General features: G+C 39.5%; 1 protein-coding gene across 2 annotated transcripts; it reads left to right on the top strand.

Annotated features, from left to right (window-relative positions):
- The first annotated feature begins 33,008 nt into the window (after window positions 1–33,008).
- LOC136853194 (major facilitator superfamily domain-containing protein 6-like) lies at window positions 33,009–48,542 on the top strand. Of its 2 annotated transcripts, XM_067128554.1 has the most exons (9): window positions 33,009–33,184; window positions 35,969–36,166; window positions 41,214–41,368; window positions 42,289–42,515; window positions 42,838–42,999; window positions 43,124–43,287; window positions 44,705–44,908; window positions 46,524–46,691; window positions 47,604–48,542. In XM_067128554.1, the coding sequence occupies exons 1-9, from the start codon at window positions 33,178–33,180 to the stop codon at window positions 47,831–47,833; spliced, it is 1,515 nt and encodes a 504-aa protein (XP_066984655.1). In that variant the 5' UTR covers window positions 33,009–33,177; the 3' UTR covers window positions 47,834–48,542. The 2 variants fall into 2 exon arrangements, with proteins under 2 accessions (XP_066984655.1, XP_066984656.1); XM_067128555.1 differs by lacking the exon at window positions 42,838–42,999 and having other exon boundaries at window positions 33,046–33,184; window positions 47,604–47,972.
- The last annotated feature ends 23,547 nt before the right edge of the window (window positions 48,543–72,089 follow it).

Raw genomic sequence — 72,089 nt, 5'->3', positions numbered from 1 at the left:
TGAGTGCAGCCAAAAAGTCTGTGCTTTCTTCATAACTGTTGATTGACAAAGAAGCTTATCATAGTGAGATTTAAATTATCAATGGTCAGTATTTTTACTGTTTCATTGACCTTGGATAGGTCATTGGCTTCTTTGGTCTCTGGGTTTCTGTTATAACGTTTCTAATCTTTCGACTCACTGAAGTTATTTATCCCTTAGGTTGCTAATGTGCATGGGATTTTTGAAGTTTGGTTGTTATTTCTGGTAAATAATCAACTGCAAATTCCAAAGTATGTCAAAAATTTTTGTCAAATGTAGCTGCTTCAGCAGTATTTCATGTTGTTTGGTATCCCTTTATTCCAATTCAAATTTCATATTGTCAGCCAAATAGCATTAGTCAGTAATTCAAGTAGTCGTTGGTTTGTTAACCTGGCCTAGCATGGGTCCTTTTTGCAAGGCAGTGTTGGTAGGTGTGAAGGGGAGTGGAAATTATTTTCTGAGCAGCTTTGTGATGACAAAATTTCCAGGCTTGTAACGTAAGGTCCATTCTTATAGGGTTGGGTTTTTTTTTCTTGCTTCTAACAAACTTTCCAACATTGTACTGTTAGTGATAACTTGGAAAACCTGTTGATTCAATTTCTGTTGGCTTGTAAAACCTTTACAAAAGTATATTATGTTTCATAGTATTAGACAGAATATTTTTATCCTAAGTGATAGTTTTTAACTTTGTAGTTGTACTAACATATAGTTAGTTGCAATACTAAGGTAGGAGTAACAATGAAGTTCTAAGACTTGATTATCTTAACACTGGTATAACTTTGAAAACCTCATGCCTAGGCTTAGGCTCATGATATTTTACTTTCCTACTGTATCATTTGCCATTTCAACTTTACTGGTAGGAATTTGAAGTCTAAAGGCCACATTCAGAAGATAGTATCTTTTGGTATTTGCTGCTTTAGTGTGTTCCTGTATGGTCAGGATCTTCTAGTAGGTCAACCAAAGCCCAGTGGAACAGATGGTAAAAACTTACAGCAGTTGCAATGAGATTTCAGGTATGTTGCACATTGCCAAATGTTTTATGCTATGGTAGATTTAGTTGTTGCACAATATATTGAGTGCATGTTGTAATTTTAAGGTTTGTAAAGGAAGATACTGAATTTAGGGGCTCGTCATCAGAAAATTCCCTGTAGGTCTCATGCAGTCATTCTTCAGTTTCTCATTTGCTTGAAAATCTTAGCAAAGCTTAGCTTGGATTAACTACAGATGTATACTGCACTAAATTGTAATTAACATGTCTTTTATTTGTGCCTCCATACTCTCTAGTTCTGTGACACCCTTATGTTGTGAAGGAGTGTTTGGTTTTGTGATACCCCTAAGCTTTAGGTGAATGTTTAGTGTCATGGTACCCTTATGCTGTATAAGTGTAGTGTTGCAACACTCCTAGTCTGTAAATGAATGTTTAGTTTTCAATAATAATAGCCTGTAAGTGTTTAATTTTCAATAATGATATCCTATAAGTGTTTAGATTTGCAATACCCTTACTCTGCAAATGAATGTTTGTGCTGCAGTTCCCTTACATTGTAAATAAATGTAGAGTGTTAGTGCCCTGTGCTGTAAATGTATGTTCAGTTTTGCAATAATCCTGTGCTGTATATGAATCGTTAGCTTTGCAATGCCCCTGCACTAAATGGATGTCTGATATAGCTTGCAGTGCCCATATGCTGTAAAAGAATGTATATTTTGCAATGCTCCTATTCTGTAAGTGATTGTTTTGTTGTGATAGCCCCATACCATAAATGAATGTTTAGCATGTAATACTCATATGCTGTAAATGATTGTTTAATAATTTTGAGATACTCCTGTGCTGTAAATGCATAGTTTTGCAATACCCTCATGCTGTAAATGTCTAGTTTTGTGATACCCTTATGTTTTAAGTGGATGTTGAACTTCAGTACCCATACACTGTCAGTGAATCAGAAGGAATATTTAGGAGTACAGTGCTAAGTTTTCTTTCCTTCTAATGTTTAAGGGGTAAAATTTTCACAACCGTTAGTGTGAACACTAGCTCGGTTGCTTTTGCTTATAAGTTACGCTCACTGAGTATGATTTTTTGAGGTTTTTCATGTTTCATTTGTGGGGTCTTGCATAGTAGGCCTATTTTGTTAGGTAAGTTTCCTCTCTTTCTTTTGTGTACTTTCCTACTCTTTGCATTCTTGCTTTTTATCTCTTTTGCATGCTCACCTCTTCTCTCCTCCCTCCCCCCCATTCTCTCTCCACTATTTCTCTCATATTTTTTTTTAATGTAGTAGCTCTCTCTCTCTCTCTCTCACACATCGTGGTTCCTCCTTATGACCTATTTGTTTATTCCTGGTATAGTAGTAATCAATGTTTATTTATGGATCTGATTTGTGTATGCTTTCTGTCTCTAGCATATTTTGATATTCAGGTAATTTTACATTTTCTTTTGCTCCTTTCATCACCTCTCGTGGTTGCTTGCAATTTGATACTAACTCAGGTCCTTACTGGCTCATTTTATCTGCTTTGGGATTTATTAAATTTTACCGTTTTATCTTTATTTCATTTTATTTTTTGGGTTGCCCATTTTCTGATGTTTTGGTTGTCCAGGGTTTGCTTACTCTGCTGTTCCCTTCTTGGTTGCTTTCTCCAGTCATTGTCCTCTTGGTTATCAAGACTTTACCAAGTTATTGGTTGTCCATTCTTTGCTTGGTCATGGATTTCATGGGTTTACTTTTTCTCTTATTTTGCTCAGTGGACTTTTCTTTTGCTCTCTAGATTGTCCACATTTTTAAGGTCATGTTTGGGTAGTTTTACTTAGTTTGTGAATTATTCTACTTTGCCTCATGTTTTTGCATTAGTTTGATACACATTTGCTCTTATTATCAGTATTTGTTTTTGTCCACATTTTTGGATCTTATTATTTAATATTTGAGTTTGCTTTTTCCACACTTTTGGCTCTCATTATCAGTATCTGAATTTTTGTCCACGCATTTGCCATTTGCATTTTAATCTCTTTGTCCCTGAAAATTTAGGATTTGTTCTGGCTTATGTGCTTTTAGTGGAATGTGTAATTTTTCTCTGGGACTTTTTCCTAATTTGCTCTAGTAAACACCCACATTCTTTTCTCGAGGTCCTAAGAGCAGGAGCTTGTGCTGGCATAAGGCAACTGAATGGGCAAATTTTTGGTTTGCAATCATTATTTGGGGTGTTCTATTATTTTTCTCTGTAGATTATAAGCCTTTATGGTACTTTAGTGCTTGTGCTCACTGGTTTAGCCTATAACGAGGTGGTGAGTAAGAGGCAGATTCAGGGTGTATTCTGATTTATTGACACAGAATCTTTGACAGGTCAAGAACTCTTGCGAGCATAAAAGTAGCATTTGACATGAGGGAAAAACAGGGACATCTGTGTACAGTCAGGTGTGTTTTCTCACACTTGAAGAATGGGTAATAATTCTATGTACAGTTTAGGAAGAGATTTCAAATACATATGATTGGAAAGCTTGCAATGCCTTACATACATTAGTAATTACAGTTCTAACAAAGACATAAAGTATCTTCTGAAAAATGCATAAAAGATCGTTTGAATCAAGAGTGCTGAGTCTGTGTTTTGACAGTACTCAGTGCGTCATGTAGATTTTGTTTTGAAGTGAGGATACCTCGAGGGTCCCAGCGACAGATCAGGTCCTCACAAGCCTGTCTTTATGTGGCAGGTCTTTTAGACTTTGGGTCATCAGTTTTTCTTACTCTGGGCATTGAACGTGTTTGCTCTCCTGACTGTTAGACTTATTACATTGTTCCAACATTTTTGTTTTACATATGCATTTGCTTTTTCTACTTAGCACAGTTGTTTGCCGGTCATCTTGGAGGTAGTATACCTTCTTATTCGTGGATCACAAAATTGCTCCTGTGTTTTCTTGAATTTTTTATCTCTGATTTGTACACGTAACAAGTTCTCAGGATTGCAAAAAGTTTCTCTTTTGGGTTTGGAAGGATGCATTCTTCATTTGCTTTTGGAAGGATGCATTCCTTATTTGGAAAGATGCATTTCTTATTTGGAAAGATGCATTTCTAGTTTGGCGAGGAAGGTTCATTTTCTGTTTGGGTTGGATGGATGCATTCCTTGTTTGGTTAGGAAGGATACATTACTAGTTTGGTTTAGAAGATGCATTCCTAGTTTGGTATGGAGGGATGCAGTCCTTGTATGGTTTGGAAAAAACAATCCTTGTTTTGATTTAGATTGTTGCACTTGTTGTGTGGTTTTTATGATGCAATCTTTTGATTACAAGGAAGCATTCCTTTTTTTATTTAGAAGATTGCATTCCTTATTTGGTTTGGAAGGTGCATTCCTGGTTTGGTTAGGAAGGATACATAGTTTGGTTTGGAAGGATGCATGCTCATTTAGGTTGCATCCCTTGCTTTTTGCAGTACAGCAATGCATTAATCACTTTACTTAGAAGGACTGCTGTATGGTTTTCTATGATGCAATCCTTTTTTTGGATTTAGAAGATTGCATTCCTCATTTGGTTTGGAAGTATGTTCCTCTTTGGGTTAGATGCATTGCTTGTTTTTTAGAAAATACATTTCTTGTTTAGTTATAAGAATCATTTCTGTAGCTTTGGAAGAATAGCTTTCCTTGTAAGGATGTACATCCATTTTTAATATAGATGAATGCATATATTTTGTTTTTAAGTATACATTGGTCTGTATATGTGTTCCTTTCTTCATTTATAAGGATGCATTCCTTGATTTGATTTAAATAATCCTTCCTTCCAATTTTTTTTTTAGACTGTCCTCACTTTTAGACAAGGTAGTCTTGTTTTGGTAGGCTGTGCTCGTTTGGTTGACAGGGTTACGTTCCTAGACAGGTTGTTAGGGCTGTATTCTTTTTCTGGTGGTCATGGCTGCACTCCTTGTCTACTTGGCAGGGCTGTCTCTGCTCTGTGTCTGGCTATAAGAATTGTGCCTTCCTTACTTTTTCTGTGTCTGGTTGTAAGAATTGTGTTCTCCTTACTTTGTGTCTGGTTATAGGAATTGCGCCTTCCTTAATTTTTGTGTCTGGTTAAAAGAACTGTGCCTTCTTTATTTTCTTTGAAAGAATGGCTTTCCTTCTTCAGTTTGATCAAACTAAAGGATGCATTGCTCTTTTAATATGGATGATTGCAAATGTTTTGTTTTTTAGTATGCATCCTTTGGAAAAAGGTTCTCCTTACCTTGAAGGAATCCTTATCGTTAGACTTAACACGAGGCAGCGAATAAGAGGCAGATTTAAAGGTGTAATCTGATTTATTGACAAAATCTGGTGGGTCTTCTTCAAACATAAAAGTAGCATTTAACACATTAGGGAAAAACAGAGGGACGTCTCTATATACAGTCAGATGTGTTTTCTCACCTGAAGAATTCTATTTACAATATAGGAAGAGATTTCAATACATATGGTTGGAAAGCTTGTAGTGCCTTAACATACATTAAGGTGCGTTCACACGATCGAACAATGTTCGACGGATATAATTGTTACCAACTAGCAGTGGAAAGCGAAAAGGCTCGCTGATGACGTCAGAAGCGAGCACCAAGTGGTGTACCGGACTCTGTCCGTGTTCCCAGCATCGAAACGTCACACACTGAATTAAATGCCCGAGTTACCAACAGACATCACCTTCGAACATTGTCCACCGGTCTATGCCCTGTGAGCAGATTCGAAACGGTGGTAAACACCCTCATCTGGTACCACTGGTTGTTGCCAGATCCGCTTCCATCGTTTCACCGTTTATGACGTCATCCTGCTTCTCCTGTGATATGGTAACGATTTTGTCCGTCGAACATAGTTCGATCGTGTAAACGCACCTTTAGTAATTACAGTTCCAACAAGGACGAAGTCTCTTCTGAAAAATGTCTAAAAGATCATTTCAATCAGGAGCACTGGATCTGTCTCTCCTGAGAGTACTTGGTGCGTCACGGAGATTTTGTTTTAAGCGAGGATGCCCCGAGGGTTCCAGCGACAGACACGATCTCACAGACTTCACTTTGGACAATGTTTCCTTGTCTGGCTGTGCTACTTATGTGGTTGGCAGGGCTGCTGCTCCTTGTCTGGTCATAATCATTCTTCTCTTGCTTGGGAAGAATTCCTTGTTTACTTTGAAAGGATACTTTACTCTTTTTTTACCTGGATGAATGCATATCCTGTTTGGTCTCTTAGTGTGTATCCATTCCTTGTTTTAAAGGAGTCCTTCATTGCATATGAGGCGTTTAAAAATTTTGCATTCCTCTCTTCCTTGGGATGGATGCATTCTGCAGGTATGAAAGGTTTTGAGACTCCTTCCTTGCACTTACTTTGGAAAACCCTCACTCTGGACAAGTTTTCCAACACTGGACAATGTGATATCTTGTTTGGTTTGGAAAACTACACTGTCTGGTTGGCAGGGCTGCCTCCTCCATGTCATACCTTACTTGCTTTGGAAGAAGAAAGGCTTTTCTTCTCTAGAGTGAAAGGATACATGGCTCATTTGGTCCGGATTAGTGCATATTGTATTTGGTTTGTAAGCATGCTCCCTTTCTTCATTGGGAAGATGCACTCCTTGCCTTGATATGAAAGAGTCCTTCCCCACTCTGGACAAGGTATTCCTTGTTTGGACTGGTAAGCTGTGTTCCTTGTCTAGTTGGCAGGTCTGCTGCCACTATGCCTGGGTAAATTTGGAAGGTTCCATTGCTCTTTTGATGTGAATGAATGCTTACCCTGTGTGGTTTGTAAGCAAGCAGGTAAATTTGGAAGATTGCATTGCTCTTTTTTGATGTGGATGAATGCTTATGCCGTGTGGTTTGTAAGTATGCATTCTTACTTGTTTTGAAAGAGTGTTTTGAAAGTCTTTCCTTCCACTTTATTGGAAAACCTTGTTCACTCTGGCCAAGGTATTCTTTGGTTGATTAGGACTCATTTTCCCTCACTTACCGCAAGACCCGTTCTGACCCCTTGTCGTGGGTAGGGCTTAGGACCAACAGAAGGGTCTTGACACCTGATTGGGATTCCTCTCCACTAGTCTTGAGACTCTGCTGCCGACCAGCTAAATTCGTCAGAACTATCTCTTCTTTCTAGAAATTTTCATTCTTACCACATCCTTCTCCTCATGTCACATTTTATTAACATTTTGGATTAATTGTGGAATTTTTCCCACTTTGCAAAAATTTCGCTGCTTAAATTGAGTCTGAGAAGGGACCGTGTTTTTAGGAGAATTTGGCATCTGGAAGCTAATTGTGGGAGTTGGCGTTTAGTTAAGTCACCACCTGACATGGTTTGGACCCAGAGGTAGTGATGGGACCCTCCCATTTGCTATCTTGAGGCAGGAGACCATCTCGAGCATCAGCCCATCGGAATCCAGGGGCTGGTGTTTGGATGGAACTCTGGCTTTTGTCCGGAAGCCACCAACATGCTTCTGCGTTGGGAGTCCCGGTCCCCCCATTGGTGGGGGCAGAGCTCTCAGCAGGCGGATGGGGCTTATACCTGGGCCACTGAGCGTGTTGGTGCTATCCCGTCAGGGTAGGGTATGGGGTGGACCATTGAGTCAACTCTCACTTATGCATTGGCGGAAGATCCCAATACAGTCCGCGATTGCCTTCTTGATATAGCAAGCAGTATATAAAATGCTCTCTCAAAATGGATTTGGCACTCATGTATTCCCTCCTGGATCTGGCGACTTACTGGCATGGGAAACGACTTCTGGCGTAGATGGACCTGACTCGACCATTGGACTAGCAGACTCGAGACGCAGGGAGTATCAAACTGGTGGAATTGACTTAGATAGAGTGCTCTATTGCACTAACATTTAGCCCTATCATTGGACTATGAATGCTTCAGTGTAGCCAAGCAATTTGGAAAAGTAGAAAGAATAAAATTGGCTCTAGAAAAGATCAAAGCGGACTTTTTCTGCTTATAAATTCTCTCTTCTTCCCAGGAAACATATGAAGTGCTCAGAAGAAATTACATGGACCATGTCCTCAACGATGCAGTGCCAGCACGAAAGGTGTTTTCAGAAGTGTGAGAAATGTGAATGACTTGATCTATTTGATTTGTACCAAAGGATGAAGAACGTGAATCGTCTCCATGCAGCAGAACCTCCCCAATTTGTGTTGCTGGCTTTAGGAGGGAAGGTAATCTCATAAAAGGTGCCGAATGCATTGTGAGAACAAAGTGGGTACTATCACCATCGGAAATTTGAAAAGGTATAGGAGAACTTATTAATAAAAGCAGGAAACGAGACATAAGCAGTATTGTTAACCAAATTCAAACCACCTGAAGATGGGAATATTGAACATATTGCGTCCCATAAATTCTTTAGCACTTTAAGAGGGTGGTATACTCTAGAGATCTTCATGCCTTTAATGAGAGAGATTCTCAAACGATGCCTTGCATATACCAAGTTAAAAAACTGGGGAGGCGATACATGCATCCTACTAACCTTCTCCTCTAGTTATTTACCTGACTTTACCCTCATCGTCAGCCACGAAAGGATGCAGGTAAAAAATACAAACCCAAAGCCAAAATGATACGTAAATGTGCGAATACGTATATTAAATCATGTATTAATAAAAAGATGTTCTGCACTCTGTAGGCACGACAGCCCTAGTGTGACGGCCGGTACTGTTTTTCAGTGCAGAAGGCGACCACACTCCAAATTCTAGGACCTGCCCCAGGCACCCAGGTTCGAAGAAGAGTGCTGGCAGTGGCAGACAGCAGAACACATCAGCCTTAGTGCAGCAAGCGGGTGAAGTAATGGCAGCGAGAATAGAGTGCCAACTCACTTATGCTTCTGTCATAAGGTTGATGAAAGAATCCTAATAAGCAAAGCCTCCAATAACACATCTACTAGTGGGCTCTGAAACATTCTACATCGGCTAAAAAACAATAATCAGAACCCTGAATCACAGAAGTGCTTTGGAAGCTAATTGCCAAACACTTCAAAAGCATGGACAATCTACACCTGAAAATTGGAAACAAAAGTAAAGGCAGGAGATTCAGCACCCAAACAAAGCTTTGCTAAACATATGCGAACATTCCCACCAGAAAAGAATCGAAGGAACAGCCCCAAATAGAGGCAAACTCTAACCAGCCGGTCGTTACTACCACACACTAACAACAGGGATAGGTAGCAGCTTTATTCCTTTGCAAAGAAGCGCACAAGGAACACATCCCCAGATGAGGTTTTATAATAAAACATCAAATGGGTTCAGTGCTTAAGAAAGTCTCCCCACCCAGAAAGGTGAGTCAAATGTATATAAAGCCCAAAGCCAGGTGAGTCAACACCAGTCATGCCGTCCTAAGACTCAAAGCAACAGCAACAACAATATTCAGAAGACCAGTAGACACCTGACCATCAAGGCACTTAACACAAAGAATCTGATGGTATTACAAAACCGACCTTTAACAAGGGACTGAATCAAAAACCACCTCTGATAAAGAAAACTTTCTCTCAACCTAGAATAACATTATCAGATGGTAGGAAATGTGCTTCTTTTTGTTGATTGTTTCTGACATAGGTGGTTTGGATATGACATTGTGGAAAAATCTGAATTTGATAATTGATAGGGATGATATTGTGTGAATGAACGAATAAAATATCATGGTGGGTTAAAGTGTATGTTGTTCTATGGATGGATGATGATAATTTTCAATTATTATCATGAATATTACACTCATTAATAATATTGCTCTCATGGTTGGTGAATATTGTGGATGAAGGTCTGATGTGCTGTTTACTTCCTAGTATCATTATTTGGCATTGAATAGTGTAGTGTGGTCATTGTTTGACTCTTTGTGTTGTGAAATTTTAAATGCCCTAACCCCCTTTGAAGTCATTATTTGATAGCAGGAAAATAGTTGGTTATGATTGGTGAATGGATATACGATGTGATGGATGGATCATGGGACTTATTTAATATTCATGTTCAATCATGTTGGACATAAGTGTTTGTTCAACAAATATCACCTTGACTTTAACTGGTCTGTTAATGAAAGATTTGAATGGCAGTGATCATTACCCGATCCATCTGGAAATATGCTGTAAATGCCCCATCTGAAGAGCATTACCTAAGTGGAAGTGAGGATGCTGACTGGGACAAGTTCAGTCAGTCCAATCTAGATAAGGAATTTGGGTCATTTCATTCTCACCTGGATACCTGTTTACTTCATTGAATCCACTCTGAAAGAGTGCCGAGGAGGCTCGATCTCTAAGACAAAAGGTAAACCTCGCAGACCTGCAGTTTCCTGGTGGAATAAGACATGTAGTACTCAAGGAAAGTCACTAGGAGATATACCGACGATACAAAACTAGTGGCTCCTCAGTCTAAGTAATCATAATCGTGCGTTAGCCAAGCAGCGGTATTTTTATAAGAAAGCCAAAGAGAGAGTTGGCTTTATTATCAATGAATCAATTCCAAAACTCCATTGAGAGTGGTGTGGCGCAAAATTAGGAAACTAGTGGAAAATTTGTTGCATCCACCATTACCCTCATTAAAGTCAATAACACTCTGATCACAGAGCCACTGAAGTTGCCAGTGAGCTGGGAAAACACTTTTCTCAAGATTTCCAGCCTGATAATTATTCTCTGAATTTCAGAGAATTCAGGAAGGCTAAATGACTCTGAAGTGATTCAGGAAAATCTGAACCATACAACCACAGAATTTTCCTTAAGAGAATTTCAGAGCTTCTCTCAACTGAATCAACAGCTCCCGGGGGTGATTCAATTTTATATGAAATGTAAACACCTCCCAGATGATGTAAAAGTATCTACTCAAGATTATAAACAAAATATGGGAAGTGGAATTTTACCCAGGATGGAAAATATCCATAATTGTCCCCATAAAAAAGCCTAATAAAAAAGACCTTCCCAAGCCACCAGCTATGAATAATAGCGCTCTTACCAGCTGTGTTTGTAAGCTGATGGAGAAAGAATGATAAACACCAGTTAGTTTGGCACCTGGAAACTAAAGGACTATGCTCCATTTCAATTTTAGTTTTCAGGAAAATCAGTTCCACCCTTGATCCTTTGCTGAGGCTAACCAATCCAAATCAGCAAAGTTTGCCAAACGATGTCCAGACTATCCAGGGTATTTTTCTAGAGCCTAGAAAGCATATGACTTCACTTGGAGAATTGGCATCTTAAAACAATTGCACAAAATGGGCATATGTGGAAGAATGATTAAATTCATATATTCCTTTTTAACAGAGAGATTTTTAGGTTAGAGTGGAACGCTTACACTCTCCCAACCTTTTAATGCAGGAGGAGGGTGTTCCACAGGAGAATGTGTTAAGTGTGACACTTTTTTTTCAGTTGCAATAAACAGTATTGGCCAACAAATATCATCACCTGTTAAATACTCGCTTTGTTGATGACCTTGCAATATACTGCACAGGATATGATGCCTCTCGTCAGTATATGAAACATTTGCAAAGGTCTGTTAATGCCTATTACAAAGTGGGCTGATAAGAATGGTTTTTAAATTCTCTTCCTCGAAAACAGTTTCTGTAAGATTTACTAGGTGCCAGCGTGTGGAAGAGGTTCCACCATAGTTTAAAAGGATCTATCATTTCCTTATGAAAAGGAAGTAAAATTTTGGGAATGACCATTATTTGAAATTGACATGGAGCCAACCACATAAATGCTAAGACTAATGTTAAACAATCAATATTTTAAAGGTTGTCTCTGGATTTAGTTGGGGCTGATAAAAAATCCTACTGAGGACTGTATGACTCACGTTGTGTCAGTCCAAGCTGAACTGGCTGTCAGATTTATTCCTCAGCTTGTAAAAACCAAGCTGAAGAACTGGACGTTGTACACAATATGGGAGGCTGAGAATATGTCAGGGCTTTTAGAACTTCGCCTGTTAGAAAGCATATGTTGATACAGACCAACTTCCCCCTTGATCTAAGGAGGCAAGAACTAGGATTAAGATGTGGCTAGAATTAAAGTGCTCCCAAAATCCCTCTTCCAAGTGCTGAGAGAAGCAGACTCCACAGATTCTTTCACAATTTTAAGAGCCTCTAGACCATTCCAAATTAGACTAAATGAAGATGTTAGGGATAGTCATCTTAAAATCCCAGAAAGTCACATGGGAGAGTGAAACATCCTGTGTATCCTCATGGCTTATCCCAGCAACATCCACATAATAAGCTACATATCTTCGTGCAAAAAGCATATAACAAAAAAGACTGTCCTGAGGAAGAGATTGAGAGGAAGTTCTTGGAGCACGATACTGCCCATACTAAGTAATAGAAATCTATACTGATGGATCAAGGTGGATAGTGGTGTTGGCTGTGCAGTTATCCTTGGTGATACAGCATATGCCCAGCTAAACTACCTGGCTGCATCCATATTCCTAACAGAACTAACAGCCATGATCTCTGCCTGGATAGATTTTTGAAAGTAGCAACACTAATTTCGTCATTCTCGGACTCCAAAAGCACTTTAGAAACGACAAAAATTCAATAGCTTCCATCCATAGTTCAAAAAGTTCAGGAATCAACTCTTCCATTTTGTATTATCTGGGTAAATCTGTCTCTTTCTGTTGGGTCCCTTCTCATGTGAGGGATTTGTGGAAATGAGATGGCAGATAAGAAGCGAAAGGTGCTAGTGTCTATTCAGAAACAGCCTTTAGTAAAGTGCCGCACAGACCTAAAAAGGTCCTTTTAGATCTTATATTTAAACAAATGGTTAGAAAAGATGGACTTCTTCTCTGCCAATAATAAGTATGAAAAATCAGAAATAGTATATTGCCGTGGCATAAAATCTTTCCAGTCGGATAGACAGACAGAAATAGTTCTAAGCAGAATGAGGATTGGGCACCTTGTTGTGCATCAGTTTATTTTAGAAGGGGCAGCCTCCCAGAGTGTGCTTGCAGTGGTGAGATGCTAACAGTGGAGCACATTCACGGTTGCTTGCCCCCAGATATTTTAACCAAGAGAGATATTTTAGAGAGTAATCCCTCTGTGATATTTTGGGAGATGAAGCAGATATTTCTGCTCTCCCCTTTTAAGAATCTATAAACATTTTAATAAAATTTAATTATATTATTAATCACATCATAGATATATATATATATATTTATTTATTAAGCATTTTCTTCATTAATTCATTCATTTATCATATTGTAATTTATCTATGAACCATCTTCATCATACACTCATTAACTCATTTTTCATAATATAATTTATTTAGTTTCCATTACGGCGCTGAATGGCTTCTTTGGCCCCAGTGCCTGGGCTTTTGCCCTAGAACTCATACATCCATCCATCCATACTTACCTGGGAAGAATTGGTTTCCTTGTTTAGTTTGGAAAGATGAATTGCTCTTTTGATCTGGATAAATGCATATGCTGCTTGTTTGTAAGTATGCATTCCTTTCTTCCCATGGAAGGATGCATTTCTCTGCCTTGTATTAAGAGTTTTCTTTTATTTGGAAAACACTCACTTAGATTAAGAGTTTTCTGGCACTGTTTTCTCTCTAGATGAAGTATTTCCTTGTTTGGTTTTTGGTTTTAAAGACTCATTATGTTCTTTGTGTGGTTGGCAGACTGTGCTCAGTTTCTGGTTGGTAGGATTATTCTCTGGTTGGCATGGCTGCCCACACATGGATAGTTATAAGAACCATTCCTCACTTGCTTTAGTGTGAAAGGGTACATTGCTCTTTTTGGCTTGTAAGCATGCATTAATTTTCTTCATTTGGAAGGATGCATTCATTCCTTGTCTTGTTTTAAAGTCCTTCCTTGCACACTATTGGAAATAGGTATTATTCCTTGTTTGGTTAAACTACTCTGTATGGTTTGACAAGGCTCCATTCTTTCTCTGGTTGGCAGTGCTCCCCACTCCATGTTGGTTAAAAGAATCATTCCTCACTTGCTTTTTGCTTTGGAAGAAAGGCTTTTCTTTAGTGTGAAAGGGTACATTGTTTGGTCCAGATGAGTACATATTGTATTTGGTTTTTAAGCATGCTCCCCTTTCGTTATTTGGGAAGATGCACTCCTTGCCTTTATTTGAAGGAATCCTTCCTTGCACTTTTTGTTAGACCTTCCCCACTCTCCACAAGGTAGGCTGTTCTCCTTGTTTAGATGGCAGGGCTGTTCTTTCTTTGGTTACAAGAATCATTCTTCACTTGCTTTAGAACAATGGATTTGCTTGTTTAGTTTGGCAGGATGAATTCCTCTTTTGATATGAATGCATGCATGTGTTCAGTTTATAAATATGCATAACTTTTTTCATTTGGAAGGATAGTATTCTTGCTATGTTTTGAGTCAGCCTTTCTTCATTTGGGAAGATGCACTCCTTGATTTGAAGGAATCCTTCCTTGCAAACTTTTTGTTGGACCTTCCCCACTCTGGAGAAGGCATCACTTGTGTGGACTGGTGGCCTCTGCTCCTTGTTTGGTTACAAGAATCATTCATCACTTGCTTTGGAAGGATGCATTCCTTTTTTCATCTGAATGAATGCATATTGTACTTTGAAATAAACATTCCTTTCATTTGGAAGAATATCTGATCTTTCCTTTTTTGACTTAGTATTCTGTTTTGACTTAGAGGCTGTGTTCTTTGGTTTGGAGGGTTGTGCTCTTGTCTGTTTGGTGGGGCAGTGTTTGGTGTCTTAGTTGTTAGCAGGCAGGCCCTTTGTCTTGTTGGCAGGGCCTTGTCCTTGTCTGGTGGGCAGAGGTGGCATTCCTCCTTGTCCCTGCATTGTCTGGTGGGCAGGGCTGCATTCACTCCTTGTCTGCTGGGCAGGGCTGCATTCACTCCTTGTCTGGTGGGCAGGGCTGCATTCACTCCTTGTCTGGTGGGCAGGGCTGCATTCACTCCTTGTCTGGTGGGCAGGAATGACTAAAATTAGAATGAAAACAATGTTGAATACTGTATTGGCTAAAGGACATTTCTTCTAAGCATTTGAATAAATTCAGGAAGGCTACTTAAGAGATTGGCTTTTGGAAAGTGTGATATGCTCTAATTTAAACAATTTACTAGTACCTACATTTGATATTTTCAGACATTTGATTAATTTTTGTTAAGTGTGATATGCAAAAAACCTTTAAAACTGATTAATTTCAAGACTTAGTAGAGACAATTATGGAATTAACATCCCGAGAAACCTATCCTCATTAAATCCATGACTGCAAAACTCAGATACTTGTGCATATAAACTGTGTAGATCAAAAAAATCACTCAAAAGATGGTATTTTGGAAACACGATTAATTTCCTTTAGTTGCCTAGCTAAAAGAAACTATTCCTTTTCTCTATCTGCTTTGAAATTGGTTGTTTAAGCAGTATCCACTGACTGTTACCAAAAGAAGACAGTAGTGTGGAAACTGTGTAAATATGATTAAAGAGGGCTAATGAGATTTGGGTAATTTTACAAAAGCAAAAGCTCATTGCTAAAACAAATTACCAACATATGGGGAAATGGATTTTAGGAAATCAAAAAGTAAAAGCTAAAAACAAGCGTAAAAGGACTAACCAAAAATTAAAGAACAATGACCTGAGAGGACTGTACTACACTTGGCTCTAGAGGTCGACCAAAAACCACAAAAGGCCGGAGAGGCCAGTCAGGCAAAGAGAAAAGGGCTGAGAGAAGTGTGAACTATAAAGAGCAAAAGGCAAGAGATGACAAGTAAAAGAGGGCAAGGGCAATCAACCAAAGGCCAGAGGGGCAGGGCTAAAAGGCATGCAGAAGACGCCACGGCTATAGGACATGTCCTATAGTCAGAAAGACAAGACAAAAAGGCCTGATAACCACCAGTATGAAACATCATGGACAGATGCACATCATCAATCACATGACAAAACTATGCCAAGCGAAATTTAAGGTCATGACCAATGCACTGAAGTTACTGTGCACTAGAGCATTGGCTTGGTAAGTGAATGATGAGGGGCCAGGCAGCACAGGACAAATACATGAATATAGAAGTTAAAACGTATGACATGTTAAAGAATGTAAGAAATATTCAAGTTAAATTGTTTCTATAAGAACAGCAACCTGTTTAAGGTATGGAAAACACCACAAGAAATGCTGGGGACAATACTGAAAACATAATGCTGCTCAAACCCCAGATGTCTTCAAGTACAAAACTATTAAAAACCAACAGACTACGATCAAATGTGAAGATCGCATACAATCATAAAACAAAGCACCCTAGAGTCCAGTACATTTACAAAGCCAAAGAAACTGATTCGTCCAAAATGAAAGGTTTACAGAAACCCTGATGCATAATGTATTGAGCAAAATCAGTTTATACAGAACCCAATACTTCAATTATTCTCGATCCTAAGACCTAAAAACAACTACAGGATTTTCACTGAACCCAAATACTTTAGGAGGTTTAAAATTAGAAATCGTAAGGTGGCAAAAAACACTAGTACCTGAATATTACGAGATTTATGCAGACTCCCGAGACAATTACCCAAAACTCAAAATAGCTACACTAGAGACAGACTTACAAAAAATAAATAAATAAAACCCTAGCATTTAAACTTGAAGGTTTTACATGGAAAAGACTACAAAACGACATACGCAGACCCAACACTAGATCAGGACTGCGTCAGCAGGAATTTAGTAGCTACTGAAGGTGAAACAACAAGAGTATTGCTGCTGGCCTGCAGGATCTAAGTTCTGTTCTTTAGGAAGTAATTATTCAACGTGGCCACAGAATTTAGCTCGTGGTTCGTGTGATGAAATGCAGTATTACAGCAGGTCTGGAAAATGTCAGACTCGGTTCTTCCTAGATTCCACAACCACAGTTGAATCAAGTTTGCTTTGGTTGGTAGTTGTGCTAATGTCTCAGTCCCTTTGTTCATCCTGTTTCATGTTATGGTCCTGAAAAAAAATTTTTTTAAACTAAAGATTCACCTTTATAGCATCCCCCTTCAAAACATTCATTTAGCATAGGTAATCAAAGAATAAAATCTTGACGCATCATGGTTTTCATGAATAAAAAAAAACTACTGATACTTAGATTCACAGAATTTCCCACTTAAAATACATTTTTGCTTCCTAGTTTACAGATCATTTTAAACAAGCCTTTACTTTGTGAAATGCAGACTAACCAGTGCTGTCCTTGTATCTAAAAACAGGTAGGCATTTAAGAGTGCCAAAGAAACGAGCTGGATAAGGTTACTGCTACTCTACTGTGGACACAGGCGGTTTATATAGCGGCGGATGACGTCACGCCGAGGAATACAATGGGAACATTTGACAAAATACAATAAACAAACACACCGAGTTACACAAATGAGCAATAGCAGAGTTGAATACATTCTGATACCTGAAAGAAGGAACACACAACATACAATTTGGTAGCAGGTAAGTTTTTACATAAAACAATTTAATTGAGTGGGTATGTCTGAATTTTGCGTGACCCGTTACCCAGGAGCGGCGATCCCAGGAGAAGCGAAGAAAACTGATCGTCACCACAGAAAACTTTACAGGCATGCATACCACTAAGTCAGGTGTCTTCAATACAAAAATGGACAAGAAAATACAACTTTGGAATTGAAGTAGCATGGTAGTAATCACGACAACCTCTGATTGCTGCCTCATATATATAACAAAAACTACGAAACAATTTTTTTTAGATTCTTTGAAATCCTGCAGTCAAATTTTGAGACTACAAACGGAATACTTTCCCATCTCAAGACCTGCCCTCAGGGATCTCTAGTAGGCCCAAATGCTAGCTTTTATTAATGCTCTGTCACTGGCTGTTGGAAATTAAACTATTTGCTGATGATGCACCTTCAGTTGCTCCACCTTCCCACTATATGACAGTACACAGTATAAAGTTAACTGACAAAGCAAAATTACAGTGATTGTTCATTCCAAATTTACAGAACCATTTCTTAACTCTCACCCTGTGCTGAAGCTTTTCGTCAGGCGAGTGTGACTGAAGTATACTAATTGGGACAATCTTAGTTATCCTTTGCTAAACACTAACTGAACTATAAGCCACACAGCTGTGGGAAAGCTGTTAGCCAGTTAAGTTGTCATTTCATGGTTCTGTCATTACCTTTTCCACCTTCCTTCACACACAACCACTTTCTAGTTTGATGTGCAGCATCTGCCAGCCAAACTTTTAATGCAATGGATTGATTGTGTGCTTCTTGGGAGTTGGAGCAATGCAAGAAATTAAGCACCCTAACAAGTATGACAGTCTTTCCATTTAAGAGCGGTCTGCAACCTTATAAAAACTGATAAGGAGGTATCATGATCCATGCAGTCTAAAAGTGGAGTCAGCTCACTATTACTCCAAGTGTATATACAAAACACTATTAAGGTGAAAGAACGCATTAGCTCGATTCAAATCTTTTGGGTCACTATTTAATGTTTATGACAAACCCCTATACAGATAAAATTAGGTATTCAAGTACGTTAGCTACATGTAAGCTTTCACAACTTCGATGATTGCGTGCAACCTGCTTTATAAGTTAGCTTAGTGGCGACTTATAATTTTGCGTGCTTTTTCATACTGATTTTGATTATAGAAGTTGTGAAACGTTTTTGCAATTCCTAACCCTTAGATATCATAAAGTTGGTGAAGACAACTTAAATGTGTGGTATAAGTTTTTCATTAAGCTTCATCTTTCCAGGCTCATCTGCTACTGCCGTCGTATAACATTGAAGAAAATACTATTTCTGGAATTAGTATGACAAAAATTATTTGAAAACTAAGCCTGCCTTCGCATGGTAACAAAAGCTTGTATGTTGACAATATCCATTTAAAATATTAATAAAATTCTTACTCTGTTTCCTCGTGGTGGGACGGCAAGTTTCATTCCATACGACAAGATCTGGATACTCACCCTGCGGAAGCCTAGGATACAACAAAATGCAGCCCAAAACCTGCAAAGAAAAGTTTACATAATTTTCCGCATATTAAATAGTGTGATCAATAACAAACTGTTCTTGGGCAAATTTGCTTGTCTTGCTCGCATTGTAAGTAAACAGTTCTTATCCTTACATCAAATTTAGAATTTAAAAAAATTAATACAAAAATTGAAATCTAATCCTGGAATGCTAAAAACCAAGTTCAGACTCAAAAATGAAGTTCACTCCATCTTCCACAAGTAATTCCACAAGTGCAAACAATATTCATCATACTGTATTTATTTCATAAGCTACAGTACCTGAATTTATGGAATTTCCCTCCATTCCAAGAAGTATAGGAAAATTCAGTAAATTTTTACAACCTGCATGAGCATATGGACCATGCACATCACGATACCAATCTTCACCTACGTAGTTACCATTCAAGCACTGTCATACAATCTGAACAAGAAGCCACCATTTGTCCTGTTTATATACAATACAAAACTAGTGAACACATGGACCCTGTATTTTAAAGGTAAGAAATGCGCCATCAATTTTTTTAATACAAACTTCCTGACCATACTGACAAATTACCTCAAACTACCAGTCTTCATTTCATAACGTCAATACAAAACTATTTTCTGCACTAAATGACAGAGCTTTTAAGTTGCCAAGGAATGGAATATTGAATTTAGGCTAAAGGCCAAGCACTGGGACCTATGAGATCCAGTCAGTGCTGAAAGAGAAATTGAGAGTAGCAAGGCTTGAGAAGTGTAACAGGAGGAAAATCTCGCAGTTGCACTATGAAACAAGTATTAGGGGAGGGTGGATAGCAAGTTGGATGAGAGCGAATATGATTGGAGGTACATAAAAAGAATGAAAGGGGTCGCAGCTAGGGGCCGAAGGGACGCTGCAAAGAACCTTAAGTAATGCCTAGAGTGCACTGCGTGAGGTGCACTGACGGCACTACCCCCTACGGGGTTCAGGTTGTGAAAGCTTTACTCTAAACTTTGTCTCGGTGGTAGGACGACTGCCAAACTGACAAAACTTTGGCATTAACTTCCTATGTCTAGGACAAGTGTAATACCTTGACTAACGACAGAAGAGTGATTAGGGGGTAAAGTGCAAGCATGCGGCAAGAGACTTACCGTACCCAATTTCCTATGGTTAAAGAAAAAAGGTTTATTCATCTGAACTATCACTTTAGCCAAGAATAAAACAGCACGATTAACACTAAGCTGATCAATATATAGAGCTTAGTAGGGCTTCTACTTTAGTGAAAAGTCATAGTACTAACATACGTAAACATTTTAATTCATAACTGAAGATTTGCCATCTTCAGGATGGGTCACAAGATTCATCAGGGTTAAGGATGATGGATATTAACCAAGGCATTCAAGTGTTCCTAGCAATCTTCCCCGCCTATTTAGGAACAAACTTCGAGTTTTAATAATTAAATATTTCTTAAAGCATGCGCCGTTTCAAACGTGCTGAAGCCGTTTGAGGCAAAAGCTTTCAACTTTCTGGTGAATGAATTTAGTTACCAAGATATTCACGTGTTTTGGCTAGGTAATTACCCTTACAACCAACTAAATCATTAAACATGATTCGTCCGTCCAGAAAGCATCATCACGTAAGACCCTGTTAAGCAAAATCCTGTAAACCGCTATACATTTAAAATACTGAATAATTATTCATTTTAAAGGAAAATTATAAAGCTCTCTGCTGACAACTGAAAATGGGACACTTGGTTGACCAAACCACAATCTCACGAACCGACCCATCCAGCGATTATGAAACTACTCCCAGAAAACTTAGAGATTGAAGACCATAGTTTCAGTAATAACAGAACAGAAAACTTGCCTTATTACAGCATTCCAAAAATCTACTACTAAACTAATGAAGAAAAAAAAAAACAATGAAGGGTACCGCTCACGAGTCCGGATCGTTTCGGCCGTAAGTCATTTAGGCCGTAAGCATGTTTACGTGCAAAATGGGCCCTGTGTTTACTGCCAGCCCCTTGAGGATGAACGTGAAACATAAAATAATGACTGTAAATACCATAAACATAACAGTAAATACCATAAACATAACCATAAACATAACGTCTTACATTGTTTTGGATGTTACGGTCGAAACGACCAGGACCGCCTCTCATCCAGCTGGCAGAGCCGTATATAGAGACATACAGCTCTGCCAGCTGGAAGGGAGTGGAATAACTGAACTATACGACAAAACTCTTCGGACGAACTTCAACTTCCATCCTGTAGTTGGATCTCATGGTCTCGAGATTTTTCCACTTAGCTTTCCAACCTAAGCATTCGCTTTTCTTAAGCATCCAGGAATGCAAACCAAACCATCTAGAAAGAAATTTATAATGGTTTACAATTGTTACGCCGAACTACCAGAATTAACATATGAATCTGTTTATGCCTACGATTTAAGTTTATGTAAGGAAATACAAACTAATTTTCACAAGGAGACAAAAACTCCCGACAAAAATACAAATTTAGAATAACTTCGTGGGCACATGAGAAGCGGGAGTTCAGCCATGTCACTCACGAGCTATCAAAGTGAGGCAGACTCCTACACGACTCTTGAAAATCCTTACTTATTGAAGAACTTGAATCCATTTTAGCGTAACAGATGAAATCCTATAGGGACCTTTATTGCATCTCTTACTTGAAAGTGATTTCTAAGAAAATTAATTACTATATCAAATTCAGGTTGAGTTCAGTACCTCAAGATCTAGTTTAGTTTAATAAAAATGTCGATACAGAAAATAAAGATGGGAATCTTAAATACGTTAACTGGTGTTACCAGACGATCTTACAAGTCCTACAATGAATCCATAACCTTAAATAAATACATCAGATTCAGGGGCTTTAATCAGTTTCTCGAAGGGAATTTTGATAAAATATAATCCTCTAGTGTGTACGCTGTTTAAAGCAGCATGAATTTTTTGCTGTTCACGACAACGCATACAATTTTCTGTTGAATGAACAATAAATGAACTACACTCACAATACCACGTGAATTGATGTTCACTAGAAGCCTATAAATTTTCATAAATATTAGTTGTAAAAAAAGGTAGAACTAAGTTATAGGTACACGGCGGGTATTTATCGAGAAATGGCAGTGTCTTATAGTATTTTGGATGCTTATTAACAATTTAACGTTAATTTTTGGCGGTCGGCTGTAATTAACTTACAATTTACCTTTGAACTCTACCCTACGGTAAGGGGGATCTTCATGAGACAGCACCGGTACGTCTGTTTCGAACGGTTCATATCCCGTCTGGCAAGTGCAATAACTTGTTAACGTATGGGTAACGCCCCCCCCCGGGCCAGTACTAAACACGGCGAAGGGACATTCCATTTAGCCGACAAACAAATGCACCGCCAGTGTCAGAAGCCCTAAAAGTTTTGAAAAAACCAGTTTCCAAGGTACTGCACTTGCCGGACGGGATATGAACCGCTCGAAACAGACGTAGCCGTGCTCTGTCTTGTGAAGATCGCGTTGGGAAACCCCTTGTTGGATGGACTTCAGGGGACAATTACAGGTTAATTACAGCCGACCGCCAAAAAATAACGTTGAATTGTAAATAAGCAACCAAAATACTATAAGAAACTGCTATTTCTCGCTAAATACCCGCAGTGTCTCTATTACTTAGAAATACCTAAAAAAATTCCAACAATGGCTTTTTTAAACCATTCTAAACCAACCAGAAAACTCATCCGAAAGCTGAAAAAAAACTGGCAGACCTGAGAACCAAATCAAAGCCAGTAGGAAGGCCTCCACGAACTATAAACAATTATTTAGCGATCATGACTTGTTAATGAAATAGCTCCCATCAAATCAAAAGAGGTCCCGATATTCATAAACTGCATGACTACAGGAAAACCCCAAAGGCGGGTATTGCTTACGGTAAGTAGTACTATGTTGTACTATTTTAACTAATCTTAAAACCACTAAACTTAAAAGAAAAAACATACTCGCAACATGACACACAGGTCCTCACGATTCGACAGTCCGTCAAACAAAGCGGCAGAGAATGACGCCAGAAGGGTGGTCTCTTCACCTGGCCAAAGGATTCCGCACCACGACACTTGAACTGGTATCGATTTTGGAATTTGGCGCCATCTGTCATCATGTTTCACTGGTTGCTGGTTAGTTCACTCATTTAAATAGGTGGTCTTATTTTCAAACTACAATTTGCAAATAAAACATCCTGCTGCTACCACAAACGTTGATTAAACATGTACAAGAAATTAATCTATATTTCAGGGTTCTCTAAAAAAAGAGGCTTTTTTGAATTAGTTTCTTTACTTTTTTTCTCGATTATTTCAAAATGTTCTGAAAACTAAATAGCCTGGATGCCATGTTCACAGGTTGTTCTTACTGTATTTTCGTTACATATCTTAGAACCATTAATCTGGATTCATCTGTTTTTTAAGTGTACAGTAGGGCTCTAATGAATCTCACATGATTTTGATCTTACAGTCTTCAATGCAATGTTTGTCAAAACTCATTTTTAATTTCATTCTAGTTTTCATAAATAGTCCGTGAAGTTCAAATTATTATAGTTTTAGTCATAAAAAAAATCTTGATATGATATCAACACAGAATCCACATTTGCTCTGACAAAAAAGCCTTGCTCCATCCGAATGGACTGGAATGGAATATAGAGTATGGGCCAAAGGTCAAGCACTGGGACCTCTGAGGTCATTCAGCGCTGGGAGGGAAAATGAGAGTAGGTGGGTTTGAAAGGTGCAACAGGAGGAAAACCTCGCAGTTGCACTATGAAATAATTGTTAGGAGAGGGGGGATGGCAAGATGGAAGAAACATAATATGAATGGAAAACCTCGCAGTTGCACTATGAAATAATTGTTAGGAGAGGGGGGATGGCAAGATGGAAGAAACATAATATGAATGGAGATACAGTAAAAGGAATGAAAGGGGTCGCAGCTAGGGGCCGAAGGCACGCTTCAAAGAACATTAAGTAATGCCGACAGTGCACCCCGTGAGGTGCACTCACGGTTCGAGTGCCAGGTGGTCAGACAAAACTTTTAGATCAACTCAAATCATTCTGTCTATAAGTCTGATCCTGAAGGTCTGAGCAAAGGTAACCGATGGAAACGAAAGCTTGACCTCTCAATCAGAGAAGTACTGGGAATCCACTTCAGCTCAAGCATGGGAAAGCTGAACTAGTCTTGAGAAAATCGTCAACTTCTTAGAAGAACAATATTACTTTCTGTTTCTATCAGCTTTTTCTTTTCCGCACTCTCCTAATGACAGCTGGGAAGAAAATTTGCATTTTTAGAATTGCCCTTATCATGGTTCTTTATTTTATTCTTTCCTATGCCATTTCATATTCTAACCCTCACCAATCTCCCTCTTTACACTTTTTCATGTATAAAGTTCTTGTTTAATAGCAAAGGCAAAGATGCAACACGAATGTAACGATCACGAGTTACGGTCAAGGTTCTTGGGCAAAGGAACGTCTTTTGTGAAAAGGAAATTCTCGCTGTATAATGGAACGGGTGCTTGTTATGAAGCTCACAGGAGAAAGAGAGAGAGAGAATAAACATTTTCTTGCAGGCACATCCAAAACACGTGGGTCACCGACCCTCAGCAAAAAAAGGAACAGAAATTTTCCATGTTTTGCTTTAGTTAAGAAATAAAATGTCCAACACTCAGCTGAAACCTGTTAGGAAAAGAGCATTAGTCCTTATTACGGCAGAAAGAATGCCGCTCAGAAATGGACAAAGGGTCCTTACTGTGGCGGAATTTAAAAAAACACAAAAACAATACACAGAACATATAACCCCATACAATACTCACTTTGATCCTCGGTTGCTGGGAGATGGATGAAGGTGTCCACGGTCGCCAACACAGTAGACAAAATTACACAAACAAAACCGGAAAACAGACTTTCAACCAAAAAAAACGAGCAAAAAGAATGAGACACATGCACAGACAACAATGACATCCAACAGAAAACACACGACTCACAAAACATACAATAATCCACCATCAATGTCCGCCTTGTACAGAACTCAGCTCAAGACTCCCTCAAAACCGAAAAAAACTCCCTCGACATTAATTTTGCACAGACAGACAGCACCGTAAACAAACTCGAACTAAAGACCCTCATCCCTCTTCCAACAACCGAAACACTCATTAACGACAACTACACTCGCTCTCCTCTCTCTCTCTCTCTCTCTCTCTCTCTCTCTCTCTCTCTCAAAACTTACGTTACTTTACAAAACTATCTTAACGGCAAACTAAAACACTCTCTCTCTCTCTCTCTCTCTCTCTCTCTCTCTCTCTCTCTCTCTCTCTCTCTCTCTCTCCTCAAAACTTACGTTGCTTTACAAAACTATCTTAACGGCAAACTAAAACTCTCTCTCTCTCTCTCTCTCTCTCTCTCTCTCTCTCTCTCTCTCTCTCTCTCTCTCTCTCTCACAGAACGTTGGGAAATGCTACACAAAAACTCATTCATCCCTCCACATTACTACTAAAACTGTACTGGAGATTGATTTCTGATCCCGCTTTAACTGAAGATGAGTACCTCTGCACAACTCTCGCTTTTACCGCTTGCTGGATATTATATATTATAAAATAAATACTGGGCAGGTAACAACTTGTGTAGGAATTTCATGTATGATTCCGTATCTAAAAGAACTGCCTTCTGCGCAAGTGACTATTCTTTCTCGACCCCTCCCTTCAAAGCATGAGGTTGACCACAAAGGAACGCCCGCCAATTTCTTCCTAAATTTCTATTCGTCTATTCACCATCGCTTGAGGGCTGACTCGGGAAAAACAGAAACTTGCTCACTAGAGTTAACTTTCAAAACAAGTCCGTTGGGGAATTCAAGCAATAGGAACGTATGAAGTTCGACTACACTTACTAACAACTAGAGATGCGCCAGATTATCGGTATCGGCTAATTTTTTAGGTATCGGTAAAAAATGGGCCGATACTTTTGTATCTAATTTCAGAAAATTCAATGATTTAAAACTTCAATCATAAGAAAGCTGAACAAATAAGCAGTTACATAATCTATTATAGTCACAGTAGTTTTGCACTGACAGGAAGGTACCATATATATATATATATATATATATATATATATATATATATATATATATATATATATATATATATATATATATATATATATATATATATATACTTAAAGCAAAATTCCCATAACAATATTTCCAGTAATTTCCAACATCTAGATCCGTTTTTCACAACTGCTGGTATTCTATAATCTATATAGCTAAAGTAGACAGAAAAACAACACTTGCCATCTTAGGACTTACTGCTGTTTGCAACAAAGCTGTTTTACTTTCCTATTTGAAAGGCATTTTGTTATGTATGTGCTGAGAAAGGACCTAAATCAAACACTATTGATAAATATATAATTGATGATCTACTGTTAGGAAAAGTATGTCGAGAGCGTGACTTTACTGCAATATTTCTACTGGTTAGTACACCTGTCCAGTACAGGTCAGCTTTGAAGCCATACTTCTCCTGGTCAGCAGACCTGTCCCATACATGTCTCTCCTCAGTCTAACACTTGGGTCATGGAGTCGACTCGGAGCCCCTCTTCAGGTCACATTCATTTAGCTCTTACAGTGCACACTTTGTCACAGTTCACAGTCCTATAATAAAAATACACTATCCTCCTGTTACTAACTAAATACATCAGCAACTTACACAACAAACTAATGTATGTAACTATGTATACATTTAGCTACCAGAATATACCAAATAACTATGTCCAAATATGGAATTTGGAGGTAACTCGATTAGCAATAAACTTAAGGAGGCATATTCATTACTTAAAAGTGGTTATTTTCCATCTGATAGAGATAACTTTGAAACCTCCAGACACTAACTGTGCTAATGTTTATAATTCATATAGTAACAATACCACACTGTAGAAAACAATGTTCACAGCGAGAGAGCAGAAATCTGATAGACAAATGTAACGGAAATATCCAGAAAGAGGTTAATGAAAAGTATCGGTATTGGTATCGGCATCGGCTTTTCAATGAGTATTGATATCGGTATCGGCCAAAATTTTGGTATCGGAGCCTCTCTATTGACAACATCCTTCGACATACTTCGATCTTCAGGAGAGTTACTGGCAATTCCAGGATTGCATATTTTCTATTGTCAAATTGTACCTGCAGATTACTAGAATCCTGCTGCTGTTGTTCCCTTCCATTATTTGTGAGCAATCTATTCTAAGGACTGACTGACCAGTTTATATGTATCTGACGTAAAAAAAAATAAAGGTCAACTACGCCAAGAATAAATATATGCTAACAGTAACTGCAACACGAACATTACACACCCCTACAAACCTGTAAATACTCGCTACAACAGCAAAATCACGAAGCATGCAAACTAGACATTTATTAGAAGGGAACACTAATATATTATAAAGACATCCTAACTTTTTTTATGAATACGAAATGCCTCTTGATTAAAAGATTCCCTTTCAAGTATCCCCGCGCTCGGAGAGCGCAGCGAACGCTTCAAGGTCAAAGCGACCAAGTACAAGCGGGCTTGGGAAGTCAATGGCCTTTCGGCGTGTATCTATGCACTCTCACGTTCAGTAATGATTTATTTATCATTATTTAGTAATGATTTATTTATCATTGTTTATAGAGAGTTTAATGCTTTATTATCATCTTCAGAGTTTAACCAGGCGACGAAGTGAAAGTTCTTAACTTTCACAGGGTTGGTAGGCGTCCCACTTGGCAGACAGTCGCAGCTCCCATGGTCTTAGAAAGAGGTGTTCACTACTGACCCAAAATTCCGCCAGGTGTTGTAACATTTTCTGTGCGAGGCAGAGTTTCCCTTAGAATGCGTATCCTGAATCAAAATACGAAAAACATGCGCACTGGGAAACACAAATTGTCCATGATAGCAAAATACATGAACGCAATTAAAGGTTCTCAGAAAATGGATTCGATACATGTATATAAATTGCAATGTCCAACTATTTATATTTACCGCTGGCTATGTAGTAGTAATAAGCTATATCATGAATTTTAGTTTTGACTATAATGTTGTTTCTTAATTGTATTCTTGGTGTTAGAGTACAAATTGAATGAAACAGATCTTTTATTGCCCTCAACTCCTCTAAAAACAATTTATTCCGTTTAATCGCATTTTTACAAAAATATTGCTAATCCCGTTATTAAAATTTAAATCTTTAGTTTTATAAACATAACCTTTTGAATCTTGAACTGAACTGAATATAAAATTTAGGCCAAAGGCCAAGCACTGGGACTAATGAGGTCATTGAGCGCTCAAACGGAAATTGACAGTAGAAAGGTTTGAAAGGTTTAACAGGAGGAAAACCTTGTATTAGAGGGTGGAAAGTAAGATGGAAGAAAGAGAATATGAAAGGAACAAAAGAGGTTAATGAAAGTATCGGTATTGGTATCGGCATCGGCTTTTCAACGAGTATTGATATCGGTATCGGCCAAAATTTTGGTATCGGAGCCTCTCTACTGACAACATCCTTCGACATACTTCGATCCTCAGGAGAGTTACTGGCAATTCAGCACTGCATATTTTCTATTGTTGTCTAATTGAAGGTTACTAGAATCCTTTGCTGTTGTTCCCTTCATTATTTGTGAGCAATCTATTCTAAGGACTAAACCAGTTTATATGTATCTGACGTAAAAAATAAAGGTCAACTACGCCAAGAATAAATATATGCTAACAAACTGCAACACATTACACCCCTACAAACCTGTAAATACTCGCTAGAACAGCAAAATCTAAAAACTAGACATTTATTAGAAAGGAACACTAATATATGACATCCTAACTTTTTTATGAAACAAAAAAGATTCCCTTTTATTGCCCCAAGTACAAGCAAATGGCCTTTCGGCGCGTATCAGTGTGCTCTCACGTTCAGTAAAATTTTATAAGTTGCCAATCATGATATGAAACATTTTTAAATGACCGCTTCATCAAATTACGACTTATAAGGTAAGACAATGCCTGTTTCCCAACACCCTCCATAGCTAATATGGCAAAATTGTAAAAAACACCCCTAGGTTACGTGATATTATTTTATATTGGCAACTTATGATTTATTTATCATTATTTATAGAGTTTAATGCTTTTATTGCATAGTAAATTTAAGTATATTTATATATATAAAATATTGTGACAGTTATTGATTTTTTACTTAATTACATATATTGTATATGTATTGAATAGTAAAATGAACTGTAAAATGTATTTTTCTAAATAAAAGATAAAAAAAATTATTATCTACAGAGTTTAACCAGGCGACGAAGTGAACGTCCTTAACTTTCATAGGGTTGGCCCAAAGGGTGGTAGGCGTCCCTCTTGGCAGACAGTCGCAGCTCCCATGGTGTAAGAAAGAGAACGTGTTCACAACTGACCCAAAATTCCGCCAGGTGTTGTAACATTTTCTGTGCGAGGCAGAGTTTCCCTTAGAATGCGTATCCTGAATCAAAATACGAAAAACATGCGCACTGGGAAACACAAATTGTCCATGATAGCAAAATAAATGAACGCAACTAAAGGTTCTCAGAAAATGGATTTGATACATGTATACAAATTGCAATGTCCAACTATTTACATTTACCACTGGCTATGTAATAATAAGCTATATCATGTATTTTAGTTTTTGACTATAAAGTTGTTTTTTAATTATATTCTTGGTGTTAGAGTAAACTTCGGTATCTATGAATGAAACAAATCTTTTATTGCCCCTGAAACTCCTCTAAAAACAATCTATGAATGAAACAAACCTTTTATTGCCCCTGCAACTCCTCTAAAAACAATCTATGAATGAAACAAATCTTTTATTGCCCTTCCAACTCCTCTAAAAACAATCTATGAATGAAACAAATCTTTTATTGCCCCTGCAACTCCTCTAAAAACAATCTATGAATGAAACCAATCTTTTATTGCCCCTCCAACTCCTCTAAAAACAATCTATGAATGAAACAAATCTTTTATTGCCCCTGCAACTCCTCTAAAAACAATCTATGAATGAAACAAACCTTTTATTGCCCCTCCAACTCCTCTAAAAAACAATCTATGAATGAAACAAACCTTTTATTGCCCCTGCAACTCCTCTAAAAACAATCTATGAATGAAACAAATCTTTTATTGCCCCTGCAACTCCTCTAAAAACAATCTATGAATGAAACAAATCTTTTATTGCCCCTGCAACTCCTCTAAAAACAATCTATGAATGAAACAAATCTTTTATTGCCCCTGCAACTCCTCTAAAAACAATCTATGAATGAAACAAATCTTTTATTGCCCCTCCAACTCCTCTAAAAACAATCAAACAATTCCATTTTGCTTAATGGCATTTTTACAAAAATATTGGGTAAATCCCTTTATTAACATTTAAATCTTTAGGTTTATAAACATAACTTTTTGAATCTTGAACTGAATATAAAATTTAGGCCAAAGGCCAAGCACTGGGACCAATGAGGTCACTGAGCGCTGAAACGGAAATTGACAGTAGAAAGGTTTGGCAGGTGTAACAGGAGGAAAGCCTCGTAGTTGCACTATGCATCAGTTGTTAGGAGAGGGTGGAAAGTAAGATGGAAGAGAGAGAATATGAAAGGAGGTACAGTAAAAGGAACGAAAGGGGTTACAGCTAGGGGCCGAAAGCACGCCGCAAAGAACCTTATGTAATGCCTGCGGTGCACGGCATGAGGTGCACTGACGGCGCTGCTCCCCAGCGAGGCTTTTTGAATCTTCCTCTACCCACTCACCGCGTGACGTAGGTGTAGCTCGCACGGCGTTCATTTGGTCTACGTTAATTTTCATGATTTTTGTTAATTTTTTGCACTGATATTGCTTTTTGTATAAACATATTAGGATATCAAATAATGTTGAATAAGGAAGGATGAAAGAATTCATTTTTTGCATTTTACCTCCTTGAGGCTACAAGCATGAAACGTACAAGGGAAAATTGATTCTTTCGCACGCCACTCCCTGAGACATAGCTAGTAGGACAATGAACAGATTCATTTCATTTACATCTGAATCATACCATTTTAGCTCACGTGATACTGTAGGCAAACTTTCTATACATTCGTCTAGAAACTGGCTGGCCAATCTGTCCGTCACTGTTACAAAAAACTTCTAAAAACCTGGTTTCCCTTTATCCTGACTCCACTGGAGGCTGGTTTCCCACATTAAATAGGTTAACGCGGCGTAGGACTTTGACCCAGCCACTTGGCCTTCAACAGAACTAGTAATCTTTCTACCTGGCTCGTTCGAGAAGCGTTTGCCCGCCTGCTTTCTTGCCTATTTCTGCTTATATATTATGGTGGTTTCAATTATTTGGCTCTTTTTTTTTTGCATTTCATACCGTTGTTGTTTTAGATTTAGCTGGCCTTGTGCCAGCACGGGCTCTTGCTCCTAGAGCAGCCCATAATTTTTCCATACCGCTTTATGCATATTTATGCATATGAAAGTATGTATGTATGTATGCATATATATATATATATATATATATGTGTGTGTGTGTGTGTGTGTGTGTGTGTGTGTGTGTGTGTGTGTGTGTGTGTGTAGAATCTACTGGTCACTTTTTTACCAGATACATATGTAACTGCAATAGCCGCAATGCCCTCTTAACTTACTCAAATTCTTCGGGCTTTTTTGGATACGCTTATCACCACAAAGCCTTTAGCAATGGTATCTCATTCTGATTAGGGGACCCGGGTTCGTTTCCCGCTACCGGACATCAGAATTTCTTCATATTTCTTGCACTTGGTTCTTAAGGCTTTGTAGTGACAAGCTTATCCAGAAAAGCGCGAAGAACTCGAGAAAGTTAAGAGGGCATTGTGGCTATTACAATAACATATATATATATATATATATATATATATATATATATATATATATATATATATATATATATATATCATACCAAATCTTGGTTAAACACTTACAGTAGTTGTCAGCTTATGCGTCGATAAAATGCCGAACGTGTCTTCCTACGAACGTTTCCTCAAAAACCGTTCATGAAGACGTGAAACTTGATCGGTCAAGGTTATTGCTCGCTGTTTCACACGTTTCAGCACTGTTGTTTTGCTTATGTAAAGTATTCTCTCTCTTTCTCTCTCTCTATAAGTACACGTATACATATATAATATATATATATATACATTATATATAAAAATGTATATATCAATGTATTATCTCTATTTTTCTACATATGCATATACACATATATATACTGTAACACACACACACACACACACATATATATATATATATATATATATATATATATATATATATATATATATATATATATATATATATATATATATATATATATATATATATATATATATATATATATATATATATGTAGTTCTAATAGCCACAATGCCCTCTTAACTTCTCGAATTCATCGCGCTTTTTTGGATATGCTTGTAACTACAAAGCCGAATGTATCCAAACGAAAGAAATTGAAGAGCCAGTGAACGCCGGTCGCGGGAAGCGAACCTGGCTACGAGCCAGGTCGGCAAGGTGACCTCCCTGTGAATATGGAATTCGGGTTCGCTTCCCGCGACCGGCGTTCACTGGCTCTTCAATTTCTTTCGTTTGGACACATTCGGCTTTGTAGTTACAAGCATATCCAAAAAGCGCGAAGAATTCGAGAAGTTAAGAGGGCATTGTGGCTATTAGAATTACATATGTGTCTGGTAAAAGTGACCAGTAGATTCTACTTATATATATATATATATATATATATATATATATATATATATATATATATATATATATATATATATATATATATATATATATATATTATAGAAAGAGAAGCTGAGAGATTTTCCAGGATTTAGTTCATTACACAAACAAATTGAGCCGTAAATGATTATTTTTCGTGAGGTTCCTGCTAAGGAATTCTTTCTTATCTCAGGCATCTTCAATTAGTTATCCTCTATATAACATATCATCTATTGTACTTCGGCATATTCAGCATCCTGAAATGTTAGGTTGCCTTCTACCCATGAGAACTAATGAAGGTTCCCCAGCGAATGAAATTCAATCGAAAAAAGGACTATCTAGCAACCGTACTATGACATTGATTACAACACAAAAACCACCATGCTCCGTTCCATCCTGACCAGTTCTCAGGATTTCCCCAAGGAGAGCGTCTGGGTGTGTTCAGTGTCGCTCTCGTGGTTTATGTGCATAGTATTTCGTATGAGAAAAATTTCAGCTTGATCTAGTACAAACACCAGATTCCTTGTTGCTTCTTCGCTCCTTCCAACAACGAAGACACGTAGAAAACGGAATGACAGGTCAGTTATTAACGCAACCGCTATAATATTCGAGAGTCTGAGGCGTCATTTTATCCCGTTTCTTCATTTCAGCTCCCAGGCTCTTTCAAACATGATCCTGTGGTTCTTAACCTTTTTCAGTGTATGCACCCCTTTCAAATCAGCAGTCAGTTCTCGCACCCCTGAATTGCTGAAATAATAAAAAAAACTCTGGCTCATCCTGACTCAGGCCTCACGACAAAGGACCCTGAATCCAAGTAATAACTGCATGTTCATCACGAATAACGTTTATACTTCAAGTTTTCCCATGAGGGAGTTGTAAGTCTAATGCACAAGTTCAAGTTTTTCCCTAAGGGAGTGATAAGTCTAATGCATTCTTAACTACTTCGCCTTTGCCCTTGGTGGCTGTGACGCCGTTTTTACGCAAAAGATCAGTCAATCAAATCTACCTAAATCCCCCCTCCCCTCAATATTTAGGGTTATTTGTGGCTTAATATTTATAAACACCACACACACATATGCACACTACTAAAATCACAAATGTGCGCGTGATTTGTTGCATGAATGTACTCTGTCGTTTATTTTTAAAATTTTCCTGTGGCTTTAGCTGATATATGTATGTATATCTATATACTGTATACATGTGTGTGTGTGTGTGTGTGTGTGTGTGTGTGTGTGTGTGTGTGTGTGTGAGGCTGATTCGCCATATATTCTGAAAAACGGCAACGATATTGTCACATTTAGACTAACTGTTGAACTGGAGCTGACGCACTTTTGGAGAAAACTTCTGCAATAAGAACCACTTCATGCTCATACAAGGATTATTAGAAGGCATAATGAGTCCAGTCATATATACACACACTTCATATATATATATACATATGTATATATATAAACTATATATATAAATAAATATATAAATAAATATATATATATATATATATATATATATATATATAGAAATCATCAACACACAATCACGTGTGGAACAGAAATAAATTTCTGACTCACGTCGGGATCGAACCAGGTCTCTCAGGTCAGAAATTTATTTCTGTTCCACACGTGATTGTGTGTTGATGATTTCTATCTTATTCACTCAGAAGGGATAATTCGAATGAAATGTTGTCTATTGGGTCATTGCTGAGTCAGGGAAGTTGGGGAAAACTCGCTGGTATGCAAGCAGTTTTAATTTATCTCAGGTTCCAACTTCTTTTAGACTTGTATGGCCCAGTGGATAACGCCCTTGCTTTCCACCTGAGACCTGGGTTCGATCCCGAAGTCAGATAATTTATATATATATATATATATGTGTGTGTGTATATATATAAACATATGAATTTTATTTATATAACTGAGAGCAGAGCATAAAGATAATAAACAGCCATGGCGATATAACACATCCTCGTCTCCTATACTGACTTTTACACCAAACAAGTCACTCTTGTTTTTACGTATTCTACCAAATCCGTACCATGCGTGGTAAACACCCTCCACATTGCATCGATATTGATTTTGTCACATGCAGCTTTAGAACTTACTCATAAATCTTTCCCATATAACTGCGTCATAACAAACGCTTTATCCACATACCCTCCTCAGTGTCTAAACCTGCACTGTTTTCCCACTATCGGTCATCTGCCTACCCTTTTCAAGCCAGACCATGCCGTACGCCTTCCCTGGTATGAACTAGAACATTATTCTTCTTAAACTCTCCTCTGTCACCTTCACTCATTGCTTTGGAATCTTTCCCTCATTCAGACACACCTTACGCACCCTGATGAGCGATTTAGTCCCTCTTTCAAAACTTTACTGTAGTATCTCACTTGCTAGACCATCAGCCTACGGCATCTTTCCATTCTTCAACCTCCCAGAAGAGGTTTTTCTCCACTGTAGCCATATATTTTGCAAAAAGAATCTTAGGGGAGATGAGATCACATTCATACATCGGCTATTTCCTGGAAGAAAACGTCCGTGGGTGGCAAAATGGACACCTCAGTTGTCCAAGACAAGGACTTTGCTTACACATATCATCAGGAATGGTCAAAGGTTCAGCATCTGAACTATAAAAAAAAAAACTTGGAGACAAAATGTCAAAGTCCTCACATTTCCTATTCCTCTGGCCTTAAATGGTATGGTGGTCAATAAAGGTAGGCCCGTGAACTCCTTTTAAGACTTGCTAAAAGACCAACGTGTCAGGTATAAACATCAAGTCATACTAGGTAAGATGACACTGAGGGTCAGGAAAATTTGCCAAAACCATGGTCACTGGAGTATCTAATATCTTATCTTATGATTTAAAATAATAAGAGCTTAGCAATAAAACATTATAATGTTATTTTAGACAAAATCACTACGAAAATTACTAAATTCAGTACCAATAATATAAACTAACAACAAACAGCAATATGAAAAAAAACACTAAAGGGTGTTATGTAAAATATTTAAAAGTAAAAGTAGTCGACGTGGATGGGTCAGAACACCATACCTGGACAAAGGGAGGCCTTGTCCACTGGAAGGACAGTAATTCTGAATTTGAAATTAGAAAGTATCAAAATTAGGAAAAGGAAGGTCAGAGAGGAAGCATTTTCCTGATAATCCCACACACCTGTTCGCGACAAAATATGGTTGAACTCAGGGAAAGTGTTTTCGAGTGCAATATGATGTATCTTTCATCGATGCAAGGAAATAAAAGCACAGGCAAATTTTCTGAATGCACAACACTGCGTGGAAATAATGGAATCTGGTTACTTTCAGAAAATGAATGGCAATGATAGTACTTCGTGTTGAACATATTTCTATTTTCAGGTGACAGTAGAGAAGACCCGACGACGGACAATCCGGAAAAGGAGCTGCCAAAGTTTTCCGGGAAGGAAACAACAGACTTCCACATGTCTTCGAATAAGAGGAAAATGTCGTTCACTGAAGGACTCAAAGACTTTGCCAACGACCTCATCAATCCTCGATTGCTTATCCTAAAGTGCACTTACTTCTTTTTGTTATCAGGTAAGAAGGTCTTTGTTTTCGTTGGTTGAATCTCTAGGACAGGGAATGACTGCGAATATCTTCATTAGTGTGCAGTGACCCATGTAGAATACTTGTGATTAAAGGTATTATAATATAAATATTTCATTACAACATAAGGTCATGACTTGCATCTAACTTTTGAGGAACATCTCATGAAATCGTCAGCAAATGTTGAGGGAAAGTTAGATATCGTACGAAAGGCCTCATATACTTAAGGGATAGAATCATTGCAACCTGTTTTAGGTCATTTGTTCTCCGATGTGCATGTCAGCTTCTGCCAGAGACTTATCTCTTTTAGATCGAGTGGTTTGTGGTGGTAGGTTTCTGTTTCCTAACATCAGCAGTTATGATTTGGTTGGACCTTCTACGGACGGTCTCCTGTTTGTCAGTTTTTCATAAGTTGCATTTTAAGAGATCTTTCACATTCACGACTGATCCCCGATCCCCTTTTCCCGCCAAGGGCAACCAGATTTGCTGATCACCAGCACCAATATGCAGTAAATGTGCTTACACTGTAGACCTTCTCAGTTCCAGAGGTCCTTTGTTCCTCACACCGTTGGGCTGTGGAACAGTCTCCCTACTGAGGATGTCAAGCAATTGGAACTTCAGAAGTTCAAGAGAAGATGCAATGCATTACTGCCCTGATATTATTCTTCTTGCATTTTCATACATTTTTATCAATTTATTAATTTATTTTCTATTTTTTACTAAGTGCGATCTCTTCTTTCTGTATCAGCAGAAGTTTTAGTATATAAGACAAAAGAAACACCTCAACATGTGGTATTGCATGCTTACTTATTAGACACCTAAGAGCTAGCAAAAATAACAACGAAAGAACCTCGAAATTAAAACTAATTCCAACCCCTCCCCCGCCCCCAGGTCCTCAAAGATCAAGACTGGCAAAAAAATTCTTAATGTAAATTCTCAGGTACTTCGTAGCCCAACAATCAAGTCGGTGACCAATGAAAGGGACCAGCTGTCCTCTGCCAATGACTGCCAATGTCACGGAAAAGGTTAACAGATGTGGGCATGAAACTGTACACTATCCTGTAACAGGCATACCGAAAATTACATCCCCATGAAACGAAGGAAACAAGCTCTAAACTTGGCTCATTCAGAAATACTGATCATTGATGAAGGCGGTGCATAATGAGAGCAGAAATGCCAACTTTCTGAAAGAGAGAGATTGGGGTGAGGAAATATAGATCTATCTCGTACTACATATTCTCTTTCTTCCATCTGACTTTCCCCCCTCTCTAAAAATTGTTTCCTAGTGCAACTGCTTTGAGGGTTTCCCTCCTGTTACACCTTTCAAACCTTCTTACTCTCAGTTTCCCATTTCAGTGCTGGATGACCTCATAGGGTCCAGCGCTCGGACTTTGGCCTAAATTTTATATTTCTCCTTTCCTAAACAAAAAAGCGATCAGTTGAAATAATAATAATTAATAATAATAATAATAATAATAATAATAATAATAATAATAATAATAATAATAATAATCCTTTATTTCCAATTGTAGATTGGGTATTCTACATAAGTAGCCATATCAGTATAAAACAATTTGAATTTAAATCTTACACAAAGCTTGGTATAGGTTAAGAATATCAAAATCAGTAAAAATAGCATTAATATAAATACCATAGGAAACTATTTGAAACTATGTACAAAAGTAGACAATCATAGGTAAAATGAGCTTCAAATAGAAATCTAATAGTCATAAATTATCAATAAATAAGTATATAAAAATGCTAAAATTTTCAATAAATAAGTCTTAATAATATATGTACAGACTCAGAACCCATTTTGAATTAGGATACCTGAATTTAAAAACTACAATGTAGAATCAGTTAGTAAAAGATATAAAAATAAGCCTGATTAAAATCTAAGAACAAGGTACTAATAATTAAAAGAACAATTAAGACTCTGTTAAAAGTAAACTCCTTAGTTTTGACTTGAAAATAGACACAGAGCCAGCTTCTTTTATTTCACGTGGCTGTTCATTATACAACACTGGACCTCGGATTCTGATTTGCCGTGAGCCAATACTAGTTTTATGTCTTGCAACATACAAATCATCCCTTTGGCGTGTAGTGACATTACTGAATAAAGATACTGGTGGGAAACTATAACCAATCTGGAATTTTATTATTCAAAGCTTTATATACCATAGTGCACATGTCAAGAGTATACTGGTCTCTTATTTTCAACCATTCCAATTCCTTTAAATGTGGAGTTACATGTTCAAACTTTCTAACGTTGCCAACAGCCACTCTTGCTGCAAAGTTCTGCAGCTTTTGTACTCTTTGTAACTGTGATTTGTTAGTACATCCCCAAACTTTTAAGCAATATTTTATAAAACTTAAAGCTAGTGACTGGACGACTATCTTGCGAGTACTTGTTTATACATTTCATCTATGTGACAGTCAAAGTTCATGTACCGATCGAAATGAACACCTAAATTTTTCACAGTCGTCATTGGCTTAATTATATTTCCATTAAAATTTATCTGTACCTCATCTCCAATATCTGACACATATTGCCTGGATCCAATAATGATAAACTGTGTCTTTTTCTCATTTAGAAGTAAGCCATTTCTCAAAAAGTAGTCTTTAGCTCTGTTTAGAATGTCTTCTGCCTTACAAATCATGTCGGCTATATCCTTACTGTCACCTTCTATTAGTATTTGCGTGTCATCAGCATATTGAACTATAAAACAGCCAGGTATTGATCTCGCAAGATCATTAACATATACCATGAAAAGTATAGGGCCGAGAATTGATCCCTGAGGTACTCCGAATTGAATATTTTTCTTCGATGATACAGTACCATTTAGCCTGACGGACTGAAACCTATTCTCAAGGTAGCTCTTAAACCAGCTCTGATCAATATTCGCCAACGTACATTTCTCCAATAATATGGCATGATTCACGCTATCAAAAGCCTTAGATAAATCTAGTAATAAAAGTAACGAAACTTTTTTGTTGTCTATATTTTCATAAATCTTGTCAGATAATTTTAAAAGGGCTGTTTCAGTAGATAATTTTGGTCGGAATCCATGTTGGCTTAAAGAGATTAGTTTATTTTCCTCTAAAAATTCAGTTAACTGATTTGCAATAATTTTTTCAAGTACTTTCGATAGAATAGGTAGCAAGGAAATGGGACGGTAACTAGAGATATCGTCGGCATCCCCGCTTTTGAAAAGCGGAATGACATGGGGAATTTTCCATATGTCTGGATATGAATAAGTAACAATTGATGTATTGATAATTATCGTAAGGTAAAAAGCAATAACATATAAACCATCTCTAATGAAACGTAAACAAATACCGTCAGATCCAAAGGCGTTAGTTTCTTTCAAATCTTTAATGACTAAGATTACTGTGTTACAGTCCACTGGCCTTGGTTTAAAACTATCGACTCTACTGTGAGGGATAATAGGGTCTGTTTCCAAAGGCATGCCGTTATGCAGTTCTTCCTGTGTTTTTTCAAAGGTCTTTCTCCCCACTTCTGCAAAGAATTCGTTAAACTCTTCAGCTTTACGTTGCAAATCATCTTTGGTATTCGTATCGCTGTTTATTCCATTGGAAAGCATATTATTAGTAATCTTCCACGTAGCAGCCATGTTACCTTTAGCATTTTAAATTCTTGTTTATAGTACTGCTTTCTACTATCAGTTAACATCGAGTTTACCTTTTCTTCAGTTCCTATGAGTTTCTCTAAGCTGAATATTTTCTCTTTGATTTTTTAGTTTATTTTTCAAGTTATCTCTTACCATTATCGTCTCTTTTATAGTATCAGAAATCCAAGGGGCAGGGGGACGAGTTACTTCTCTAGTAGGAAATTTACGCAGGGATAAAAGGGTACTGGTTGCTCAAACTGAAAACAATAAAGGAAGAACTAGGGCCAGGACTGGATATAATGATCTTCAGTACAAAAATTCTGTTACTCATGTATCAGTCAAGTTATAGTGGTAAATCCTTTTCTGATCGTTTGAAAGCATCGGTTTGGGGCCGCTCATGCTAGGAAACTTTACTTACGTCACGAAATTTCAGCTCCCCATACGATATCTTGCTCAAGTTACAACTTCTACATGATTTTTCTATGTTTCCAAGTACGTTTGAACTGTGTTAAAGGGTTATAGAAGAGAATGTAGAATTTAGGCCAGAGGCCAAGCGCTGGGACCCATGAGGTCATGCAGCGCTGAAAGGGAAACGGGGGGTAGAGGAGGTCTGAAAGGTGTAACAGGAGGGAAGCCTCGCAGTTGCACTAAGAAACAATTGTTAGAGAGGGTGGAAAGTAAGATGGGAGAAAGAGAATTTGAACGGAGGTACAGTAATAGGAGTGAAAGGGGTTGCAGCTAGGGGATGAAGGGACGCTGCAAAGACCCTCAACTAATACCTACAGTGCACCGGGTGAGGTGCACTGACGGCACTACCCCTCTACGGGGGTTAAAGGGTTATGGCAGGTATTTTGAATACAAGATATTTTAAAGAAATAATATAACTTTCGCCTTCTGTCCACGTATTTGTTATTTCCACCCAAGCAACGTCCACTCTCAAGCATCTTGTCAATGTGAGTCTCAGGAACGAGCGTCCTGAGGCTCCAGAAGTCGGGGAAAGGACGAGGCATAACAATGCTGTAAAGGTTTCTGGGTGGTGTGTGAAGTAGCTGGAATTTCCAGGAGATAAAGTGTCAGTTGATGACAGCAAAGAGCTGCCAAGAGGTGGCAGAAGTTTGTAGAAGGAGAAAGATCAAAGCATTGTAAGCAAGGGTCAAGTTATGGAAGAGATAAAAATGACTTATTGCGTTAATGATGCAAAAATGGAAGTGGTTAATTCATACCAGTACGCTGGGATTACATGGAACACAAGATGTTACAATGAAGAAAGATTTGAGACATGATGGGTAAAGCACGGAAAGTGGCTTGCCATAATATTGCAAACATATGCCTGCATGACCGAAGATGTTATTTGTTTGGGCAGGATTGTATATCCTAATGACCTTGATCTTTTCTTCTATTTACAGCTGTTGTGATACTATGGCCGCAGTTCACGATTCATCAGAAAGCCATCGGGCTCAGTGAATACCAGACTGGCACCATAGCCTCCGTTACGGCCGTCGCCACTATTTTCTTCCCTTTCATCGGTGGCTTCGTTGGGGATAAAGTTGGTAACTACAGGGTAAGAAATAGCACTGTAATTCCGTAAAACAAGAGGGAGTATTTGAAGACAGAGAACTGTGTGTCTTCCAATAGTGTTCAACTTTACTGACCTTGCGAAAAAGCGACAAAGATGAGGGTCAACGGGGGAAATTCTGATCCTACCTAGGCCGCAAGGTCAACCATATGTTTCTGTTAAGATACTCGTACATCTGATGCATTCATTGATACGAGTATGTATGGGTAAGAAGTGGTTGGTTCCATGTAAAAGATAATAAAGTGGGTTCAATGGGAGTTATTTAGCCTACCAACATTCACTTACCATTACTTTATTTAAAACTTGACTTATCATTACTTTATTTAAAGGATACTTTACCCAGGATAATAGCTAGTCAAACGAAGGTTGCAAGATAATACCTTTTAACTAAAGCGCAATGATGATATAGGTCTTAAGAAGAAAAAGCCGGTTCAGAAAGGACATAAAGGAACAAAATGCAGCAGGGCTACGTATGAGTATAGAATAGAATAAGTGTAACTAAAGAAGAAAAAATACACATCATAACTTGCATTAACACTGTAGAAAACAGATTCAAAATGTTACTTTTGTCTAGAGTAGCGTTCAAATACCAAATGTTTTCCTAACGACAATTTGATGACACTAAAACTTAAAGGGACAATTTGCAAGATTTTAAGTACAGTTTTAACAGTTTATATAGATGCAGTAAAAAAAAAAAAAAAAAAAGTACCAAAATTCAATTGATGTTATTCTACACCAGAACAGAAATAGGATCTGATGGTAAATTGACAATTCTAATAAAAATACAGCCAATAATTATGGCGTCTCTAAAACTGTTCACAGTCCTTCTGTGCCTGGGGATGACAACGCCATTCATTTTGAAATGATCGTCAACTAAAATACTTTAATTCTGTTTTTGTTTATAGATCCTGATGGCTACTGCTTCTATAATAACAGGAGGGATTGCCTTGTTTTTCACATGGGTTCCATCAGCTAATGTTGAGACGCCGATTTCGAATTTCTCTGATGCAACATCGTCAAACTTTTCCTTTGAAGTCAACAGCTCAGGTCAGGCCAACTCAGCGACAGAGGTTGATGATGACCAGCTGAAATGGACGTTTTGGATATACCTTTGCGTTCGTACTGCTTATGGGTAAGATTTTTGCAGTGGTGGAACTGGCAACTATTTTTATAATTTAGACAAAGCTGTGTTACTTTTACAAATAACGAGGTTCTGTTTTTAACATTTCATTTACCGTGCAAGTCTTGCATAATATTTTAGAATGAATCAAGTTAAATTCCTTTCAGATAAAGCCAGTAACAATTGTCAGATGAAATTACATCGAAAGATGAAGCTGAAGTCCTTGGGATTATTTTAGTCTATTCAAAGTGCTTTAAGAAATATTATAGAGGACAAATAATTAGTCTAGTTCTTTGAAAAACGGTCGGTATAAACTCGAATGATTTTATCACAGGATAGTTAATGGAATAACATACGTCTTCTTTGATGCTGCTGTGATGGCTAATGTCCAAAATTCAGACGTCAACTTTGGCTACCAAAGAGCTTGGGGAACAGTGGGTGCCTTCATCAGCTCTTTTCTGGGAGGGGTTATTGTGGAACAGACAGGAAGCTTCAAGTGAGTGGGAAAGCTGAAAAATTCATTTTTCAATGATAATCGAGAGACTTCTTGAATATTCTGAGAGCACATCTCATAAGATTGTCAAATAAATATAAAATTGATGCTTTTATTTATTCTACAGTGAAATTTTCTACGTCTCAGCTGCAATGCAAGTAGTTACGGGATTGTTAATGCTTGGCGTGAACATTGACTTCAAGATGCCAGCTCTCTCACTCACTCGGGAGATTTTCCAGCTCTTGATCAGGCCAGAGCCTCTCATCCTCTATGGGGCTTTGTTTGCGGCAGGTGGGTGAAGATCATGGTTGGGGGGACTCATACTAAAGGCAGATGTCCGAGATCAAGCTTTTCAGTGATTCTCAAAAACTTGGAGATTTATTTTGGTTATATTCTATAAATAGTGAGATATTCTTCTAGAGGAGGACAATCCATACAAGATTCAAATGAAACTGAGTAGGCTGCCATATTCATTAGTGAATCTATGTAATTTAATTGCTACATAAGAGTACTAAGCTAAAACTAGGAATTTTAAGCCTTATGGTGGTTACTTTGAACCTAGACATTAAGCCAAGTCAGCCTGTGTACAGAAAAACTGCATACTGATGATGTCCCTTTAGACTTGCTGGCAACTATTACATGTCAAGCAGCATATTCTGCAAACAGGATAAAAATTGTTTCAACGAATTTCGGAGTTGCCTCTGACTTGTTTAATAATAAGACATATAAAACTCATAAATTCTGTGCTGGAAGTTTTGTCCCAGCAAACCTAGACAAGTATTTGGGTTTCACTGAATAGTGTTCTAGGTTTTTCTTTTTGTTTGCAATAGTTAGTCATCTTCAGAACAGGATAATTCAGGCTGCACATGATATAAATTTTGCTGCCAATGGAATGGGTACTAAAAACCATACATTTGGACCGAATTAAGAAGTCGGTATAAAGTTCAGCAGCTGACCACAGAGCGTACTGCCACTCCAGGATTCGCTATGCATTGGCAGTGCAGGTATTAGGAATTCAACTCTTTGTACATGGAGCCTTTTTGTTTAATTTGGGGACAAAGCTCTTGGTCTTAAATGCATATTTGATAATACTTAGTTTAAAACCTCCTTCAGCAGTAATGGACTATTTCTAATGTCAGTTATTAAGGATTCACTGTTAACTGTAAATGTATTTTGATCAAGGCAATTTTGTTCATGTAAATACAAATGAGTATGGTAACTGAAAAACAAACTAGTTTTCCCGCAAAAAACTGACTATAACAAGTTCCCTCAATGGCCGAAAAGGAAAACCAGTAGGTGACTGTTAACCGCAAAATATTGGTTCTGAAACAGCTGTGAATATTATAATTACTTCCGGCCTCCATAACAAAGATAAGATTGCTGTTGGCAACGCAGCGTCATTTATTTGCATTTGAACACTGTTTAATTCTTTCATTAACTGTTCTTTATTTGTTATTCATCTTTCATCATCATTCTTAGGGCAGCGATGCGCTTCAACATATCACTAGGCTCTTGCATGACAACTCAGTGTTCTGCTAGTGCTTTCCATTTTTTTTTTTTTACAAAACCTCAATAGTGTTGTTTTGTGGCTCAAGACATAAAAATCAGCATTAAAATGAAGAGACTGCTTCTTTTGTGGTGCTTTTAGTATAAAAAATTATTTGCATTCACATACTCCAAATATTTCACATAGATTTTCCTTCCACAGGCATGTTTACAGGCTACTTTGAAACTTTCATGTACCGGTACCTGCATGAGCTGGGAGCTAGTGAAATACTCATTGGCATGACAGTGACTGTAGGGGCACCCTTCGAGTTCATTATGACCCTGGTGACTTGCAATTTAGCAAAGTCATTTGGATACGTGCCTCTTATAACGTTTGGTCTAGCGGCACATGGTGTACAGTTTCTTGGTAAGTCAGATTCTCTTTCGAGGCCATCACCTCTATCACATTCTTATGTTTCCAACATGCTTTTTTTATGGAGTAGTGGCAGGCTTGGATTATCTTTGCTTGAGAATTGTTACCAGCAAATACCGTGGTTTCTGAACACTGTTAATCATTACTTTAGTATCATGTGTGGAGTTATAACATTGTTTTTATTCTATAACGGAGTGATGAACTTTCTGTGGAGCAGGATTATAGTCAATGCTTCCAAAATCATACGTCACAATTACTGAGAACTGACTAAAAGACTGAGTTCGCTACCCACTTCATTTGTAAAGCTCTTGATATAAATTAGGATCATTATTAAAGCTATGGATCTATTAGGAAGAACAAAAGCCATAGTACTGGATATGCAAAAGTAATATTTGTGACTATTTTGTTGGTAAGGAATAATGTTCTTTCTCGTGAGCAGCAAGCTCATGATATGAATATTTTCCTCCTTGCCGAGATGCATAGATTTCCAGCTGAATTAAAGGAGGCACCAACACCTGCTGGTGGGTCTTGAAATTGCTGAAACACAAAATTTCTTGACAGCAAGCCAAGGACAAAGTCTGATAGCAAAAACTGCATTACTGAGGAATGGACGTCTTTACAGATCCCTGGGGCTAAATGTCATCAAGAAGAAATTCTTTGGTTAACCTGCTAAGTAGGACAAATAATGCTTTAGAGAAGAGATGCTGTGCAGGAAAAACGAAGATAAGGCAGTGATAAGGAGCCTGATAATGTGTAGGACTAGAAGGAAAAACGTCAGGTGAAGCAATGATCAAGTATCTGAGACGATTGACTGTGGCTAAATCGAGCTGAAGTTGTTCGATTTTTCGTGCCATCTTTTGAACAATGACAAAGAAGAAGTCTTTGTTACCCTCCTTGCCTCTCTGGGGGCACAATCTCGGCTGTGCAAACGACAGGACGTCACGAAGGATAAAAGGTATTGTGATTTATGGTGGAGCGTAAGGTAGTCAAAGAAAGAAATAGTAAATTTTCCAACAGAGAGAGAGAGAGAGAGAGAGAGAGAGAGAGAGAGAGAGAGAGAGAGAGAGAGAGAGAGAGAGAGAGAGAGAGAGAGAGAGTTACAAGAATATCCCGCTGAACTGATAAAGAATGACATTTCAGACGTACGCTATTGGTGTGTGGTAATGGCATCAACACAGACTCCATGATTCAAAATAAAGAGGTTACAGACTTGTCTTGAAGGATGGAAGGTTAGGAGAATCTTTGGAAACGAAAACAGGAATATTTCCAAAAGCCAGTGGAGGAAAGAGAAACAGTCACCAAACTGTGCAGTCCGAGGATGACTGACTTCCACAGGATGAATGTAGCAAGAGGTGGCTAGGAAGGTGTAATGGGGACACTTCACAGGGAAGAGGATCTCTTTCTTAAGTTCAACTGAACAGTGGTCAAAAGAACACCCACAGAAAGAGAATGAAGTTACTTTGCAGATGAGAAAAGCAGGATCCCTGTCTCTCTCTCTCTCTCTAAACTAGATTCAGGAGTTCATGGAAAAATCCCAAGAAGATTTTGATAATAAGAGTACAAATTAATTGTAATTTGGTGCAATACTAAACAACAGTTTTCCTTCTAGGTTTCTCCTTTCTTCAAAACCCTTGGTGGGTTCTACCACTTGAGGCCATAGGATCTGCAGCAGACGGATTCTTCTTGACAGCATCCGTCACGTATCTTGCAGTTCTCTTCCCTACAGAAAACATTGCCTCCTTTAGAGGGCTCCACGGAATAGTACATTATGGCTTAGGTTAGAACGTGCACATTTTCTATTTTATCTTACAGCACTAGTACTAAGAATATTATGAATGTCACCACATCCTTCTCCAAACACACTTTGCACGCACTGGGAAGCCTCAGGAATACCTTCCACACTGATTCCGTTAACCCCAGCTCATTTTCCGGTCATCTTCACTTTATTTACCACTACAGCTGTCTTGTCTAACTTACTTGCCTTAATTACATTTATGTCCACGTTTGATTCCTCTGTCCCAGCCATTTCTCATCGCCCCCTTACATCCACAAAATAATCTTTTCCTTGCTATGTCCCTTTTCTCTCCTCTGGCACCAAGTTTTGCAACTGAGGTCACCATGCACAACTGCTCTTCCTCATTTTCTGGACCTAGCCAGGCACAGATTCACATTCTACCTACAGTACAACAGTTACGACAATGAGCTAAGTACCGTGTCTTTTACCTTTGTAAATAATGCTTCTGATGTTTATTGATCCTCTCCAGGACAAACAACTTCACTTATGACTGATCAGCAGGATCCATGGATGTACTCGTAAACCGAACATCAGTGGAATATTTATGGAGAATTGATAGCCTGCTGTGACTAATATTGGATTAATTGATCTTTTAATTCTCTTTGGTGAGATTTTACTTTAAAACTGAGTGATTGCGCGATGTAATTTGTAATGTCAAAGTTAAGAACATTTACTTTAATTTACATGAAATGTTTTTATTCTAAAACAAAAATGTTTTACAGAGACTGTGAAGAATATTAATTTTATTTAAGGGATTGGTTAAGGTATGAACGAACACTGGAATGTGACGGTTATAAGTAGCCTCAGAATTTCACATGAGCAACGAAAGTGTATGAAGTATGTATTGTTTATACTTTTAGAGAAACTTATGCTAATGTTGAACTTTCCTTCCAGGAAAATTCCTGGGTATCGTCATAGGGGGAGAGATGAAGGAACACCTGGGTCACGTATATACTTCCCTGATTTGGACTGGTTTAGCCGTTTTAACCTCTGTCATTTACTGCTCAGCTCATTATGCACTGGAGAAGTACAGGTCTACAAACTTCAGTACCAAGCATGAAGGAATGACCAGCAAAAAAGAGCTTTCGGGAATTGATAATGTGGCATGGGAGGGACCTACTTAGAAAACGTTCAGAAAATACTGATAAGTCACCCACATATCCTTGAATCCACGACAATGAGACATATATGGTTGACCTGAAGCTCAGTCGAATTTTGGGTGATTTCACAAGAAGCAACAGCCAACTGTTGTCATGTTTACATTTTTTTTTTTTCAGTGCGTCTGCAGTAACTGCTCCTAAACCTCAATGTTTTATCATTTTTGCCTTCCAAGCTCTATTTTTCCGACTGACGCCAATCTTCAAGGCCTCGAAGACATATAATTACCAGTTAGTTAGGCATCTGCTTCCGGTAACCGTGATGTTTATGGAAACTGATAGGTATTGTGAGGTCCCGATCGGTCGCCGGGAACCTCAGGGCATCCTCGCTTTCAAAACAAAAATCTGCGTGACGCACCGAGCACTCTCAAGAAACACAGATCCAGCGCTCCTGATTCAAACGATCTTTTACGCATTTTTCAGAAGCTACTTAATGACGTTGATGGAACTGTAATTACGAACGTACAACAGACATTGCAAGCTTTCCAACCATATGTATTGAGCTCTCTCTCGAATTTGTATATAGAATTGTTAACCATTTTTCAGGTGTGAGAAAACACATCTGGCTGCTTAGAGATATCTCTTCTTTTTTCTTAATGTCAAACGTTACTTTTACGCTCGCAAGAGCTCTTGACCTGTACGAGATTTTGTATCAATAAATCAGAATACACATTGACTTTGCCTCTTACTCGCCGCCTCGTTATAGTATATTTGATGTCAAGAATAAAGGCAGCCTTCACCAGGGGACCAAGCTTGCTCAATCTGATTTTGCATCTTCCTTTGACCCGATTAACCACCGAGGCTCTTGTGTATAAGTTTGTGACTCGAATGTTTCTTGTTATGGTGTGTATTACTTCCACGGCTTTTGAAAGTGACCAGCTGCTATAATAGCTGTGGTTGATGGCGTTTTTAATAAGCCTCGACTTGTCATGTCTGGCATTCCACATGACAGTGCACTGGGATTTCACTTGCTTTGATCTACCAGCCCAAGTTTCTAGCCTTGTTAAACACCTGGTACAGTATGCAGATGTTGCTACTTTTGATCCCAAACATTAAATAAAGTCACTGCTAACCACACCGGACACTTGAAACTGAAAAGCAGATGGTTAAGATAGTGTGGTATTGTGCTAAACTCGAGTGACACTTATTTTTTCCTAATGAACACCATAATATTCTTTGGAAGCTTGAATTTCAAGTCATTGGCCCCTTTGGTGGGCTTGTTCCATATGAATAGGTTTCATCTACTGGATAATAATAATAATAATAATAATAATAATAATAATAATAATAATAATAATAATAGCCAATCGGGTCGTTTGTTCTTACAAGCTTTGTTGAATCTGCACCGATGCTGCGTGAGTGTCATATAGTTGCTTTCTTTTCTGCAGCACTAAAGTCATATGTAATGCTGGCCGGAAAATGTGCATCACTTATTCTTTTTTTTTTTTTTTTTTTTACCCACATAGATGATGGCATTACTAGAACATGCCTCGCAGATTTCGTTCCACTCTGGTTCATCTGTGTGGCTCTCAGCAGCACTGGTAAATTTGTGCGAGAGACAGCATTAATCAAAATAGTGATTACTTTTGAAGTACAAAAGTGATTATGAATTTGCACAACAGTCAGTCACTATCTGTACTGGCCTTGCCACAAGCTTTGTTTCTTTTGGGGGGAGGGGGAGGGGGACTTCCACCACAAAATAAATTGCTGATGTTTGAACATTCAATCAGTGAGGAAGAAAGCTACCGAAGTACGTTCACAAATGGCAAAATTGTGATCGGTATAATACAGAGGGCATATTTACATTTATAGAAGCACAAACAGTCACAGATTAGCGGAGTTAAGAGGCAATGAGGTACTCTAGGAGCAGACATACAGACAAACGCACACACACTTACACACAAACATATGAAAACATGTGTGACACTACAAAAACTCTAGAAGCAGCTACGGCATGGAAGATAGAATTCAAGAAAGTCATGATCTGAAACCGACAAATAAATGGGGCTCACCAGGTGATCCAGAGGAGGTCTGATAGAGGCCCTACAAAAATATACATGATTATAGTGATACTATAATCCACTTAGGTGCGTGTGTGTCAGCATCCACACACCTTTATACTGCAGGTCATCTTGTCAGCGATGTGGACACCTGGCTTTAGTTTTCTGCAAAAGAAAACTATTGTGCCGGCTTTGTCTGTCCGTCCGCACTTTTTCTGTCCGCCCTCAGGTCTTAAAACTACTGAGGATAGAGGGCTGCAAATTGGTATGTTGATCATCCATCCTCCAGTCATCAAACATGCCAAATTGCAGCCCTCTAGCCTCGTTAGTTTTTATTTTATTTACGGTTAAAATTTAGCCATAATCGTACTTCTGGTACCGCTATAGGTACCAACAACACAGGCCACCACCGGACCGTGGCTGAGTTCCATGGGCCGTGGCTAAAGCCAACACCGGACCGTGTTCAGAAAACTCGATTGCGCAGAAGAAACTTCGGCGCATTTTTTACTTGTTTTATATTCAGCCTCACTGGAATCTGCTACCAGTGATAAAAACATGAAGTGTTTTATGAATAAAGTAAATTTCTGATCAGATTTATACAAATAATCGTGAATTTTCAAAACCATGTGAATATACTAAAATTCCATCAACATTAAAAATGGTCAATTAATAACCTTGTCAGATATTTCATAGCAAAGATCTAACTGTAAAACGTGTGCCTCAAACAAAGTGAACTGTTACCATATAGAACTGATTAAATTAAATTTCTTGCCCACAGGGAACAGTGTCCATACTAAACAGCCTATCACTATATTAAGATTCAATATTTTTAACATTTTCAATAAAATAAAAACAAGTAAAAAATGCGCCCAAGTTTCTTCGGCGCAATAGAGTTTTCCGAACAGCGTATAATGCTGTATGAAATTTTCGACCACGGCCCATGAAACTTTCAGCCACAGCCTGGTGGTGGCCTGTATTGTTGGCACCTATAGCGGTGCAAGACACGATCATGGCTAACTTTAACCTTAAATAAAATAAAAACTACTGAGGCTAGAGGGCCGCAATTTGATATGTTTGTTGATTGGATGGTGGATGGTCAACTTACCAGTTAGCAGCCCTCTAGCCTCAGTAGTTTTTAAGATCTGAGGACGGACGGACAGACAAAAAGCCATCTCAATAGTTTTCTTTTACAGAAACTAAAAATCAGAGAGTGCAGGTTTAATGATACCGGCATTACGGGCAAAATGAATATAAAAATGTTACCGAAGAGTGGCAGCGCTTTTCACTTTACTGTCGTTCGATGCCAAATCTGTGTGAACAAACGCATCTAAATGGTCAGTGCTGTTTAAAAGAAGGGCCAAGCTGTTGAAACAGTTAAATTCGCCCGGTGACTGACGATTCCCACCAGTATTGTGTGCAGTGCCTGAACTTACAGGTGGGTACCACACAAAGCCAAGAGAAATCCCAGTTAGATCAATAACTGGGTACTGTAAAGGGGGTTCAGTGGATTGAATTGAATTGAATATAGAATTTAGCCCAAAGCCAAGCACTGGGACCTATGAGGTCATTCAGCGCTGAAAGGAAAACTGAGAATAAGAGTTTGAAAGGCGCAACAGGAGGAAAACCTCGCACTTGCACTATGAATCAATTGTTAGGAGAGGATGGAAAGTAAGATGGAAGAAAGAGAATGTGAAAGGATGTACAGTAAAAAGAACGGAAGGAGTTGCAGCTAGGGGCCGAAGGGACGCTGAAAAGAACCTTAGGTAATTCGTACAGTGCACTGCATGAGGTGCACTGACGGCATTACCCCCCAGCCCCCCCTACAGGGAGAGTTCGGTGGAGACAAAAGGTTTCATGAGAGGGAAAAAGGAAAACGAAGGAATGGGCAGAGAAAAACACGCATGCGCCCAAAATCCAAGACGAGAGTACGCGGCGGAGAAAGAAGAGAAGGTAGTTAGGAAAGGAGGGGAGGAAGTGCAAGGCAAGAAACAAGGTAGAGACGGACAAGTGTAGGCAAGATATTTAACACCGGAAGGAGGCAGAAAGCTACAGACCACACAACGACGGTAGGAACTTGTGGACACGAAGAGCAAAACGAGATAAAGTGTTTTGGAGACGTTGAAGTATCTATTACAGTAACACTAGATGAGAGTATAGACACTGTGACAGATGCGGTGGAGGACAAATGTTTACATATACCTCCACTATGTCCTCAAGACAGCAGCATTATCCAACTAACACGCCCAGAAAAGTCGAGGAAGGTAATTTTATACAAAGGTAGGTGCCAGTTTGGGAAGAGAGCAAATACTGGCAAAGGAACAGACGGAACATGAAGGATAACAGGTAATTAGCTAGAAGTTAAACAGGGAATTGTCAAGATTTGGACAGGGGAAATAACATAATAGAAGAAGCCAGAGATAGATACAGTTATGAAGAACCAGAAATTGCAGTGAGACTGAGGAAGTACTGTCAATACTTCCTATAAGGACTCAAATGCGCCCTTGTGAAAAATGGAGTTGTAGATGTCACTGCTACAGGAGCTCAAAGAGAGGGAACAAAGAAGCAAAAACCAGAGGAGGTGGTTACATCAGTTTTTAGTTTTCCGTAAAAAGAAAACTATTAAAAACTACTGAGGCTAGAGGGCTGCAAATTGGTATGTTGATCATCCACCCTCCAATCATCAAACATACCAAATTGCAGCCCTCTAACCTTAGTAGTTTTTATTCTATTTAAGGTTAAGTATATCTTAGTTTAACCAGACCACTGAGCTGATTAACAGCTCTCCTAGGGTTGGCCTGAAGGATTAGATTTATTTTACGTGGCTAGGAACCAACTGGTTACCTAGCAACGGGACCTACAGCTTATTGTGGAATCCGAACCACATTATGACGAGAAATGAGTTTCTATTACCAGAAATAAATTCCTCTAATTCTTCACTGGCCAGTCAGAGAGTCGAACGCTGGGCAAAAGCAGCGCTAGCCGAGAGCTCTACCCACCCTCCAATGAAGAACTATATTTATTTAAGGTTAAGTTAGCCTTGATCGTACTTCTGGCACTGCCATAGGTACCAACAACACAGGCCACCACCGGACCGTGGCTGAGTTTCATGGGCCTCGGCTGCACATCCTTAATACAACCTACCATGGCCAAAAAGATTAATTTTGGTTCTCAGAGGCACTCATGGAATGCGATATTATTATTATTATTATTATTATTATTCTGATAAACCCCTATTCATATATAACAAGGGTACAGGGGCCATTGACTTGAAATCCAAGCTTCCAGAGAGCATTTGATGTTCATTTGAAAGAAGTTACAGAAGATGACAGGAAATAGAACAAGAAGAGATCAATTATTAAAAAAAAAAAGACAATAAATTAATAAATGAATATAAAAAATATAAATAAATGAGTAAAATACAGTGTGCATTGTTTTAGGGTAGTAATGCATTGATGTCAGCTCCCTCAGGGCTTACTGGAAAGGCTGAGGTTAGCGTATAAAAAGAATATGTGATTTTCTGCAGGGATGTAAACATATAAGATTTCCGTCCGATGCTCGGAAATTTCTATTAGAATTACATCTAATGTAATGGTCGATTTTGATGGCAAGTGTGTGCATGAATCTGGTAAAAAAAATTACAATAACCTCTGCACAAGTATACAAATGCTATCACTCAGTGTTTTGCTGATGTTACATTTAATATTGTCATTGCTAACAGACGCGTACCATATCGAGAATGAACATCATAATGAAGAAGTGCAAGAAAATTACTGTGAACAAGAATAAGACTTGTTACTCTTGTTCGCTAAGCTATTATATTCGAGAGAAGTAAATTTAAAAGTGTCAAGTGTCGTTTTCGTTTATAGTTCATGTTAAATGACATGAGTGGCATATAAGTAATGTCAAATGTATTAAAGCTTTCTGTAAGTAATTGCTAAGTGTGCAAGCAGAAGTATGTTATTGGCATATAGTTTAGTATCCCTAAAATTACGGACTTCAGTTTTACGTTTTCTATTAATGTTAACTTAAATTCGTTTTCTGTGCAAATTTTTGCCATTGACTATAATAAATAGCAGTAGGGGACTGGCATAATGATCTAGAGCCAACTGCAATTTGTTTCCTCGTTCGTCTGCTCTTTTAAGACTCCTGTGAAGGCAATTGCAACAGATAAAGCAAGATATGAATGTGTAAAAATAATTTATACGTTTGTTATTTGTTGCTATTCTAAAATAAGCCACTACGGGGCCTTCTCATATTATCGGACCGTGGAGATATAAATGTCGAAATTAATCAGAAGCCTGGATAATGGACTCCTTGACCAGTCCATCAAAGGTTGCAGAGACGAAGTCATCAGAATTAGTTTATCATTATACAAAGGGAAGACATTTTTTATCCGTACAAGTACGTTACCAAACAGTTCTGGAACACGGAATTCCAGAATAAACATCAAGCAGTCACCATAGGTTGATGATAATTCTTTGCTGGTTAGACAGAGTTAGGAGGTGCACACCAGGCTCCCTGTTCAATTTTACAAATGACCACACTTACGGGCTGGGAAAAGGGCCCGTGCTTAATCTACCTCAGTCAACCAACCATTACAATGATAAGTGGCCAATGGGCCACAATGCTCACCTGAACCATATTGATGCACTTGCAAGGATGTGATAAAATACTGTCCTACATATTCACATGTAAAACTTTGGACCGATACTGTGGCGCTATCCTAGACCTTTGGGACCTGGTTTGAACAGACTTATATTTACACAACATACGGATGACTCACATTAATTAAACAAACTGGAGACCTGCTATTATTGAGGAAATTGTGAGATGTTTTTCATAAATATTCCTACGTTAGATTTTGAGGCTCCATCTTGGCCCTGCGGTACAAAGACTGAACAGATTTCAACCTACACTGTATAAAGAGGCTTTCTCGTGTTAAATTGCAATGTGTGACATTCGTATAAATACCATAAAGTAAAATGATAAAAATGCGTGACCTGGCACGTTTTAGGCGTGACTAATTTAGCTTGAAGAAAAACGGAAGTCACCAAAGAAAACAAGCTCAGCGGAGACTTAATTAATGGCGCCGCCGAAACACTATCCTGGCGCCGAATTGGTGACTTTACAAATACTCCCCAAGACGAGGGACGCGTCTGATTAATCCCTGTACCTGGTGGGACGCTGAAGGTGCCGCGGCTCCTTGAGGATAACTGAGGGGCCTCCTGCCTGTGAGGCTGCTGTTTGGGCGGTCCCTTCCTGGGGCGGCGCGCCTGCGGGTGGTGAGGGCGTGCTGGAGTGCGATGGGGCGGAAGGGGTGCTGCGACGCTGCCGGACTCTCCGACAGGAAGGCGGGCTTTAGCCGGTCTATGGGAAACCCAGTCGTCCCTGCCTGGAAGTGCCAGCCGAACGCCTTGCTGTTCCGCTCCAGCACGCGGAAGGGTCCCCTGTAGGGCTTAGTTAGTGGTGGACGGACGGCGCCGACTCTGACGGACGTGGGTGGCGGATGACAGCTGTGGCGGCACGGAAGGTGGTTGCTCTGTCTATGCGAGCGCCTGCAAGGGCTTAACTTGCCGCCACGCCGCGAGCCTCTGCAGAGATGGGGAGTGGCGATCATCCGTCACGAGCCTCCCGCACCACTACGAGGGGTTCCCCATAGGTTTGTTCAGCTGCGGATGGGGTGCCGTCGGCTCTGGGGGCGGTCCTCAACCCGAGGAGGACCCACGGCAGCTGATGTTTCCAATCCTCGGCGGTGCAGCGGGCCATGAGGGATGATTTTAAGGACCTGTGGAAACGTTCGACCAGGCCGTTGGCCGCTGGGTTGTATGCTGTGGTGGTGTGGTGCGTGGTTCCCAGCAGTTGAGCCAGGGCAGACCACAGCTCGGAGAGGAAGGCGGGCCCTGTCGGTTGTGATGTGGTCCGGGACGCCGGCTGGCTGACCCAGCTGGAGAGCAGGGCTCGGCGCACGCCGCTGGCGGTGGCTTGCATGGGCGTGGCTTCGGGCCACCGCGTTGAACGGTCTACCACCGTGAGGAGGTATCTGGATCCGCCTGATGGGGGAAGGGGCCCGACGACGTCGATGTGGATGTGGCCGAAGCGGCGCCCTGGTTGTGGGAACTCGCCTACCCCCGACTGCGCAGACGACCCACTTTACTGGTCTGGCACTGCAGGCACTGTTTTGCCCAGGCTGTGGCGTCCTTTTGCACCCTCCGTGCCAGACGAACTTTTTGAAAGCAGTTTGGCCGTGGTCCTGCCGGAGGGGTGAGAGGCCGTGGATGATGTCAAATACCTGGCGGCGGCGTGAGGCTGGAACCAAAGGGCGGGGCTGGCCTGTGCTGATGTCACAGAGCAGGCTGGGACCTCCGGGGGCGAGGGGTCACGCCCCGCCACTTGAGGGATGTGATGGCGGTGCGGTATGCTGGGGTTTCTGGTCGGCGGCCTGTTCTCTGGCAAGGTCCTGGTAGTCTACACCTAGCTGCACTGGCGCTCAACTCGACCCCGGAGAGGGCGTCTGCTACGGATTTTTCTTGCCGGGAGGTACCTGACGGAACAGGTAAATTCGGCTATGGCTGAGGAGGTGCGCGCTGCTGCCTGAAGACCATGTCCCTTGCTTCGTGGAAAGCGTGAACTAGTGGCTGGTGGTCTGTGAAGATTGTGAAGGGCGCCCTCCAGGAGGAACTTATGCCGAACTGGCTGTACATCGCGAGAGTTCCCTGTCGAAGGTGCTGTATCGACTCTGCGGGATTGAACTTCTTGCTGAAGAAGGCGATGGGCTGGGGCGCTTTGATAATTTGCTCCAGAACAGCACCGCAGGCAACGTTACTGGCGTCCGTCGTCAGCTGGAGGAGCCTTGGGATCTCTGGTGCCAAGGCGGTTGCCTGGTGAGGGCGGCCTTCGTCCGGGGAAAAGGCCTGCTGCTGGCTGGGTCCCAAGACAGGGACTTCGGGTTGACCTCTTAGGGACTCCGTCAAATGCTGGGTGTGCGCGATCCCGGGATGAAGCGCCTGTAGAAGCGACCATCCCAAGGAACTCCTGGACGGCCTTGATGGAGGTGGGTGTCGGGAACTTTGCTACGGCTGCCACCTTTCGATGTAAGAGGGCGGACGCCTGTCGGAGATACCGTGACCCAGGAACTCTGCTTTCGACGCTGAATGTACACTTGTCAAAACGGACGACGAGGCCGCTTTTCTTGGAGGCGCTGGAGGACTGCTTTGATGTGCCTCTGGTGTTCGCTGTGAGACCTGGAAAATATGAGAATGTCGTCGACGAGTAGACGCAGAAACCAGGGTCCCCAGATGCTGTCCATGAGCCGCTGGAAGGTGGCCCCGGCGTTCTCAGCCCGAAGGTGGAGAAGGCGAACACATAGGACCCGGGGCGTGATGATGGCTGTCTTTGGTATGTCCTCTGGCGCAACAGGTACCTGAAAATAAGATTTAAGAAGGTCCAATTTAGTGAATATTTTGGCCCCGTGAAAGGAGGCCGAGGTCTCTGCATATTGGGCAGAGGGTAGTGGTCGGCTCCGTTGCAATGTTGAGCCGCCTGTAGTCGCCGCAGGGTCTCCAGGAGCCGTCCGCTTCTGCACCATGTGGAGGGGGAGGCCCATGGACTGGAGGCTTTTCTGCAGATGCCCATCCCCCATCTCCGCAATGCTTTTTTCGCCTGCAGGCGCTGAGGGGGAAGCTCATGAACTTTATGTGTCGGGGCCCTTAGTCACTATATGGTGGTATATGCCGTGCTTGGCTGGGGCCCCGGGACTTGGCGAAGCTCGCTTAAACACCCGGGAACTCCGGCGAAGGTGTGCGACTGGTGGGGCGACGGCGCTGATGGTGGGTCTGGGTCCCGCCGTTAACGGAGAGATCGGCAGGAGTCGGGATCGAGGGAGGCGCTTGCGCCCCACGCCGACTAGTAGGCCGGAAGCGCCAGAAAATCGGCCCCAGGAGTGGGGTTCCTGGTCGTCCCGCGACGGCGAAGTCCCAGGAGTAATTCTGGCCAAGGCGATGGAGATCGACAGGAGCCTGCGCCGTGAGGGAGAGGATGGGGGTTCGCTGGCGCCGTCAGGAAGGCGGCCGGGTCTGGTGTCTGCTGCGGTCCCCTGGATGCTGGGAAGACCGACTTGAAGGCTCCTGTGTCGACCAGCATCATCCCGTCGGAGACGGTGTCGCTTTACGAGAAACCTACTGTTTTGAGGCCCTGGCTTCTTCGCCGCCATGGCGGCCTGTCCTGCTGGCCGCCACCCCGCTTTGAACGTTGAACGAGCAGGGCGGCAGGCAGTTTCCGGGCGTCCTTTCCGAACCACTCTGTGATAGCCGACAGAAGCCCGGGACCACCGCTCACTGTGGTTCGGTGGACGTTTGCTGGCGATGGCGTTGACGGGCTGCTCTACACGCCCCTTCAGGCTGGACGGAGCCGACCGGCTGAGGGCTGGTTTGTCGCTGGTGAAGCCTGACGGAGTCTGTGAGGTGTTGTGCCGCCTCTATGAGGTCCCCGACAGGCATGGTGTAGGGGTGAGCGATCTGGCTGCGTGACCGGAGGAGTTGGCGGGATGAAAATTTCCTGATTTAAGCTTATCTCCCTGCCGCTTTGTTCACCACCCGGACTGGTGTTGACAGGAGATCTCACGACCATGCCCTGCCGCCTCTTGGATCGAGGTCGCATGGGTTATTGGCAAGGTCGATAGCACGGGCGCCCGCTCGGCGATGGGCAGGAGCAAGCTTCGAGGAGGAACTTTTTGTAATGCTGTATGTGAGGGTGAGTGTTTCGGGCCCCGCGAGATGAATTTGTTGTACACATCCTCCGAAGGGCGTTGAGAACTGTGTCGGCCTGTAGGATTTCGTCCGTGAGGTCCGCGATTCTGAAGTGGCTTTCACCCTGCGCAGCCATCTCGACGGGTTGCCCTGCGCGAAACGCGCGCAGCTTTAGGGTGAGGGCGCCCGCGATTCAGTTGCCCGGCCGCCGTGTGTTCGGGCGCTGGTGTGGAGTTGGGGAGGGCCTCGATGCGGGGCTGCGGCTGCGATGGAGGTAGGTAAACCTCGAGTCCGCGGTCCGCGTTTAACTGCATGAAGGAGGGGATATCCGCGTCCATGCTCGCTCCTTTGACCCCTTACTGGAGTAGGATATCATGGCCAGTACGCACTTTCGTGCGCCGTGGTGGGTCCGCTTAGTGACGCTGATGGGGTACGCCGACGAGTCAGCACGCTCAAACGCTGGTTACAGCGCCCCGTGTTTAGGCCGCTAAGAGCGTTTTTTGGAGAAACCTGGAGCCAAGACTGAGTCGCCGTGTGAGTCCGCTAATGGCTCCGGGATACCCGGGGTCACCACTGTAAGGTGTCAAAGAAACGAAGCAGGTAAAGGTTACTGCTGCTTTATTACAGATCCAGGCGGTTTATATTGCGGCCGACTGACGCCGGGCCGTGAGAGACAATGGAATTGACGTGACCTGAGGTCGAAACAATAAATAATAATATACAGTGAACAAGTACGAATTACAATACGAAACATACAGAGACACAATATAGATACAGTCTTGATGCCTGTGAATGAAGAAACATGTGATACGCAGAATGTGTGACATTCGTATAAATACCATAAAGTAAAAATGATAAAAATGCGTGACCTGGCACGTTTTAGGCGTGACTAATTTAGCTTGAAGAAAACGGGAAGTCACCAAAGAAAACAAGCTCAGCGGAGACTTAATTAATGGCGCCGCCGAAACACTATCCTGGCGCCGAATTGGTGACTTTACAAAATGACTGTTCCCTTTTTCCTTTTTGGTAACTGATCTTTTTTTGAGAGGGGGACTTGATCACCCGTCAAAACAAATTTGAATCCTCTATACCCAAGAATGCTTTGTGCCAAGGCTGGTTGAAAAGGACCCTGAAGAAGTCGAAAACGTCAAAAGTCTGTACAAGACATACAGACAGACTACAGACAAACTTGGATCTGAAAACCTCTCCCACTTCTGTTCCGATGAGCTGAAAAGTGTCTGGCTGAGTTGACCCATTTCTTCTCAGAGGTCAAACTTCTGCATTCCCTGGCGCCTATTATGGCCGCATGTTCCTCCTTACTTAGTGAAGCTAAAGGCTCGATTCCTTCTCATTTATTAGGGGGCTAAAATTATCAATAGTATAAAAGTATGCTTGCACCAAGACTTTCAGTATTCATACTTATAGTATACTACAGAAAGATCAGATGTACAGTAACATCATGTTGGGGCGTCGGAACATCTGTCAGGTTCTTGAGTGTTTGACACGACATTCTTTTTCGAAAAGTCGCCATACCCCCTTTCCGAGGACTTACGCTGGTAAGTACTACAATTAAAGATCCGGCAGGGGAGTAGTGCTGTCAGTGCATCTCATGTGGTGAACCGTAGGCATCACACAAGTTTCTTTGCAGCGTCCCTTCGGCCCCCAGCTGCAACTCCTTTGATTGCTTTTGCTGTACCTCCATTCATATTCTCTTTCTTCCTTCTTACTTTCCACCCTCTCCCAACAACTGTTTCATAGCGCAACTGCAAGGTTTTCCTCCTGTTACACCTTTCAAACCTTTTTACTCTCAATTTCCTTTTCAGCGCTGAATGACCTCACAGGTCCCAGCGCTTGGCTTTTGACCAAAATTCTATTCTACAGTTAAAGATGGAGCTTTTGAAAACAATATTCAAACGTTGAGGCCCACAAGGTTGATATTATTACCTCCACCTTATATTAAACAGTACAAGGAAGATAAATCAGAAACCCATAACATCTCAAGAAATGTTGATTTTTCTGATAATATAACGCCGACAATAATAACTTTAGAAGGTCCCTAAAAAACACATATCTACCGACTTATGGAAAATAAAAAGAATTGTAAATAAGTTCCAGTCAATCACAGATTCAAAAAAATTCACAACGAAGAAATTCAGACAAAATATGATGTATAAATTCTTGGACTCGTCACAAGAAGTACGGGCATATCACACAATATTCTAACCGTCAAGAAATCGATACCTTTCCTTATATATAGCGCCATGAATGACTACAAAGTATATAAAAAAAAATTCCCAATTGAAGCACTCATAACGACAGCTCAAGAAACGAGAGAGAGAGAGAGAGAGAGAGAGAGAGAGAGAGAGAGAGAGAGAGAGAGAGAGTGTCGTTCTGAATGAAATTCAGTCTTCAGATCCCCGTGATGTTTATAATAATAATTCCTGAATGTAGCTGAATGGATGTGACTGTTAAATGAGATAAGGAAGCTGATTATTTTATCAATGAAGCAACTTTATCACTTGATAATCAGACTGTTATATATCTAGATACATCTCTATCTAAAGTGTCTCAGGAAATACAGACCATGTTAACTGATACGGGAACTTTATTTTTCAAAGACTGCCTCGTTCACATTTGAGTTTTGGGTGTCTCATTCAAGTCCTTCTTTGGACGATGTTCTCACCGAATATAAGGAATATGACTGTGACGGAAGTTCTATTTTGTCTTAAAAGCCGCCATGAACGAAAGTATTTAAGTGAAGAAGAAAGTAAATAAGAAAGCTTTGACACGAATAGTAGCTATGAAATGAAACTCATTCATTTACCCACAGTCCCGAATGAAAGTTCTCATATTTTGAGCATAAAATTTATGAATGCCTGAAATTTTCAGATCTCCTGAATGAATCCTGTTCTTAGTTAAAGTTAAAGTCCTCCTGGGCCTCTGTAGGCTCATAGGGTAGGCGCTGATCTGTTTCTTAGGCTGACAGCCAGTGGGGGACGGGTCCCAATGCCCATGACACATGGCCAGTGTGTCACCAGGCCCACTGTTTAACTCCCCAGCCAGGGGCTGGTACCTATTCTCCTACTGAACCTCTCAGGTTTTTTCGGACCGTTAGTTTGACGGGCTACCGGATTTATGCAGTGGCTCAATCCGAGCCATCAGTGAGCAGCAGGATTTGAACCCCAGCCCTCTCGACTCTTTGAATAGTTGAGTTATTAGGAAGAGTCTTCAGGAATGATTTAAAATCCAGTTTAAATAAGATATCCGAACACAAAGAATTATTGGGGTAATTATGAAAGGAAGTGAATTTATGTAACCCGAAATACTACAAATGAAAATCTTCTTACATACCAACATTTATGAACGAAGGAAAATATCAAGAATCAAGCGACATCAACGGAAAGTGTGGGAAGTGGAAAATAAACAACAGGTGCCTTAGATAAAGTATTTTTGTGTACCGAAAACATGTGCACATGAAAACTGTTTACACATGAAGAATATGTTTGACGAAGATCTGCTTACTCGTACATACAATGAACTATTTTGGGAGTTGTAGAGAGCCTTGACGCATGTTGAATGATAGTATGGATGAAAGTCTGTTTAGATACTAAGTTTGTGTTTATGATATTTTATAGTGAAAGGAAGCCTATCTAGATAATCATTGAAGGGTATTAAATATGAAGGCTATTTAAGGATTGCCAGTGAATAAGAATCAGTTATGTTCCCCTCACCTTAGAAGGAATTATACTAAACTCCTTGCAAGGGTATGTGTGTGTTTGTGTGTACATTCAACACATTTACTTATGCGCGTACACAAAAATATATTACATACACATATATATGTATATATAATACATATTATAATTATTATCATTATTACTGTTTTTACTGCATATACATAAATACATGTATATATGCTGTATATATATATATAAATATATATATATATATATATATATATATATATATATATATATATATATATATATATATATATATATAATATATATGTATGTGATTAAGATTCATAATAATAATAATAATAATAATAATAATAATAATAATAATAATAATAATAATAATAATAATAATAGATCGTCATTTGTGGATCACTGGTGGCGTTCAGCAAGATACCTGTGATTGGAGTAAATGTACTATATAACAGGCTGCTGTACGGTTATCACTCTTGTATAACACTTATAACACCGATTGTTGAAATAACAGCTATAAATAAGAGTAAATATGAAAGTAATTACAAGTAGTATTAGTGATTAGCAGTAAGTAAAACCTAGTTCATGTAATTAAAAACAGAAACAAATAATTTAATAAATTATTAAATTGAACTGAATTGAATATGGGATTTAGGCCACAGGCCAAGCACCGGGACCTATGAGGTCATTCAGCGCAGAAACGGAAGTTGACAGTAAAAGGTCTGAAAGGTGTAACAGGAGGAAAACCTCAAAGCAGTTGCACTATGAAACAATTATTGTTAGAGAGGGTGGAGAGTAAGACGGAAGTGAGAGAATATGAACGGAGGTACAGTAAAAGGAACGAAAGGGGTTGCAGCTAGGGAGCCGAAGGCACGCTGCAAAGAACTGTAAGTAATGCCTACAGTGCACCACACAAGGCGCACTGACGGCACTACTCCCTACGGAACTCAAGATAGGGAGTTGCGGTGTCAACTCTCGCTTAAACTACCGATCTGGGCCACCATTTAATGAGAGTCAGCGTTATGTCCATGTTCTGTAAATTCTGAAAATCAGGCCACTTGACATAGCTTCATTCTTACCCCTGTTCACATTCCGAACATAGCCCCAGATGACTTCTCCTCCTAGAATCCAGAGATCTATGAACTCTCAAGTTTCAGTGTTGGTTAAAAAAACACACACACACACACACACACACACCCACAGACGAAAGATATGCCCTGATGCTGTCAGCGAAAATGAGGAGGAAGCACTGTGACAGACCAGTCAGCAGTAGTGGAAGGCACCTTGAAAAAAAAAAAAAGTGACGGAAAGGAAAAGAAAAAAAAAAAGTGGAGCGCGTGCCGTACCTACCGCCGGTCATGTCAGCCTTTATCCTCTGCCGGCCGCCGTCTCTTTTCAATTTTTTTTTTCCTCTACTCTTCCTTCCTCCCCCTTTCTTTTTTACAACTTTCACTAAAGAAAGGGTGATTCTGGTCGAGGGGCCGATTAACCATCAATCGAAACCCTTGGGCTGCCTGCGCCCGTGTGCCCACCAGAAGACTCTGCCCGCGGCACAAGTGGTATTATTGGGGCCTTTTTTATCGACACCAGCCAGTTACTTCTTCCTTTCATTGACCCGTGCCCCTGGTCAGTATTGTACCCTTCTTCTCTTTTTCTGGGGTGAGATGATGAACGTGATACCATCCTTCAAGCAATGATGCATTGTATTTTTCGGTTTGATGTCGTTATTGTTATTGTTGTGACATAATAATAATAATAAAAAAAAAAATAATAATTTTATTATTATAATTACTATGATGATGATGACGGTGATGGTTTTTAATTATTATTATTATTATTATTATTATTATTATTATTATAACGACATTAATAAGAGCCAAGGCACACTGACCAAGAAATTCACTGGGTTTCAGTTAGACTAAGCAGTAAATCATATGCCTAATCGCTAGACGTCTAAGGTGGGTCAAACTTATGGTGGAGAAGCTTGTTTGCGTTTTTGCCCTGTTCCCAGCTACAAATAAACATTCACATACTGTTTAGTTGTTTGCTTTTTTTGTCTGTGAACAGCCTAACATGAATAAACAAACACACACACGAACACTCATACTAACAACTTGCGATTGATTTGTTTCTATCCATCACGCAATCACACACAATTTGATTGTTGACATTAACTGAATCTGTCCGTGCCTCACAAACACACAAGTTGGTTCTTTGTTTTTTGTTTGTATTTATAGCCATTTATTCGGTTATTTTGTTTTTCCTTAGACCATACACACAAACACATTCTTGTCAATGTTTTCGTTTGTGTACTTTGTTTTTCTCTCTGTACACACACACATACACACACACGCACACACACACACACAGCTTACATTCTTGCTTTATTTGTGTTAATGTTAACAGTCAACCGCACACTAACCGCGTTTGCTTGTTAATATCTTTTGTTTTTCGGTCCATACTTGTCACTCGGTTTATTTGCATTGTTTACTTTTCTCCATCCTCAACCAGGTATGCATGTTGTTTACTTATTTGCTTTTTTTTGTGTATCCATGACCATCCGATCACAATTTCACTTCAGCTGACGTCTGTTTTTAATCAGACGCCGACTCTGTTTAACCACTTGCTTTGTTTACCTGTTTGCCTGTAGCAAGACACACACACATACACATACATACTGTAGTCTGTTTACTCGTTATGCTTGTCTCAAACACACACACACACAAACACACCCACATACTGTAGTCTTTTTACTCGTTTTGTATGTCTCAAACACACACATACATACATACATACTTACACACACACACACACACTTACAAACATGCGATACACCCGGATGAGAGACAGGTTGCAAGGGAGATGGTGAGGTGAACGATTCTTCTCCCGTAAGAAGGCAAAGGCGACGGAGGTTGCCATTAAAATTACAGGGACACAGCATTATTAAGCCTGTCTGGAAGGTGAAAGGTTGGGTTCTGATCGAGAAAGTAACGCAGACGATATGACAGAGAAAGGGAGAAGACGAGTGTATCAGGTGATCCTTATTAGAGTTATATTAATGAGAATTCTGATAGCGAAATGAACAAGCAAAAATTGGGCAGAAGTTTCTGCGGCGCAGTCGAGTTTTCTGTACAGCGTATGGTCAAGGCCACCGAAAATAGATCCATCTTTCGGTGGTCTTGGGAAAATGATGTAGGAGCCGCGGCCCATGAAAGTTTCAGCCACGGCCCGGTGGTGGCATGTCCTATAGCGTTGCCAGACGCACGATCATGGCTAACTTTAACCTTAAATAAAGTAAAAACTACTGAGGCTACAGGGCTGCAATCTGGTATGTTTGATGGCTGGAGGGTGGATGATCAACATACCAATTTGCAGCCCTCTAGCTTCAGTAGTTTTTAAGATCTGAAGGCGGACAGAAAAGGTGCGGACGGACGGACAGACAAACAGCCATCTCAGTAGTTTTCTTTCACAGAAAACTAAAAGCAGTTATTCAAAACTAAGAGGAATAAACTAAAAAGGAATATATATTTGCATCTTAGGTTAATAAATAATAAAAGAAAATTCAAGTTGCCAAAATGATTTGTAGTCTACTAGACGTAAGTCTGATCATTGCTCCGTTTTATTAAAATTTTACTTTACTCGTTTGAGTTGTAGAACAATATGGTACTTCATCTTCACTAGCATGTTATGGACTCGCAGCCACTTGTGTCAGAATTCGGTATTTTCTTTTATGCAAGGGCGCTAGAATCACTCGTCTTCAGACCTTCACTACCTGGAGGGCTGACATACTTTTCTTAAAACTAAGAATAAGACGCCACCAGGCAACAAGCCTGTCTCTCATTTGAAGGGTTGCACAATGACTCATCCAACTTCACGACTGGAGTGAGTGAACAACAAAAAGAAAAGGTATAAAATGAGGGATAAACTGAGACATCCTGTCACAAGTGAAATGACCAGCAACAAAAAGAAAAGATATTAAATGAAGGATAAACTGAGACATCCTGTCACAAGTGAAAATGACCAGCAACAATGAAGGATAAACAGACATCCTGTCCCAGTGAAATGAAGGAAGATAAACTGAGACATCCTGCTGTCCCATCCTGTCAGTGAGCAAAAAGGTATTAAATGAAGGATAAACTGAGACATCCTGTCACAAGTGAAATGACCAGCAACAAAAAGAAAAGGTATAAAATGAAGGATAAACTGAGACATCCTGTCACAAGTGGTAAAAATGAGGGACAAACTGACCAGCAACAAAAAGAAAAGTATAAAATGAAGGATAAAATGAGAGACATCCTGTCACAAGTGAAATGACCACAAAAGAAAGGTAAAAGAAAAGGTATAAACAACAAAAAAGATAAACTGAGACATCCTGTCACAAGTGAAATGACCAGCAACAAAAAGAAAAGGTATTAAATGAAGGATAAATTGAGACATCCTGTCACAAGTGAAATGACCAACAACAAAAAGAAAAGGTATAAAATGAAGGATAAACTGAGACATCCTGTCAAAGAAATGACCATCCTGTCACAAGTGAAATGACCAACAACAAAAAAAGAAAAGGTATAAAATGAGGGATAAACTGAGACATCCTGTGACCAACAACAAAAGAAAAGAAATGACCATCCTGCAAAAAAAAATAAATGAAAAGGTATAAAATGAGGGGATAAACAAAAAGAAAAGGTAAACTAACATCCTGTCACAAGTGAAATGACATCCTGTCACAAGTGAAATGACCAGCAACAAAAGAAAAGGTATAAAATGAAGGATAAATTGATAAATGACCAACAACAAAAGAAAAGGTATAAAATGAGGGATAAACTGAGACATCCTGTCACAAGTGAAATGACCAACAACAAAAAAAGAAAAGGTATAAAATGAAGGATAAACTGAGACATCCTGTCACAAGTGAAATGACCAGCAACAAAAAGAAAAGGTATAAAATGAGGGATAAACTGAGACATCCTGTCACAAGTGAAATGACCAGCAACAAAAAGAAAAGGTATAAAATGAGGGATAAACTGAGACATCCTGTCACAAGTGAAATGACCAGCAACAAAAAAGGAAAGGTATAAAATGAGGGATAAACTGGTATAAATGACCAACAACAAAAAGGGTATAAAATGATAAACTGAGACATCCTGTCACAAGTGAAATGACCAGCAACAAAAAGAAAAGGTATAAAATGAAGGATAAACTGAGACATCCTGTCACAAGTGAAATGACCAGCAACAAAAAGAAAAGGTATAAAATGAAGGATAAACTGAGACATCCTGTCACAAGCAACAAAAAGAAAAGGTATAAAATGAAGGATAAACCATCCTGCAACAAAAAAAAGAAAAGGTATAAAATGAAGGATAAACTGAGACATCCTGTCACAAGTGAAATGTCCAGCAACAAAAAGGATAAACTGAAATCCTGTCAGGTATAAAATGAGGGATAAACTGAGACATCCTGTCACAAGTGAAATGGCCAGCAACAAAAAGGAAAGGTATAAAATGAAAAGGATAAAATGAAGGATAAACTGAGACATCCTGTCACAAGTGAAATGAAATGACAAAAAAGGAAAAAAAAGTAAAGGTAAAATGAAGGATAAACTGAGACATCCTGTCACAAGTGAAATGACCAGCAACAAAAAGAAAAGGTGTAAAAAGAGGCGTTAATCGTTAGAGGGCAGCCCAACATTTAGGGAGTTTTACTCAGTTTCGTCATGAAACTAGCAAAAGCTATTATTCTCGGTGGTACATTCCAGCGTCACATTCCTTTCTGAAACTGGACTGCCATGAAGGAGACATGATTTTCTTTTATTTCTTCCTTTTTTCTGTCTGAACGCTCTAACATTTAAAATCTCAAATTTTTTTGTCATGCAGTAACTTTTTCTGTCAATGCTATTTTCCCTACTTTTTGTTTTTAATATAATTAAACTTTGTCGCCGCATCCTGCCACACGCTTTTGTACTCTGCAGGTATATAAACCACGTGGCATTATATTGCTCAATAATATAAAATGTCATTCTTTCGGAGAAGTCCTATTTATTATGACATCTTCTTTGAACACTGTAGTGATCTTCATTAATGCAGACGGTTTTGTACTGGGCTAATAATAATAATAATAATAATAATAATAATAATAATAATAATAATAATAATAATTTTATATTCTATGACTACTAATAACACCACTGAAATTTCCACGGTCACTAAAAGCTTCATAACGAGCCCATGAAACATACGAAAAAAATTAAGAAACCAAATGTCACCTGACACAATTACCTGCGAGGTGAAGAAAACATCTCTTTTCCTCACTAGTTACACTCTTTCCACTGCCTCTTTGTTGCAGGATATCGTAAGCTTCTTGTTCAAAAGTATTCCGTGAAAAGTTACAAGTAATTCTCATCTCATCTACATAAATAAGTTCATTGCTGCTCTACAATTTCGTCGGTTGGCCTCAAAATGTGACTATTGACACGCGGTCAATGGTCATTATTTGAATATAAAAACAAAAAATGGTGCTACTTTGGTTTGTTACTACGTGTCAACTCCGAGGTGTTAGTACTAAACATGGCGGGAGCTCAATGGGGCGCCGTGTTTAGTACTAACCTCTCGGGGATCAGAGTATTATATACATCCAGTTCTATGTTGTGTGGTCGACAAATTATCAATAAAAGAAAAAAAAAATTATATTAATAAACCATATCTTCGATCCCCGAGGGGCTAGTACTAAACATGGCGTCCCATTGAGCTTCCGCCATTTTAGTACTAGCACCTCGGAAGTGACGCGTAGGACTAACCAAAGTAGCACCAAATCAAATTCTGCTGGAAATAATGTACCTGGTATTCCTGTGAGACTTATGCTGGAATCATCGATTCTTTCAGTAACAAACAACTAATTTATTTTTTTCAACGTTTGTTGAGGCTTCTCGGAAATCGAGAATCTGTCTGTCGTATTTCCATGGTTTTCTGCTCCTTTTTCGGTTCACGTGAATGAAACAGGGTGATGAAGAACAGGTAATTAGACTGACCTGGATTCCAGAATTTGGGGGGTTTTCGGAATCGCAACAGAATCAAAATTAGTTGTGTTTTTCCTTTTCTTTTTAACGTGAAAATTTCAGTCTACCTTTTTCTGCAGATCGTCTTTCTTTATGCCCTCCTTCACCTTTGGGAAAGAGAGAGAGAGAGAGAGAGAGAGAGAGAGAGAATTTACAGGTGAGTCAGAATGGTTATAAATTTAGGCCCATTTGGGCCGTCCAAGGGTATGCGAAAATCGTTAGACGGTTAAGGTAGCCGAGAAAGGCATGTAAGACTTATAGGCCCAAGCAAAGACCTGCGTAGGCCTACCGGTACTAGCAGAGCGCAAAAATGGGGTGACTTTCGCACAAGGGCAGCGTTGCCAATGCCCCCTCGTTGACAGCCGTCTTCTTAGGCCTAAGGACCCCGTCATACACTTGAGCTGGATTATTTTGGGGTTGGTTTTAAGGAGACTTGAGTTCTAAGGAAGGGCTGAGGACTTCTCAAAACTGCTAACTAGCGATCACTGCGCCTTCCTGCTAGATTCAGCAGAAATAATATAAAAGCTGTTTGTGTTTATGTATATATATATATATATATATATATATATATATATATATATATATATATATATATATATATATATATATATATATATATATATATATCATAGATACACATGTACCAGCATGACAGCACGCAAATGAACTTGTTAAAAACAAACTTATTAATGTATTTTGAAAACCTTGGGAGGCGAAATACAGTACAAACCGAGTTCATCACCTTACAATAGGCGGCCCCGAGACACACTGGCGACGCTGCTTGCCATCTGTAAACAACCCAGGAAGGAGCAAGTGGACCCGTTACATAACCCTCTGAAGTTGTTGCGGCTTCGACTTCGGCACAGTTTGACGCTCGTCACAGTTCTGCTGTTTATAGGAGGAAGGGCTGAGAACAGAAAGTTACTGCTGGAGGACTCCAGTAACCCTATCTCCACTTTCATCGGTAGGAATCAGCAGAGATTCAGCAGATCTTAAGTAGCTCTGATCGCGACCTACTTCTCCGGACACAAGCGGGACGCGGCGAGCGAGCGATAAGCCTGATTTCAGAAGAGGACCACTTCGAGATTTGCCAAGGTCTTCCGACTGCCTTCTCTTCTTCTTCTTCTATAGTTTCCCACAAGAGATTCCGAGGCCTCCTCCTCGCACCCAACACCCACACACCCCTCCTCTTCAGCCAGTACCCGCAGACTCTCTAAAAACGACCGGTCGGTTAATTTGTGCATTTTTCTTCTCTTTGAAGGCAACGAGAGCGCGGAGTCGCGACGAGAAAAACAAGATCATTAGGGAAACGAACCAGGAAGTTCGACAGATCGAGTGAGACATAACTGTCCCGCCGAACGTGCTTGCTCACACGATTCGCTATGAAAAATAAAGCAACGTTTTTATATTCTTAATGGTGTTGCGCACACATGTACACAAACATAAATAACTACATATATATAAATAGCACTCATTTTCATGTGTTCGTAATGGTATATAAATATGTATGAGCTCGTATATGTATATATATCCATATACACAAATTTATTTATTTATTTACTTATTTATATATACATACAGTATACACAAGGGTAAATACACAAAATATACAGTAATCAGCTGAATCTCGATGGAAGTGGCACAAGTGCATTACACTCAGGTCCTTTTTATTGTCTATTCCTTAACAAGAGAAAAAAATTGTCTAAAAACGGGTGGAATAAAAGTTGTGGGGAAAAGTAGGTTGCAACAGCATGCGTGAAACAAGGGATTAGTAAGAGATTTCCAGAGCATGGCACACGAGGTAAAGAAATTAACTTAACTCAAGTGAATGATTGCATGTATTCCACGATCTACTTAGGTAGATATACATTGTTCATGTGATATTTTAATCTTACTTCTTCCTAATGGGCACCATATTCTTTGGAAGCTTGAATTTCAAGTCTATTATTATTATTATTATTATTATTATTATTATTATTATTATTATTATTATTATTTCAGCAGATGAACCCTAGTCGTAGGGAACAAGCCCACTGACTTGAAATTCAAGCTTCTAAAGAAAGTTGGTTCCAACATCCCACCGCAGCAGACCCCACACTGCAGCAGTGATTGATCATGATACAGGGCCAGTGAGTTTTCATCGCCCTGGGGAGACGCGAACCCCCCACGTCTGAGTGGCATGCCACGACACTACCACTATACCAGCCGACCAGTAATGGCCCCGTGGGCTTGCCCCATATGAATAGGTTTCATCTACTGAATAATAATAATAATAATACTAATAATAATAATAATAATAATAATATTATTATTATTAATAAATAATAATAATAATATTAATAATAATAATAATACTATTATTATTATTATTACTATTATTATTATTATTATTATTATTATTAGGTCTTTCTCCTCCAGATCGAGAACGGGATATGCTGTATATCAGGTCCACAATAATATTTAGTGATGAATTATGTTGATTTTATAAAAACGTTACAAGAACTTTCGAACCCTGTGCTGGGTTCATCTTCAGCCTAATCGAAAATGAAACCAGGACAGGGTTCGAAAGCTCTTGTAACGTTTTTATAAAATTAATATAGTTCATCATTGAATATTACTGTGCACCTGATATACATTATTATTATTATTATTATTATTATTATTATTATTATTATTATTATTATTATTATTATTATTATTATTATTATTATTATTATTATC

This window comes from Macrobrachium rosenbergii, chromosome 26 (assembly GCF_040412425.1).
Source record: "Macrobrachium rosenbergii isolate ZJJX-2024 chromosome 26, ASM4041242v1, whole genome shotgun sequence".
In the NCBI taxonomy this organism is placed as follows: domain Eukaryota; kingdom Metazoa; phylum Arthropoda; class Malacostraca; order Decapoda; family Palaemonidae; genus Macrobrachium; species Macrobrachium rosenbergii.
The sequence above is the reverse complement of the archived record's forward strand: the minus strand, read 5'-3'. Positions and strand labels throughout refer to the sequence as shown.

Excerpts from the sequence above, each read along its gene's own strand:
- LOC136853194 (XM_067128554.1), top strand. Across the intron at positions 36,167-41,213 it reads TTACTTCTTTTTGTTATCAG|CTGTTGTGATACTATGGCCG; the intron begins GTAAGAAGGTCT and ends TTCTATTTACAG. Across the intron at positions 41,369-42,288 it reads ATAAAGTTGGTAACTACAGG|ATCCTGATGGCTACTGCTTC; the intron begins GTAAGAAATAGC and ends TTTTGTTTATAG.